Source organism: Pyrus communis, chromosome 13, assembly GCF_963583255.1.
Source record: "Pyrus communis chromosome 13, drPyrComm1.1, whole genome shotgun sequence".
NCBI classification, from domain to species: Eukaryota; Viridiplantae; Streptophyta; class Magnoliopsida; order Rosales; family Rosaceae; genus Pyrus; species Pyrus communis.
The window spans coordinates 14,547,192-14,614,736 of NC_084815.1; the positions used below are offsets into that span (position 1 = coordinate 14,547,192).

A 67,545-nucleotide genomic window follows, 5' to 3' on the forward strand; every position below is an offset into this window, starting at 1 on the left:
CCAGCCGACTGTTTTTGGAACATACTATATTCTATTTATGTACAAAAACAACACACCATCGTGCCTTTAGTTCTTCTACTGATAATGCTGAGGTTGTGTGAAGGATTTAAATAGTATATACTCGTATAAACGGCATGCAATGACACCTAACGTCACTCCACTTTACTATTGTAATTACATTTATGTATATTTTGTAATAATTCTAAAATCGAAAATACAAAATGTATAAATCACCTCAACAATACTAGAACATGTTCTAAACTGAAAAAAGGTTGCTCGAAATATATGACGTTTAGGGATGGATCAATGTAAAGTGTTAATTTTCAGATTGCAATTCTTAAGTCATTTTGTTAAAATTTTTTAGTACTTAAAAAGTTGTGAGCGAAAATTGTGTGCGAATTTTTGTTGATGTAAGTTTACATTATTTTATGGTTTGATACAAAATGTAGTTTGTTATAGGTATCGATATTCTTTAAGATGTACATAGAAAATTGTATGCTAATACATGTACGTAGAAGTACATTATTTTAAGTTGTTATAGATATTGATATTCTTTAAGATCTCAAGAGAAAAAAAGTTCAATAGCAATGTAATTTGATTGTGAAGCCAAATTAAGGTACATATATACAACTCTTATACACTCTTTCTTTGCCTCAAGCCTCACAAAACAAAATCTGAAATCCATGCATTCGGTTAGCGTCTTTAGGCGTACATAGTGTTTTCATGTTTCAGTTGATTTGATGGTATTTGATTTGTTAATATCTACGTTTACATCAGCTCTTTTAAATTTTAGATGTAACGTCCGGAAATTCATTTTTCTCCTTATGTAATACAGTGATAATAAAGTAGCAATCGAATATGCATTGTAAGATCTTGATATGCAACTAGAGCAAAAATACCAAAAGATGAATAACATAACTAGACATACGATCTATCAGATTCAGAGAGACTATATTCATACCCATGTACATAAAGATCGATGCATATGTATCACCTAATACTTGCACATCACCAAACCCTTCACTCACCACGTTAATGCCAAGAACATGCTTGTGAACATTTGCTACCATGTATAAGAGAAACCAAATTCTGACATGATAAGACGTGGGTATCTTTTTTGTGTTTCGTTTTTGTGATATATTTTCTCTCCTTTTCCTAAAGTCAGATTTTATGATCTAATGTTTATAATTATAATCATTGGGTAAGGGAAACTAGAGCACGTGCATCTAGGATGGTAATGAATCTAATGATGGTCGATATATTCTCATCAGAACTTGTCCCGTATCCGCGTGAAGCATGTTGGATCAATCATTGATTTTAGATATATCATTTTTTAAAATCAAATAAATGTGTCGCCAATGTTTCTTGCAAACCTTTCAATTAAATACGAATGTTAATTTTTTTAAAGTGTGTTGGGAACGATTTTTATACAAGTGTGTAAGAGGAAAATAGACATGTTAGACATTGTTACACTGGTATATATGTCAATGCCTAAGTTAGACTTAGTGGAGGTTAATGAATGTGCAAGGTCTAGTTTATTGGTAGAGGAACATAGACCTCTCCTTGGTAAATGACCATGTCTTTATATAGTAACAAGCATGAACTCGACGGTGATTCTTTCGGGCACATGAGGAGTCTCGTTATTGGCTGATTTGAGACTCGTATAAACCATCTATTAAGTCATTAGTCGTTTGACTTTAAAAAAATGTGAAAATGTGTGCCAATTAAGAATTCGGCTTAGGAATATCTCTTAACCATCAAATATCATGGCCTATAACTGGGTTATGATCAGAATTACAATCCGTTGTTGATCCTAAGGAATCATTTCTTATCTAGCCTTAGAGCATCCCCAATGGGGGCTTTATCCTCCTTGAGACTATCACATTTGTAGCTCTAATGAAAAATTTCATCCCTAGTATGCCAGAAAATGGGGCTACTGTAAAGTCTAGTTTTAAGTGTTTGACTTTCCTTGTCAAATATTGTATTTGTGTAACACATGTTCAATTTAGTTCTAGACTACATTATCTGATTATGGGATGCTGCTACTGGGATTGAACGTTCAAGGATGTGGCTCACCTCACGTCAAAGGTTTGTTAATGCATGTGCATCTCATATCTCTATTTGTGTTGCATTCTGTCTAGGTTAATTGTCTAGTCATTTTTGCACGCTGACTTCTAGTTATCTAGGCACACAGATTAAGACAGCCCACATGGGTTGACTGACAACTTTCTGATGGTAGTTAGTTTCTGGCCATTGATCTGCCTAGATTTCTTTTGTAGTCAACAAGTGTCATTAGGACTAGTTGGCTGATGGAAAATCAGATTTCCTTGGGTATATTTCTTCCTTAAGGTTTCATTTTGTCCTTGGGGGTTTAAAATTTATTTTAGAGAGAGAGAGAGAGTACCTTCAAAGCTTTAAGCTTGCCTCTTCTTTATTTATGGAACCCTAGCTGCAAAACCAAGTTCCTGCATTAAACACCTAATCATTGTATATTAGGGTTGCATTGTTTTAAGGTTTTGCATAAAGTTCTTGGTTTGGTTTTAAGCTTTAAAACCGTTTTAGACCAAGTTTTTTTTTATCCAAGTTAGATTCTTCCTTCAATTGTTTGACTGGAGAGTCTAACTGGTTGATTGAATTTAGATTTACATCAACTTCATCATAACATCATTTGCATAAGTTGATAGCGGTGCCGCAAGGTGAAAAGCTTAAGAAGAGCTACCATTTCGTGAAGACCGAATGAGTTCATCTCGTTGTAAGGCAATGTTGCACAAAGGTAAAGCTGCTATATAGATAGGGATCTAGGAATTGAGCTTGTGTGGTCTTTGTATGAACCTTTGTTTACACTAATGGATTGAACTCAGTGGTGAGTCTCCGGTTTTTTAACCCAGAGGTGGGTTTTTCCTGCCAAAAACATCCCGTGCAATATATCGCTTTTCAAGTTTACTTATCTTACTATTTGCTTGTGATATATTTTCATCATTATTAGCAAAATAGATAAGCCCATGCAACTAAGATTGTCAGAGTTATAATGTGCACTAAATTGGATCTTAGTTCACTAGGAACACTTCAATAAATTGAGCCTTGAATTGACTACTTTCGTTGTTAGAGTAAACGAACATATATGATCTTAGTTGATGAGTATTGCTGACTAGTCAGACAAACACGTATATAAATTTTAAATTGCAGGTTATTCAACCTGGTACCAATTTCAATTGGTATCAGATATTTGTTCTAAATATACATAGAGTGATCTCTGGGAGCTACTGGTAGTGGGTGGAATCTCACCATGAATCGTGATGGTGTTACGGGATCTTGTAACTCTCATCCATTTTTTGATGGTACAATTTATGCCGCTTGGAACAAGAAGTTTCAAATCTTTCTTGAGGCTCAAGATCTTACAGTTGTTGATTATCTTACCCTTGAGTGGAAGGCTCCATCGAGGCTTGTCAATGAAGAGTCTATAATTAAGCCAAAAGGTGAATGGACTCAAGGAGAAATTGCTTTGGCCATGGCTAATAGGAAATCAAAGAATGTTATCATTTCTGCCATTTCGTCTAATCAGTTTGCTCATGTTCGATATTGTACAACTACCAAGCAAGCTTGAGACAAACTCTGAATTCTTCAAGAGGGTGATAAATAAGTGAGAGCACTAAAGCTCTAGATGACTCTTTCAAAATTTGAGGATTTGAGAATGCTCGAGTCTGAAACCTTATCCGCCTTCTATGAGAAAGTTGAAATGTTGACAAATGAAGCCTTGGAGTTAGGGAAACCTATTGATGAAACAACCATTGTTCAAAAGATTTTAAGATCCTTATCCAAGCGATTTCAAGCAAAGAAGGTTGCCATTTAAGAGTTTCAAGACCTAAATGTGATCAAACTTAGAAAATTGGTTAGGAAACTCATCACCTATGTGATGGAGCTTGATATGGATGAAAATGACTCTAAGAAAAGAAAAGAAAAGAAGTGGCCCTTCAAAGTGTTGTGAATAGTGAACGTGTAAGTGACTTGTGTGGACAAACCTTAGAAGATGATCTTGCCCTACTTGTCAACCAATTTAGAAGGATTCTCAACAATAAAATAAGAGAGTTCAAAAAGATTGGGGAGTCTTTTATAAACTCAAATCACCAATCACATAGAAAGTTCACTTTTGGTAGAAAACAAGGAAAATTTACAAGTAGAAAGGACAAATCTCCATCAAGAGAATCTAGTCTCTGTTAACAAGAGGCAAATGACAAGGTTATTTGTCTTACCATTTAACAAGAGGCTGAGTTTTGGGAAACTTCATGGTGACAAAAGTGGCATTGGTTATGTGGAAAATGGCTCAAGCTCAATGGGTACCAAATCAAGATTTGTGAGAGAATCTTTTCCTATAACACCTAAAGTCAATCCAAGCTTGAAGTCTAGATTTATTCCCACATGTCATCACTATGGTAAATTGGGTCATATTTGTCCTAAGTGTAAGAAACTTCACTTTGGGAAGAATGATACTTTGAAGAATCAGGTGGATCGACTTGTCTATGAAGTCAACAGAATTACTCAACTTGTGTAGTCATCCAACATAGAAAGTGTGAATCCTTGCTCTAAATGGGTTTAGAAAGTCCCCAACAGATGCCTTGTTGTTCTCAATGATATCTTTGCCACCAAACCAAATGTATGGTATCTTGACAGTGGGTGCTTTCGTCACATGTCTGGGGGCAATGATGCTTTCCTATCTCTTTCAGCTTTCAATGGTGGTGGCATTATTTTTGATAGTGGGGATAAATCCCAAATCACTGGAAATGGTAGTGTTAATATTTCGAGTCTTCCTCAGCTCAAGAATGTTAGTTACGTAGAAAGGTTGAAGTCGAGTCTCATTAGCATTAGCCAATTATGATGAAATGGCGGATGAAGTTTGCTTTTCTAAGAAAAAATGTCGAATTGTGGACGAACATGGAAAGAATATTCTAGTTCTTCCCAGATCTGGAGACAATTGTTACATTCTTAATGCTTCAAATGTTGGTAATTCCCTAAAGTGCAACAAAGCTTGTGATGATGTTAGTGTGTTATGGCATAGAAGACTTGGTCATGTTAACTTCAAAGATCTTCAAAAATTGTCTAATTGTGAGACTGTTAGAGGCTTACCTTATCTTTCAGTTTCTGACTCGTGCGTTTGTGGATCTTGTCAATTGGGAAAGCAGACCAAAGTGGCTCACAAAAGACTAAATAATATTGTAACTACCAAGCCTCTACAATTAATGCATATGGATCTTGTTGGTTCAATTCAAACATTGTCTATTGGAGGAAAAAATATATATTTTAATAATTGTGGATGACTACTCTAAATATACCTGGGTGTGTTTCTTGAGGGAAAAATTAGATACTTTTCAACAGTTCCTCACTGTGTATAAAGTAATGCTAAATGAATCTCTGATTAGTTGTCATTCTTTTATCAGAATCAGAACTGATCATGGCACTAAATTTGAGAATGCTCTGTTTGATTAATTATGCTCAACCAATGACATTAAACATGAATTTTTGGCTTCTACCACTCCTAAACAAAATGAGGTTGTTGAAAGGAAAAATCGTGTAAGATGATTAGGGTGATGCTAAATTGCAAGAATATGGCAAAACACTTTTGGGTCGAAGTTATGAATACTGCATGCTACATTTCAAATAATGTGTTTTTTAGGCCAGGCACTGATGTGACTCCTTATGAACTTTGGAGAGGTAAAAAGCCAGTGCTGAAGTATTTTAGAGTGTTTAGAAGTGTTTGCTATATTTTGAGAGATCGAGAACACCTAGCCAAGTTTGATACTAACTGTGATGAATGAATCTTCTTGGGATATTCCAACACTCGCAAGGAATATAGGGTCTACAACCTACGAACAAAAACCATCATGGAGTCCATAAATGTCAAAGTTGATGACTACTATTCATCATGCTCCTGAAGTTGACAAATGTTGATTTCTTCTTTCATCCCTTGAACGATAATGGTGACACTTTTGGTTAGTCAGGAGAGCAGTCAGAAAGTGACACAGAAAGTCAATTTAGCTCAAATCAAGATTCTTGTATCTTGTTTGTTGATAAGCCAAAGTGGGCCTGTGGTCATCAAGTTGAAGAAATTGTGGGTCCTGTTGACCAAGCAGTTAGAACTCGAAGACAACTAACTGATGAAGTTGCAAATGTTTACTTTATCTCCTAGATTGAGCCCAAGAATATTGAAGATGCCAACCGGGCTAGTTGCATTGATAATCGAAAGAGTACTTCTGAAGGAGCTTTATTTGTTGGGAACAATTTGGTTGTTTGGCACAACAAAAAACAAAATTATGTCTCTTTGTATACTACCGAGACAGAGTATGTAATTGCCGGGAGTTGTTGCACTCAATTGATATGGATGAAGTAAATGCTTAGTGACTATGATATCTCTCAATTGACTTTTCTTGTTTATTGTGATAACATGAGTGCTGTTGATATCTCTAAGAATCTTGTTCAGCATTCTAGAACAAAATATATAGATATAAAATATTATTTCATTAGAGATCTTGTGGAAGGTAAATCATTACCTTAACCTTTGTGCCAACTAAAAGACAGCTCGCTGACATCTTCACTAAACCCTTGATAATCAAAGGTATGAAGATCTTTGACGGTCTATTGGTCTTTGTGACATGAATTGAATAGGTTGTATAGCCTTGCTTCCAAGAGTTGAATACTTTTGTCCTATATTCATATTATGTAGAAAGTGATGTTTCTTAAAGACAATGGATTATTAAATGCTTGGTTAACTTTGGAAATGCTTTTGAGATTATGTGCTTGGTTCTATGATTTCAAGATGGCTATCACCAATCCTATCCCCTTACCTTAACACATCATAGTTACATCATGAGCAAGTGTTCATCTCTGTATTACTATCTTTGTATGCCCTTGAAAAGTTGTCTCTTGAGAATTGCATTGCATATTATTTTGTCAAACACTTGTCTTATCAATATCTCTTGGAAACATTGATATTCAAACTATTTTTTCTTATCATTTTCATGACTTGTGATTTAGCTATAGTTTATTGGTGCAAAGATTCATGTGTTATTTTGATCTTTATCATCTTAATGTTTCAGTTGTTTTGATACATTTGTCTATGCCTATGCTCAAATTTATATTTCAATGAACATCTTAGGCTTTCTGTTAAGTCACTATCCCTCGTCAGTAAAATGAAGTCATGATTTAAGATTATGGGGGAGTTAAATCACAACGCATGCATCTTTTTGTGCTTACTCGTTGCTAGTCTCATTGTTACTACACCTTGTGTGGGCTTATCCATATGATATATTGCAAATTCTTTATTTGTTGTGCTCTTGTTGTTTGTGTCCTGTGTTTTTGCAACAAATTTGACTATTCTATGCATTTTTCCACCTTGTCTTTGTCTTTCCATGACAAAATGGGGGAGCAAATTTTCATTGTGTTTCATACCTTGCAAACCTTTTTTTTACTCATGATAAATTTCACTTGTTCTTGTCAAGAGTTGTTCATATGTAGGATTCATTCCTTGGTTATTCTCTTGAGTGTGGGGGAGTGAAATTAGTTATAGGCATGAGGTATTTTGTCAAGGAAAGCCAAATGGGGAGATTGTAAAGTCTAGTTTCAAGTGTTTGGCTTTCCTTATCAAATATTGTATTTGTGTACCACATGTTCAATTTAATTCTAGACTACATTATCTGATTATGGGATGCTGCTACTGGGATTAAACATTCAAGGACGTGGCTCACCTCACATCAAAGGTTTGTTCATGCATGTTCATCTCACATCTCTAATTGTGTTGCATTCTATCTAAGTTAATTGTGTAGTTAGTTTTGCACGCTGACTTCTAGTTGTCTAGGCATACAGATTAAGACAACCTACATAGGCTGACTGACACCTTTCTGATGGTAGTCAGTTTCTAGCCATTGATATGTGTAGATTTCTTTTGTAGTTGACAATTGTCCTTGGGACAAGTTGGCTAATGAAAAATCAGATTTACTTGGGTATATTTGTTCCCTAGGTTTTCATTTTGTCCCTGGGGGTTCAAAATTTATTTTAGAGAAAGTGCCTTCAAAGCTTTAAGCTTGCCTCTTCTTCATTTATGAAACCCTAGCTGCAAAACCAAGTTCATGCATTAAACACCCAATCATTGTATATTAGGGTTGAATTGTTTTAAGGTTTTGTATGTAGTTCTTGGTCCGATTTTAAGCTTTAAATCCACTTTAGGCCAAGTTTTTGGATTCAAGTTAGATTCTTCCTTCAACTATTTGACTGAAGAATCTGATTGGTTAATTGCATCAACTTCATCATACCATCATTTGCATAAGTTGATATCGGTGCCATAAGGTGAAGAGCTCAAAAAGAGCTACCACCTCGTGAAGACCAAAGGAGTTCCTCTCGTGTAAGGCAATGTTGCAAAAAGGTAAAGCTACTCCGTAGATAGGGATATATGAATTGAGCTTGTGTGCTCTTTGTATGAAACTTTGTTTACACTAATGGATTGGACTCAGTGGTGACTCCCCAGTTTTTTAACCCAGAGGTGGGTTTTTCCGGCCAAAAAAATCCTGTGCACTTTATCGCTTTTCAAGTTTACTTATCTTACTCTTTGTTTGTGATATATATTCATCATTATTGACAAATAGATAAGTCCATACAACTAAGATTGTCAGAGTTATAATGTGCATTCAACTGGATCTTAGTTAACTAGGAACACTTCAGTAAACTGAGCCTTGAATGTCAACTTCCGCTGTTAGAGTAAACTAACATATCTGATTTTAGTTGATGCGTGTTGTTGACTAGTCAGACAAGCACGTATATAGATTTTAAATTGCAGTTTATTCCACCTGGTAAAAATTTCAATTACATCCACCACATGAGCTAGCAACTTCAATCCTTGGGTAGCAAAAAATTAGGCTACATCTAGCCCCAAAAAGTAGGGGGACCCACACCAAATTGGGGCCCAATCTTGGTTTTTGCTTGTTTTTTAGTTTAGAAATGGGTGAGCCTCATTTTTATTTCCAAAACATGATTTTAAGGATTTATTTTTCAACTGTTTAGGATTTCAAGGTTTTTTTTTTTTTTTTTTTTTTTTTTTTTTTTTTTTTTTTCAACCATTTGTTTGATTAAGAAAACATATACAAACAACGACTATTTTCTGTGTGATTGATTAGAAAAAACCATAGTGCTTTGTGTTAAATTTTCTTGATTGAAAAATTCATAAAAAAGTGATGAAATTTAACATCGGTAGTTTAGAGACCTAAACTGAAAATATAAACAATAACATAACTAAATTGTGATCAGATAATCCAATCCAATTGTTGTTATGAAATGAAAATCTTGTTTGACTTCGGAGAATGTGTAAATCAGAGAAATAAACCAATAGATGAGATTGATATAATATAATCAAATCAAATAGTTGTTATGAAATGGAATCTTGTCTTGTTTGATTTCATAGAAACAAAACAACGGATGTGATTGAGATAAGAGAACCTAAAATAGTGCATAAGTGATAAAATCTAACTTTATCAGAATTTGAATTTTTTAAGGTTAAAAAGTTCATAAATTAAAATTTAAGATAACACGTCCAAAAATCAAGTTAAGAAAAATTAAGAAAAAAATAACCGCGTAATCAAATTACTACATAAATAAAAGATAGAGCCCCATATAGAGCCTGAAAGATATATAGACCCTTATTGGTAGAGATTCTTTTTTAGAGCCCTAAAGATTTCTTGGAGCTCTAAATTGGACTATATCCACCACTTCTTTAGTCCTATATAGAGTCCCTCATTGGGAATGCTCTTACTGGACTAAATCCTCTATAAGCATTGCTAGGTCTAAAGAGGAGTTTGAGTTTTGTTATGTTGCCTCAGCAGCAACAGCTCTAATAACGGGCATATATACTGGTCAGTTTCAACTTTGCAAGTTGTGAAGCAATATATTGATACTAAAAGCTCATTAGTTTACATAAGAAAGGCAAAACGTGAAGACAGACCAAGGACAACGTTTAGGCAACAAAAAATTGTATTATGTTGTTGTCCCATTCGCAGGTAAATATATACGGAACATGATTCCATGAGGCTCTCGTCCGTACACCATCACCTAGTATGTAATGTCAAGGAATCAAATCATTAACATGAGTTTTTATTACAAGTTTATATGTACATGGACACCTTTAATAATTGAATAATATTTGAAACTGTCTATGTATTTTTATTTTATTTTTCTTAAAAGGGCCTGCAATTTTGTTAATTAAGTAATTGAGAGCAATGCCTACTTATTTCAAAAAACGTTATTCTAAACTCTTAGGAACGCAGTTCGTCCCTTCTCACTTTTACAAGGCAGGAGTACGTGCATATGACATTTTTAGACTGTTCTAGTTCTTTCATTAGTAGTCACATTTGAAGCATTCAGTTTAATTAGTTAAGCTCCTTTCATAGAGTACATAGTGCAAAAACTTTTTAGTCTTGTATTTCTTTAGAAGCAGATGAGTTAAGCTTTCAACAACGATGTTACAACCCGTTCCTTAAAATATTGTATTTTATTCTCGAGACATGTGAAATGACCATTTTGCCCTTGAGTGGGTGCCCTAATAAATTTTTGGGCCACTACTCGAGGTTATTAACTTATACTTTCTTACGTTTCATAGTTATGTTCTCGTATGTTATTTTAATGTAAAAACTAATTTACGAATTGAGATCCCGATGGCCTATTTGTGAATTAAAATTTATGTAAGGGCAAAATCATAATTTCACTTAAAACTATTTTAAGTGGGATTATACCCACTCCGTTTGTCTCTTTTTCCTCATTCATGCGAACCCCTCTCTCTCTCTAACTCTGAATTCTCTCACTTTCTCTCTAGAGCTTCGAGAGCTCTCATCATTCTTACTCTTCGAAATTGAAGTAAATCAGATTCCAAAATCATGAAACCTTAATCCTTGGGATGAGAGGAACATATCTATACCCATGCATGTGCCATCGGAGCAGTAGGCAGTGACTTGCCATGGGTCCCGAGAGCTTCAAGCTCTAACTCTCTGTCTCTGGTAAGATTCTTTCTTCCTCTTTAATTTATGGGCTTATATTGGTACTGGAAATGAATGTTGTGTTGGATTTAAGCTTGAATCCGTGTTTTTAGCCATATTATATTCTGCATATGCATGTCCAGCTCCGACTTTGAATTCCAGCAAGAATGTCGTCGAGTTTGAGGTCAATTTGGGTTTATAGTGCCTTCATTTTGTTCCTCATTTGTTGGGAACTGAAATTGTTGAGGTTTAAGCCTAATGTTCATATTCTAAATCTCTGCATGTTTCTCGATGTATACGCCCAATTTTCGGTCATCTTCTCTAAGTAAACTCCGGCTAGTTTGTGAATTTTGGAGCTTGTGCTCAACTTTAACCAATTTCTAGGATTCGAAGAACCTTATTCGAGATTCTCTCGTCGAATTCGAGGTGGATTCAACCTCTTCTCCTCCTAAATTGGTTTTGGGTAAGTCTCTAAACCTTATGGGACTAATTTTTGTGAAATTTGTATAGTTTTTGGTTGAATTCAAGCTCGAGAGACCTTTTTAACCATTTTCTGGGTCTTTTCCAATTTTCTGCGACGGTTGACAACGAAAGGCTACCGTCACCATTAAACTTGACGGTGATGACCACTGTTTCGTTAAGTTTGATGACATTCCTTACCAGAGAAGGTATATCCCATTAAGCCCTTTAAATTCCTACCACATCGGCGCGTGGATCCGGCTCCGGCTCCGACAGTGTGATGTCTACTCGTGGAATTGGGGCAGCGAGCACTACGGTGCGTTTGTTGGCGACGGTGGACCACGGCGCAGAGTAAGGCTGATTCAAATTATGTAATTTCAGAAGTCTGGTCATGGACTCACCAGTTCTAGGCGAAGTTGTATCAGACGGAGTAGGGTGCCACCATCACTCTACTCGTTGTAGAGTCTTACCGACTCCACTAGATGACCATGCTTGGACATTCAATCTGATCCAGATACGAACACAATGAGATCCTATAAGTCTTGGAGTCCCTACAATCTAGGGTTAAGAGTGGGCCACAAGTAATCACAACCCCTAAGAGGATGCAATATCTACTTACTATATATCCTCTAGAATTCTCCCGGCTTAGAACTAGGATTTTATCCTAAAAAGATCTCTCTCCCACAATACAAATACACCCATTTAGGGTTCATCTACGATAACGCAATCTACTCACTTGAATTCTCTTACCCACTGCTCGAGTCTCAAATCATTCACTTGAACACACTACCCTTGATTCTTCTTTTCCTGCACCATCTTTGTCTACACTCTTCTTTGTTTTCTCCCTCATTTTCCTATGTGAGCTTAGAATAGTAATGTAGACATGCAAATTTTGGTGAAAATAAATTATCACCAAACACATTAAATTTTGGCATGTGAGGGCCTACATGGCATGCAAGGGGCTTATGTGGCATATGACACATCAAGACCGGACAAGTCATCAAAGATACATGTCAACAATTGGCGGAAATTAATATTTGATTTTAATTTAGATTAAACAAATTAATTAATTTAAATTAAAATAAATAGAAATGTCAAATTGGGCAAGATTGATTGATGGAAATAAATCACGAACCAAGTGACAAATCAAGTCCAAATCCATCCGTAGGCAAGGCTCAAAAAGTCTATAAATACAAGGCCCAAATGCAAAGAAAAGGGATCCATAAATCATTCAAGAACCTAGATATAGCCAAAAGCTCAAGCCCAAATCCGCAAAGCACTTAGAAGAATTCAGAAAGTTCTTTGTGTTCTTCATCAAATCTTCGAAGAATCATCAAGCATTACTACCCGTGCCGATCCTTCAAATTGCCAAGAGCCAAAACCTTGAGGTAATTGTTCATCTGAGATCAAGTCATTGCAATCCTTGGATCGATAACCTACACATCTACATATTTTTTGGAGCTCGAATTAGAGGAAACTTATAAACAGATATTGTAACCCTACAAATTCATTAATACAAATTTACTTTGTACACATGTTCTATTGTTATCTGTTACAGGAAATTTGTGTTTACAAGTAAAGCTCTTTCCTTTTGCACACTAAAGTGAGGTGCGAGTCTCTAGGTCAAAACATGATAATAGTCAACTTATTAGGTTTTTGGTTGGTTCCTGGAGTGTTTTGTTGGTTTGTAAGACAAAGGGTAATGGTTGTTTCTCACAGCCTTCTCACGTGAAATTAAAGGTGTGGGCTTGGATTTTTGGTGCTCCCAAGCAGCCCAAAGCCTTCACAACTTTAATTCCATGTAGGCCCAGTGAACTTTGTAACCGTCCACACCACAACCTACTCGGCAAGCCGATTATATGGCTTAGGCCTACTTAAGCATGTCGCGTGCTTGGCGTGGTATGAATTAAAGTATTAATATAATAGTACTACAACATAGCTTAATCAATATGCGTGATTCCTATGATCTTAGCATGATTTTTTGAATGTCCAAACTATAAATTATTTGTGTTTGTTGGCATGGTATGATTGTGAATTTGCACGCTCTTCGTTTTGCACTTTACGCGTGAACTTAAGCTTGGTTTGCAACAAACACACAACGATTGGGCTTCAAAATAGAATTGGGCTCCTCGGTGAAATTCTTTTTTTAGCCCGAACACAAGTGATTCACTATTGAGGGTCAGTCGTGCCAATATTTGATGGAGAATGGGATAACATTTCATCGAATCTAACACTGAATTGGCTGATTTTAAATAGATCAAAAAGTTACTAAAAAAAAATAGTTTATGAGGTCAATTATAACTGTAATAATAGTTGAAGGAGCCAAACGGTAGTTTACTCTTATTCTTTTAAAAGTACTCTTTAAATGACCAAAATATTAAATATATAATTACGACATCGAAAATACCTCAATCATAACTACTAGACAAGAATTGCACCCAAATAATAGGTATCGTGCATCTCCATAAAAATAGATTTTGAGCAAATAAAAATAGATTTAGACATTGATAAATTTCAAATGGCGTGCTACTCTATTTCTCCTTCCTAAAACAAAATAAAAAAGAAAAAGAACTAAATAAAAAAATTAAAAAAAAAAAAAAAAAAGGCAAGGCAAGGGAGACAATAATTAGTCTTGGTTTTTTGTTTATAATTCCTCACCAAATCCCACCATTAAGCACATACGACGCCTGCTAATAGTGATTGTGCAGTTGTTCATGTGACCAGTGCTTGCTGTACCAAACTACTACGTCTCTTTTCTGTCTCCCTATCTCTCTGCATTTCCATGTAATTTGGGTCAAGTAGAATTCCAACAGAATCCCTCTCTCTTGCCATCCCATCATCAATCTGTGCTCTTTTGGGTTTTGCTCATAAAATCCATGAGAGTAAGCAATGCAGGGGAAAGTGGGGCAATCATTTCCTACCCGTTTTCTCAGTTTTGACGAGTTTGGATTTTGAGTTTTTTTGTGGTGAAAAAAAGATAGCACAGATTGGGAAAGTTGGTGTTTCGGCTCTTTGTTTTGTGTTTGTAGGCCCAAAATATTTCAGTTTTGGGGGTGATAAAGAAACCCAGATCATTAATTGTTGGGTTTTATTAACCTATTAATTTTGTGTTGGTGTTAAAAGCTTCACGCTGCTGCTGCTCCTGCCCCCACCTCTTATTGCTGGTTTTCTATAACAGATAGCTTGTAGCTCTTTTTACGGTAGGAAAAAAAAAGAACTAAGATATTGTTTGCTTCTCTTTTTCTTTTCTTTTGTGTTTTTTGTGTAATTTCATGAAAGTGAGTGATGTGATTCTGTTCAAAAAGGGTAACTCATTCACTACAGGTCCAAGTGATGGCCTTTACTTTCTATTAACTAGGTTTCGTTTATTTTATTTTTTTTTTGTATTTTTGATAATAATAAGCTTTACCTGCTCCTCTTTTCTCTATGGACTACCATTTTAGAACCAAATTTTCTCTGAAATTTCCAATCTTGGAGGCTGTTTCTGCTTCAGTAAGATCATGCTGCTGCCTCTGAGAGTCAAACCCCATCTGGGTTTTTGGTGTTTGAGAAATAGCAGCATGTATTTGAGCTAAAAACAGCAGGTCTTCTGAGTTTTCTGGGGAAGTTTTTTGACAAAAGAGTAGAAACCAAGATTTGGGTTCTGCTGCTTGGAAGTGAGTAAATCAAAGGAAGATTTTATCTGTATCTGGTGGTGATTGAGTGGCTTTTGTTTCAATTTCCAAAGGCAAAGACTCAAAGTTTAAAGCTTTGGATATGGCGGTGCCAGAGAACCCGAGAAAACAGCTTGCGCTTGCTGTGAGAAGCATCCAGTGGAGCTATGGAATCTTCTGGTCCATTTCAGCCAGGCAACCAGGGTACTGATTTTTCACCTTATTTTTCAACTTTGGTTAGTTGAACTAATACTATGTATGTATTTTGGCGGCCTCCAGAAGGAAAAAAAAAAGTCCTAATTTTTGTACAAAATTTCCCAGAAAATCTTTGTGTTTGTTGTTGTTGGGTGTGTTTGTGTTTTGAATTTCTAATTTTCTGCAACTTTTCCCCCCATCTTTTTGTTCTCTTGGTTTTGTTCTTCTGCATTATCAGCAGGATTTGAAACTTCATTAAATAATTAGACTAAACCCTTCAGATTAAGGCTAATCCTTTCACTCTCTGATATATAAATCTCTTAAAATATTATGGCATTGTCCTTGTCTTATCTGCATTACGAATTGCAATGTTTAACTTTGTAGGGTGTTAGAGTGGGGTGATGGGTACTACAATGGAGATATAAAGACCAGAAAAACAGTTCAAGCCATAGAACTCAATGCTGACCAAATGGGTTTGCAAAGGAGCGAGCAACTGAGAGAGCTTTATGAGTCCCTCTCAGCGGGCGAAGCAAGTCCTCAGGCTAGAAGGCCTTCAGCATCATTATCACCGGAAGATCTCGCTGATACTGAGTGGTATTACCTAGTTTGTATGTCGTTCGTCTTCAACATTGGCCAAGGGTAACTTTATTCTTCACAATTCTTCTGTACTCAAATAGAATCTTAGGCCAATTCTGATATTATATTCATTGATCAACCATAGCGTCAATTGCGAACTTTAGAAGTTGAAGCTTGAAAAGAGATTTTGATTTGGCTAGACAATAAGCACTGTATTTTGTAAAAGACAGAATATATTTTGTTCTACATTCATGTCTTCATAGTTCTTATAACTTACAATGCTCTTCCCTAAACTTTTTCAGGTTGCCGGGAAGAACATTAGCAAATGGTAAACCTACCTGGCTATGCAATGCTCACTATGCGGATAGTAAATTTTTTTCTCGTTCACTACTAGCAAAGGTAGCTTGGTGTTTCTTCATTTATATAAGTATCATGATTGGTTTCTGGTTCAAGTTACTTGACTAGTTTGCTCAGAATGAAGTACTAAAACATCTGTTCTCTGTTTGGTTTTCTTTCGATGCCTGGATTTGTATCTGTCACCCTCAGAGCGCATCCATTCAGGTACGGATACAAGCATAAGATAAATTTTCTGGTATATGTCGCCACAGTTTCAGACAGAGCCGATTCCGAATTGTCAAAAAATGTTTTCTGCAGATTATACAATTATATTGGGCGGAATGAATGCACAAAGATGATTTCTTAATCTAAGCATGTTTTTCTTGTTTGCTTTCCAGACTGTTGTATGTTTTCCTTTTTTGGGAGGAGTGATCGAGATCGGTGTGACTGAGCTGGTAGGTATTATTGCTTTAGAATCCTGCCTCAGGTATATTCAATTAGAATTACATATTGTTTCCAAATTCTGATCCAATGCATATTTTTACTTTCTTTTTGTAGGTTCTGGAGGACCCTAGTATCATTCAGCATGTTAAAACATCTTTCTTGGAGGCTCCGTATCCAATATTAGCTTCCAAGAGAACCAATCCTAGTGCAGCAAGCACAAGAAACGACAATGATCTTGCCTGCGCCATGCTTGATGATGATGTGGTTGACACCAAATTCATTCCTGTTGTAGGATGCCCAGAAATGGATGTGACTTCACCCGATGACAGTTCAAATTGTTTGGGTCGTCCGAATCAACCAGTTGATGATTCATTCATCATTGAAGGGATGAACAGAGGAGCTTCTCAAGTGCAAAGCTGGCAGTTTATGGACGAGGAGATAAGTAATTTTGTGCATCATTCCATGGATTCCAGTGATTGTATATCTCAGACTTTGGTGTACCCAGAAAAGGTTCTCTTCGGTCCTAAGACTGAAAAGGTAAATGATCACCGTCCGCAAGAACTTAAAGAGTGCAATAACACGAAAATGACCTCTTCAGATCCTCAAGGCAATGACTTGCAGTATCAAAGTGTTCTTTCTGCCCTTTTAAAGAGCTCACACCAATTGGTTTTAGGGCCACACTTCCGGAATTCTCATCAGGAATCCAGCTTTACCAGTTGGAAGAGAGGGTGGTTTGTAAAATGTCGGACACAAAGAGGTGGAACACCGCAAAAACTATTGAAGAAGATTTTGTTTGAAGTTCCTCAGATGCATGTTGATTGTGTGCTAGTGTCCCCAGTAGATAAAAGCAATGCAAATGGAGTTTGGAGACCAGAGCCCGATGAAATTGGTACGAACCATGCATTATCTGAGAGGAGGCGAAGGGAAAAACTGAACGAAAGATTTTGCATTTTGAAATCAATGGTTCCCTCAGTTAGCAAGGTAGGTAAAACTTCATTCAAGATTTTGTTTACTGACATCAAATGCGAAGTAATTTGTTTTTCGACTTTGTTTACACAGGAGGACAAAGTATCCATATTAGATGATGCAATAGAGTATTTGAAAGATCTTCAGAAAAGGGTTGAAGAGTTGGAATCGTTACGGGAACCAACAGATTCAGAAGCAAAAATCAAGAGGAAACTCCAAGATACAGTTGAAAGAACATCTGACAACCGTTGCAACACCAAAATTAGCAACGGGAAGAAGCCCATAGTTTATAAGAGGAAGGCCAGTGACATGGATGAAACAGAACCAGAAATCAGTCACATTGTATCGAAGAACGGTTCAAGTGACAATATAACAGTGAATATGACCAACAAGGATGTTCTAATAGAGATGAAATGTCCTTGGAGGGAAGGAGTGTTGCTAGAGATCATGGATACCACAAGCCGGCTTCATTTAGATACTCACTCGGTTCAATCATCCACCGTAGATGGGATTCTTTCCCTGACCATTAAATCCAGGGTATGAAATTATAGTTACATGAAGAATATGGTCTATCTTACATTTTTCAGTGGTTTAAGGGAACGATTCACCATCATGTGATGCACTTGGGTTCTTGGAGGCCTACTGCAAATAACTAACCATCGTTCTCTTCTTAATTTGCAGTTCAGGGGGACGAGTATTGCATCAACGGGGACAATCAAGCAAGCACTTCACAGAATTGCCAGAAGTTGATGTATCTCGCGTTCGTAGTGATCTCTCGAATTCTGTCATTGTACAATTGCATAACGTTGAAAGGATCTGTAGATTGACGGTGTAAGAACCATGAGCCTCTCTGAGGATTTTTTTTTTTCTTTTCCTGCAGGTAATAGTCGTCGTCGTCATAGTCTAGTGAAAGGAATTAAGGACTTGTGTTAAATGCATAATTTTCTTCAAGAATTTATTTATATGTGATTCTGTACCTAAGAAACCTGACCTGTAGCTTGGAGTTTTAAGGCAGCATTTCATTCAGCAGAGTGTGATCAACTCAAGGAGGCTTAGAAATCAGTTTGTTATAGAACCAGATAGTTTTAGACAGAAAGAAGCATTATTATTGTTATCAAGTTTGCTTCAATAGTACGTAGCATTGAGTGGTACAAAAAATGAACGATTGAGATTGAAAATCGAAGATTTAAGTTCTAACAGCTAAAACGTGTGTAGTATTCAAGCGTTGAACACATACCAGTTTGTTATTGCTTGCACAGAGAACGGATAACATTGCACACAAGAATGACATTGAAATTTTTAGATGTCGATTGTTCGCCATTCGAGTACGAAGATTAGACAAGGTTCGTATAACATACATGTTTGTATAAATTTTAAGATTTAACGATTTAGACAGTGTTTTCTTACGACATAAGTTTTATGTTTGAGGTGATTATAAATACAATTGGCAATGTGCAAAATGATTATAGAACTTGTAAGAAATTACGACAAAGAATGCTTGCAGCAGTAGACAGAAAAGAAAAGGTAAGGTGTAATGTTTGCAGTGGTCCATTATTATTTGACAACACTCATACCAAATTTGACAACACTCATACCAACACTCATACCAAATTGGACAACACTCATACCAACACTCATACCAAATTTGACAACACTCATACCATTATTATTTGTCTCTCTTTCAGCCATGGCCTGATTGTAGTCGGCGTCAACGTCAATGGCTTCCGAACGTCACTATTATTGATGTTTCCTGTAATTCCTGAGTTCATTCCAAATTTGACAACCCAGAGAAGACAATTTATTTCACTAACAAGGTCCTTTATTTATTTATTTTCACATGATAGATTTGTTAGATTAGAGATTGACGAAGTTCGAACCCATGCCATAGTGCAAGGGCAACACTCTTCTCCATCGTTGTGGTAAATCGCCACTTGCTAAGTTCCGTTATTTTAGATCCCTATACTTTTTCCTTGCTTTCTCATTATTATTATACAATATATATATATTACGCAAGACTTGGCACAAACTTACTATTAGATCAACTCACTTTTAATGGTTGAGATATAATTCGACATGTCAATTAATTTTATCAAACAAATGCATATTAGAAATAAAAATTGAACTTCGAATTATAATTTCTCAATTATTTATATTAATTATGTTTAAGGGAACTGTAATTAGGATTCTAAAAATCTTATTCTACACTCTCGTAACTGTATTTTTTTCTTCTAGTTTTAGAATATTTGAAGTGTTAAATGAGATTTTAAAAGTATCAATAACAATTTACATGTTTAATTCTCTCTTTTTTCCCTTTAATGGTCTGCTCGATCTCTTTTTCTTTTTTTTTTGTTTGGAATTCTCTCTTTGTTTTTTGTCTCCTCGTCATCTCCGAGTCTCTTGCATTCTTATGACTCGTGTTGAAATTCTTCAAGGACATGTTACTATTTGATTGTACTAGTCCACCTAATTTTGTTGTTAAGAATTACCAGATGTGGTCGTCGTAGAGTTGCAGCCTAGTAATCATTTTCAATTTTTGGAAACAAACCCAAACCCAAAAACCCTTTACTTGGTGGCGGCGGCGGCGGCGGTAAGAAATTTTCTTCCTTTCTCATAGTGGTGTTCAGCCATACATGATTTCCCTATTCAATATAGGCGTGTAACAAGTTTCCTTCTCATCAAGGGTTACTTGGTGGCGGCGACGGCGGCAGCGGTGGTAAGAAATTTTCTTCTTTTCTCACAGTGGTGTTCAGCCATACATGATTTCCCTATTCAATATAGGATAGCTAATCCAATGGTCTAATATTTGTGTCAAATCTTGTGTAAAAAATATGATGCCACATATTTGTCCCCTTATGTATTTATGTATATTACACATTTTAAAGGTATCGGGAGCATAGGTCTATGCTGACATCATAAGCCTACCATAAGAGAAAAACATAACTTATGTTGAATCAAGCGATAAGACAACTACTTTTATACTTGAGCTGTCACGTTAGTCGTGATGAGAATTGTAGAAAGATTTATGTCAACATTTGATGGGTATTCATGCACCTTAGGGTCATGTTAATTTGTAAAGAAGAATTGATAAAAAGGGTTAAAATGCATAATTGAAGAGATGATAGATTTCACACTTAGGACCTTAGTGTCTAATCATTCTACATAGGATATCTTTTTAATCCTAGATAAGTACTCCAATCAAATTTCCAAATCCTCAAGAGTTTGAAGGTGCTAAGGTCAGTGCACTCATGATTAATCTATGGATTGGATTCATATTTTCCCAAAGGCCCCCCCAATTGTCAAAAAATAATAAATAGAGACAAGAAGTGAAAGCAACAAAGTTTACCAAGCAACACGAAAGTTGAATTTTAACCCTACTGTAGTTATCTCTTCGTACAAGCCCCATCCCATCATAGTCGAGTGAATTTTAGATTGACTTTTTTAATCAAAATGGTCTATGAGATTTTTATAACACATAACTTTGGTCTCTAAGATTTAAAATTAAAACTAATAGAAGTGATCGCTGAGATTGTCCATCATCCATTATTTTGGTATTTCCATTAAAAAACTCCGTTAAGTGGTCCCTGAACCTTTTAACGGAAAGATCAAAATGTTGGATGGTGGACAATCTCAGAGACCAAAATTATGTGTTATGTAAATTTCAGGGACTAAAATTATGTGTTATGCAAATCTCAGATATCAAAGTTATGTGTTATACCCTCAACTTAACGGAGTTTTTTAACAGAAAGACCAAAATAATGGATGGTGGACAATCTTCGGGACCACTTTTATTGATTTTAAATCTCAGGAACTAAAGTTATGTGCTATGCAAGTCTCAGGGACCATTTTGACTAAAAGGCCTTTTAGATTCATTGAACTCCAATAGGATCATCTCCGAATTCTCTTTGTGAGGATCCTGAAGATCCATGAATTGTGTCTGTTCATTGTATATCATGTGGTTAGTTTTTATTAGGTACTGTTTGTTTTAATTTTAATAAAAAAATTTAAAATGATTTATGACCGCACAATGTACAATGAATGGACACGATTCATTGATTTCCAGGATCCTCAAAAAGAGGATTCGACGAGGATCCAGATTCCATTGAACTTGAGTCTATCGTTACCTAATTTTAACTTGGGAAATTCTTTCTTTTGGACGCCCAAATAAAAAAGTTAGTGACATTATATTAGACTAAAAAACTTTGGATGAAGAGTAACGACATGAAACGAATTCACTGTCACTTGACATCCCATCAATATCATGTGTCAAATATTAAAACTATGATGAATAGACCAGAGTGAGATGTTTTCTGAACGCCCGGATAAAATAGTTGTTTGGTGACATTGAATTAGACTTAAAAAAGGTTGGATGAAGAGCAACAACATGAAACGAATTCACTTTCACTTGACGTCCCATCATATCATGTGTCAAATATTAAAACTTGAGGAATAGATCAGAGTGAGATGTTTTCATGTCTTTGAGCATATGGGTGAGAATGAGATGCCCTCTCCCCACCCCAAAGTTTCTCCCAAACTTTCCACCCCATAATTTCTCCTAAAAATGGACATGAATTTGTCATTTGCTTCTACATTCCTATCCAGAAAGAATGAATGGAGTTTGTATAGGCATTTTAGATGCCGCTATTGAAATAGCCCTTCTAGCTATATTTTCTACTACTCTGCTCATTTCATAAAGTATTTTACCGGGTTCAACGACAACTACACAATATTCGAGAGATCCTTTCCCCGAACCCATATGTGTTTTTATCGGTCTTATTGTAACAAGTTTGTCTGGAAACATGTCTTTGGCTAGAGTTATTTACGCTAATCACCTCTTGAGGTTTTTCGTATTTTAACAAAAACCCCTTCAAGTTCCAAAAATTAACTATCATCCTTTTAAGGTTTTAAATTGTTTCACATCATCCCTTCTGTTAATCGCCCGACAGAAAATTACTTGACCCATTGAACAAGATTCCTAAGGCCATCCCTAAAAACAAACATAGAATACAACTTACAATCATGATGTTCGCATAATGTTCATGGAATTACCATTCAAAACCCCCTCCAAAAAATCATAGCTTTGTGAAGACTAGTTAACTTTGCCACAAGTGCAGTCCTGAAGCATCGAACGGACGAGGTATCATTCCCACTCAATTGTTGATGGGGGCTTTGACGTAATGTCTTGAACTACTCTGTTTACACCCCGAACACTATTGCAAATCTTTCGGGACACATCATCAAGGAACTTATGTTCAAAATAGTACCTGAAATTTTCAAATTCGTGTTCATAACATCAGGGAACTTATGACAATTGACGAGTGCTGTTAGCACGCCTAATGACTTAGAGAATATACACAACAAACCTAAGGGTAGGAAATGATAAATAACACGATATGTGGCACAATTGAGGGCATACCAGTCAGCTGTCATCCCATCTTGACTTGTTACAGCTCTAAGGGCAACAACGTGAGAATGTGTTCTTTGATCGCCCTGAACCCCAACGGATCTTACAGGCAAAAAGACCGCAAATGCTTGCCAGATTGTATCGTACAACCCAGCATCTTTGATTGATTGTATGAATATCTCATCAACCTGAAAAGAAGTAAACAAAGAAAAATGTGACCAACAAATATTACAAAACCAAAGTAGTCAAGCATTTAACTCCATGACAAGCAAATATACCAGGCGGAGGATATCCAATGCATTGCCTTGAGTTACATCACCCAAGACTCGTACTGCAAGGCCAGGGCCAGGAAATGGATGGCGCTTGAGAAATCCTTGAGGAACATCTAAGATCCTCCCTAATTCGCGAACCTTTATGCGTCAGGGAAAGAAAGACGACAAAATCAATAATTGTGCACCAAAGGAAGATTAATGCATGGCATATGCTAAATATTAGGAGGGTGGAAGCTACCTCATCCTTGAACAGAAGTTTAAGAGGCTCAATGAGCTTCAGTTTCATGTCTTTGGGAAGCCCTCCAACGTTGTGATGGCTCTTGATGGTGTGAGAGTGGGTCCTTCCACTTCCAGGTGGTGGGCAAGATTCAATCACATCTGGATACAGGGTCCCTTGGACCAAGTAAGTAGGTTTCCTCCCTAATTTTTGCTCCAAATCATGTGCAAAAGCATCAAAAATGCAAATGAACTCCCTTCCAATTATTTTCCTTTTTGTCTCAGGATCAACAACACCTTTAAGCTGACTAAGAAATTGTTCTGTGGCATCCACACAAGTAACAGGCAAATGAAGATCTTTTTCAAAGGTTTCCATCACACGTTCTCTCTCCTTAAATCTACACAAAGAACAAAGTTTAATAAGGGAAGCACAGAACATACAATTTAATGTGTACAGCAAATGCAAAGTGTTAACCTGTCGATGTGGTTAAACTGCTTCTGCTCTCACCTCAATAAACCATTGTCAACGAAGATACAATGAAGCCTATCGCCAATTGCCTTATGAACAAGAGTTGCGGCAACTGTGGAATCGACACCTCCTGATAATGCACATATGACATGATCTTCAGCCCCAACCGTGCTTTTAATCACTTTTATTTCTTCATCCAGTACATTTTCCATACTCCATCCTGCACTGACTTTACAAATATCAAATAAAAAGTATCGAAGCGTCTCCATCCCTTCTGGCGAATGAGTCACCTACACAGGATTTTCAAATCTCATTTAATGATGCAATTTTAAATGCCAATAACATTTTGAAATTTCAACCGATAATACTCAACATTTCAAATGCTAGTACAAACAAGAAGGACAATAGGCATCTAGAGCAATTCCTCTTAACATTTTACATCACTTTTTCTTACCACAAGAAGACTAAGTTCCAAACAAAAACCGAGACTCCTAAAATACAAATGTTTTCTAGAAATTTAAAGCAACTGCACACAACTATTATTATAAATAAAAACAATGAAACATTACAGCAGAGTCAGAACACGTGAAAAAATATAGCATTAACAGTTAATGATGAAAGTTATTTTTATGCTACACCAAGACAAACATAGCCGTTCGACAATCATTAAACATCAACACCCAATTCGATAACATACTTCAGACCAATAACACTCCGAAGAAACCCAGCTGATCCACAGAATTTAAATAATTTAAGAACACTTAACTTAATGTACCAAAACTGAAAAAGTTGTTTTCTTCACTTCATACCAAATGATGACTTCCACTGAAAGGATGCAATCAAATAATAACATAACCATGCCAACAGCAAACACCAAACTTCCTAAAACTGATAATCCTCGGAAAAACATAAACTGATCGACATAAATTTTCATAATTTACATAATCTAAGAACACTAAATTTAATGTACCAACAACAGAAGAAGTTTAATTTCTTAATACCAAATGATGACTAACACCAAAATGATTCAATCAAATAATAACATAACCATGCCAGCATCAAAAACCAAATTTCCCAAAGCAAACTATCCAAAAACCAACTAAACCAAAAATTCAAACCAAACCTAATTACCTCCGGGTGGTACTGCAACCCATAGAACCTCCTGGCCGGACTCTCAATTGCAGCCACCGATCCCTGCTGGCTTCGCGCCACGACCTCAAACCCTTCCGGCAGTTTCGCCACCTCATCACCGTGGCTCATCCAAACCAACTGCTTATCCCCAACCTTCTTGGACCCGAAAATCCCGGTGTTTCTCTCCACCTCAACCTCCATCCTTCCATACTCCTGCTTCTCCCCAACCTTAACCACTCCACCGAGCCTCTGCACAATCAACTGAAGCCCGTAGCAGACGCCGAGCACGAACACGCCGTTGGCCTGGGCCCACTCGGTGAATCCGGCTGGGAAGCCGGGGGAGTCCGGGGTGTGGACGGAGTGGGGCCCGCCGGAGAGGATTACGACGCGGGGGTTGAGGTCGGTGATGGATTTGAGAGGGCTTGTGCCGGAGATGCAGAGGGAGAAAACGGAGAGGGATCGAATCCGGCGGGTGATGAGGTGGGTGTATTGGGAGCCATAGTCGAGAATCAGGACCAGCTCCGTTTTCACGGCGTTTGGGTCCATAGACTTGGTGGCGGTGGGCGAGAGGTGGCTAGGGTTTATGCGGAGGTGTGGGGTTTTGAGGTTTGAGTGTGAGTAGCTGTGCGTTAGGTTGGAGGGTAGGGTACTAGGGTTTAAGGAAATCGACCAAAAATGGGAAATTTGGGTTTTTGGAATGTTTGGCGGGAATGGGCCTTGGTTGGTTACTTATCCTGTTTTTCTTTTCTTTTTTTCTCCATTTATTTTGGGTAATAATAACCAGTGACCGCACTTTTTTTCTTTTTCTTTCATATCTAGGATGTTAGCGGTTCAGTTTGGAGACGCAAATACTATACTTATCATTAAAATCATAAAAAATAATTATATTCATAACTGTAAATTAGTCATCGGAGATTATCCATAACCATATCCACCGGGTAACGGATTATCTATCAGTTAACGATTATATTCATCTTCATCAATAGTTCTAAAACACATTAGGCGCTAGTTGGGCGGTGGGCTAGGGCCTAGCACCCAGGCGAATTTAAGTAAATCTTTTATATTTCATGTAAATATGTGTTTATTTATACTTAAAATATATATAAGTTTATCATAAACTACAAAATAGAATGACATATATATTATGAAGTATTGGAACACAATGAAAAATGGGGAAGTAATCAACAAGTATCTTACAATTTATTGAAAAAAAAATAAACTTCAAAATGAAAGTTATCTATTTTCTGTCTAAGTGAGTTGCAACCTATGTGGGTGCTTAGGAGGGTCTGGGCGGGCTAGGCAGGTGCCTAGACGGTCTAAGCGGGAACCTCAGCAGGTTTAGGCACCCCTTCTTAATTTTCAAATGCCTAGGCATTAATCAGGACGGTGACTAGCCACCTAGTGCCTAGATAGGAATTTTTAGAACAGTACTAAAAAATATATTCGTTCAATATGTGTATTATAATATAATAGATACTAATGTCGTCATTATAATATAATAGATATATTGGTGATGTAGGCTGATCTTTGATCCCTTCCATAAGCCATTGAATTCTCATTGGTTTTGATTCAAAACTTTTGAACTTTTTCACGAAATGCAACTTATGTAATTTTCAAGATAATGGGTTTGGTGAATATATATATATATAAAATATGTATTATTCGAAACTCCCCCCCCACCCCCGGGGCGCCCCCCACACACACACTCTCTATACTATATATTATATATAATATGTATTGTTCGGGTCGATTTTGGATATGGATACGGATCGGACCCCCTATAACCATATCCACAATCATAACCGAATAATACTTTATGTTTTTCCCCATATTCGAAATATAACCGAATTTTCATCCCAAATTCGTTCCATTCGGGTAGTTATCCACGGTTATATCCACAACTATAACCTAATAATACTTTATGTTTTTCCCCATATTCAAAATATAACCGAATTTTCATCCCAAATTTGTTCCATCTGGGTAGTTATCCACGATTTTCGGGTTTAATGGTTTGAATTGTCATCCCTATTCATATCTCTACACTCTTCCATTTAACCATATTTGTTTTTTCTATTTTAATTTACTTAATTTGTTAAAAAAAATGCGTAGGAGGAAAAAAAAGGGTGTGATTATAATTTTCATCTTTTTTGGATCACTTGATGGTATTTTTACTATTTTGATTTAAGGAAACAGATTCAAACTTAGATACTGAAGACCGGATACACTACATATTCAACCCAATATGCATCTTGTTTGTCTTTCATGCTGCTCTTTTTTCAAGATCTTTCCCCTAATTCAGTACCGCTGAAAGGAAAAGGGTGAAGTTGGTGTATCGCACTAACACTTTAACATTATATTTATTGTAGCTTAGCATCTAATACTATGGTGAATGTTTATTGAGAACAAACTGTAAGATGACAAAGAGTCCCACTTATTAGAAAGTCTCTTTAGCATTTATCATGTTTTTGACATAAATTCAAGATTGAATCATGTTTGTAATAGGTACTAGTTAGTGCAACATAGGCATTGGATTTGTCTTTATAAAAAAAAAAAAAAACAACCTTCAAAACAATCCACTACATGCAAGAATATCGTCATTACTCGCTATTTACTTTCTCGTTTGGGGATAATACTTGGGCACTCATAATTGAGTACTTACTTTAATTTTGTCCAATAATATTTTAACACATATTTTATTGTTTAAAAATTAATAGATATGTTTTTAATTTTTCTTGGGCTTTAAAAAAACAAGGAACATGTGATATTTTTTAATTGGGTCAAATCGCCACTCGGTACTACGGTTTAGTGTTATTCTTTTTACTTTTAAGTTCAAATCTCGTGGATGGCAAATTCGATTCCAAATTAAATTGCCCATTGTGTGACTTAGCCGAACTCTCTCTCCCCTAAGTGTAAAATATATCGTTGTACTAAAAAAAAAAAAGTTGGACCAAATCAGAAAGTGAGTACATAGAATACTCACTAGTGAGTATCTAAGTATTATTCCTAGTTTTGGGGGCATTGTGTCTCCTTTATTTTATTTTATTTGTGTTGCAGTTGATATTTTATTTATGTTTCGTGTATCAATGAATGCTACGCACCTGGATTTCAAAGATTGCACGCAGTAAAAAATGATGTAATACTGCCCATTACTATTTCAGTAGATGAGGTAAGCTCCTACTCCCTTAGCTTTCGAGAGCGTTTTCAAGCATTTTCACATTTGGACAGAACCACTGAGTAGCACCTACCACCGATAATATGTAGCTTTGATCACATTCAATTGACTGGTCGTACAATGACCCCTTGTGAATTCTAAGTCATTTTGTTGTTACGAATGTTTTTACTCATGGTGCAATCCAAATCAAAAGTTTGAAGATTGGAGATGAATTTAAAGTGGATGAACATCGATTGAAGACTTACTATGAGCATTTTGAGGAGCATGTCGTAGATGATGTACCCTTCCATGCCATAGGTCCTAGTGTGGATTAGTTGGACGTACTGTCTGGCTGGAAGACGTTAAAGTAAGCATTTCTTGGAAGGCAACCCATGTGGATCAAAGATGGAGATGATCGAATTCACAACTTCTACAACTAGATTTACTTTCTTTTACGCTTCTCTTTATTTTTATTTTTTTACTTTGCCATACTTGGCTTATGTTGTGAGTCATGTTTGCTAGTTTGTCTTTTATTGTTTGAGTTTTATTTTTGAAACATTGAGGACAATGTTTGGTTTAATTGTTGGGGGGAGAGGTAAACATATTGCTTTGCATGAATTTTCTTTGAATCATTACTAAAGTTGTTTTTCACTGTTGAGTAAAAAAAATAAAAAATAAAAAATAAAAAAAAGGGAAAAATTTTGAATTATGAAGTGTCAATTTTCTTATTTTATTAGTGAATATAGTTTTAGGAATTGATCTTGACGTGAGCAGCCTTGAAGTAGCCCATCTTACTAGAAGACTTGCCCTGATAATACTAGGGGGGAGGATATTCGTCACCTCCATGACTAGAGAGAGGCATCTTGAAAAATTCATGCATGGAAAGCACGAAGAAAATATTTAGAAGACGGTTTGAGGGAGAAATTGAAAGAAAAATATACATACAAAGAATAGGGGGCACCATGCTGCAGCCCAACACCCTACAGCCCAGGTGGTAGTGCCCTATGGTGTTAGGACCCGTCCTTGATTTTACGATATTTTAATACTATAAGTGTAAAATGATCAAAATGTCATAGAGGCGATAAAGTTGACTTTCGTTGACCATCGTATAGAGAGACGTATGACCCATTCTTTTAGCGTATTTGTGTAGTACTCGTCGCTATACGAACACGTAGGCGCAAGTAGAATTGATTTCGGAATTACGGTGAAGATTTTACGAAATTACGAAACTCGAGGGCATTTTAGTAAATTCAATATCCTAAATATTTTTCCCCTTATTATTTTATTAATTTTTCAGGCCCGTGGGGCCCACACCCCACTTCTCATTTCCCCTTCTTTCGCATGTCAGTTTTTCCCCCACACTCTCGAGACTCTCTCGAACTCTCTCCCGTTCTCATCTCCCTCGTTTCACTCTCTCGTCTTTAACTATCTCCTTTCTATCTCTGTCTGCACTGACTACTCAAAGGCAGTGGGCTATCTACTATAGCTATCATCACCACCCTAGCACTTCAGCGAGCAACACCACCTGACCACCTCCGTCACGAACCAAAGCCTAGAGACGCGATCACTTTCTCCCTCTCTTTTTTTCTCCCTATGCATAGTGGCTTTGCCACTGTTCATGATTCCCCGAAGTTTTCCCCGATGAAGGTAAGTTTGAAAAACCACCAAAAACTTCTTAGATCATGTTTTGGTATAGGTTTCTAGCTTTTCTAAGGTTTTTGATGATGGTTTTGGTACATAAACAATGAAGGGAGACTCTCCCTAATTTTTTGGCGCATTCGTGAGGTTTTGCAGGCCATTTTTTGGCCATGGCTCAACCATATCTTGGTATACTCTTGTTCCTGATCTCCTGAGTTTCATTTTGACTTTTATTTCATTGAAAATGGTTGAGATTCGAAGCTAAACGGAGATCGGGAAATTTCCTGGCCAAAATCCCCAAAAAGTGGCAATCGGACCCATGATTAGACCGAGTCGACCCGACCCGCGAACCAAAACCAAATCCAAACCCGGATCTGCGAACCAACTCGATAACCCTAACCCGGATCCAACTCGGGTCCACTTCAGAATTTGGAGGGAATATTCCTTAGTTATATTCGGTTAACCTGCCTTTAGTTTTAACGAAATATTCCGTCCGGCGATAGAATATTTTGTTAACTTAACTATTGACTGTTGGTTGACTTATGTTGACTTTTTCGAATTTTTCTCAGAAACCTTTGTAGGCTAATTTTGATGCCCTGAGTTCGTTTTTGGCATCCATTTAGTTAAATTCCAAAGTTTTAACATAGTTGACTGCCTGGTCGGCTCGATTGACTTTTTGGTTGACCGTTAGCTTTCCCGTTGATTTTGTTACAAAATTTGTCCGGGACCCTTCTTAGCATATTTAGACATCCTGATTCTGAATCCACCATCCGTTTTCCAAATTTAAACATTTTAATTGAGTTATACTAATGGGACCTAATATTATTCTTAGGTGCGATTACTATTGGAGACTCCAACTTTCCTATCTCGAACGAATATGATCTTGCAAGTATCTGTGAGTGGGTCTTTTCTTTTATATAGTATTTATATTTACTGAGTTTCCATATATATATATATATTAATAATGCATTTTCGACGTGATGTTTATAAACAATGTCTTAATGATGAGAATTATGAAATCATTATAAATCCTACGGGATGCCTTAGTTATATGTACGGTTATAAATAATATTATGTCGACTAGAATTATCGATTTACCATTGCATGATCATATTTACGTTATCTGCTCATCGTGTGCTACACTGGTGTTAGTACTCGCCCAGGTCAGGGCCAATCTTCACGTGTATGTTCATATCGCACGGTATGCTCACTTTGAATCCATTGTAGGTGATAGTCTTGTCCTAGATTGCTATAGGCAATTAGGACTCATATGTGATGTGCATAGCGTTAGTCTTCATGTGATTGTAGTACTAGAGAGTGAATCATATTACACCCAACCATGTTCATGTCAGAAAATCTCTACATGAGCTTGTGTGTCAGCATATGTTGATGAGCATCCGATGTCATATGTTCGTTTATTTGAGTTATTGTGATTATTGGTTGTCATGTGTTTTATATGCTGAATATTGTGAATTATGACATTCTTGTGATGTTACTGGTTTTCATACTATACGTAGTATGCTATTTTTGGAAATTATACTTGTTTTACGGCGATGGGTTATTATGTTTTTGAAAAGGTTTTACAAAGCTTTATTTTTAGGGAACTTTCATGAAAATGGCTTGGACTAAGTTTATTTTAATAAAAAACCGTGCTATAACTTTATCTACTAAAAAAGACTTAAATTTTAATGAAAAACTCTTAAATTTTAATAAAAATGACAAAAGAACTTAAATTTTAATGAAAAAGACATAATTTTAATATTTAAAAAAAATGATGCGCGGACCTGCACACCCTCACACAAACTGTTTATGAAACTTAACAGTACTACACGGTTTATGAAACTTAACGGTACGACATTGCTTTTGAAACTTTATACACTGTTTATGAAACTTAACGATACTATACTGTTTATGAAACTTAACAGTAGATGCTCGTCCCAGATTTTCAAGTTCTTTCACCATAATGCAATAAAAAGATTAAAAAAAACATGACAGAGATCAATGTCCACGTCGTTAAAGTCATGCATGGCTAATAGCTCAATACCATTACTAGAAAAATGGGTGATGAGTCCAACGATGTTGTCAATGATGTTGCCCCAACCCCCAACTATCCCAACTCACACCTGACCGATTCCCTCCTAATCATACCGCCCCGGATGTGGTTCTGAATCGAATGGAACCCACTTCAACTTGAAATTTTAATTTTAGAGGAATAAAATATGCTTGAATTATGTCAAAGGGTTATGCAACTGAAGGGTTGGTTGAGTGCTCTTTGCACGTGCCTTTAGTTAGGCTTTTTTTTTCCTTTCTCTTGTCCTTATCATTAAGTAAAGTTATATGATGGTTTTTTTTTGTTAAAACTCCAAATTTTGAAGCCATTTTCATTAATTTTCCTTTACTTTTAAGCCCACTCACCCTTATTTTTGGGCCCTCTTGGTTTTAGTGGCAGAGCTTTCGTGTTAACGAAGGTTTCTGGGAAACGTCGTTATAGGAATACTTTTGATGGATAATTCTTCTTTTACTTTTACTGTACTATATTTATGCTCTGGCATTACGTGTGAAATGGGTTCAATTCTGCTTACATGCGTACTCTTGCATTTAGTCACTTTTAGGCTTAAATTTATTCGTATTTTCCACATCCCTACACTTTATGGCTTTGTTACCTTAAGAGTGCCGGTCAGCACAACTCGATTCGGAGTCTAGGTAGACTTTCCGGGTCGGGATGTGTCACGTAGTTTGCATCAGCAACAACAAGGTATCAGGCCTTGTAGTCTTTTTCTCTCAGCCAAAAATAACGAAGCTCGCGCCTCATTCTTTTCACTTTAATAGCCAGGCGAGTAGACCTAGCCCTCATCTCTAGTCGGCTCAGAGGCCCAACATACTCTAACCTTTTTCTTTCCTCCTCTTATATGGACCTGGCCTGTGTTGCTCCCCCATGTAGCTGCTAGGCCCGCTCAGCTCGCAATATGAGCCCAACACGCTATGCGAGCCTAGCCCGCAAACCAACACCCCAGTGCCTCTCCTGGCACAAGCCACCCGTGTCACCGATCCCCAGCTCACACCAACCTAGCACCTCGGCTCTTTCAAGCCAATCTTCAGTAGTAGTACCGTGGCTCCCAACCACGTTCTTCACTTCCATGGCTCTACGCCAAGCTCATCTAATAGCCATGCGGCTCCAAATAAGCTTAATAAATAAATAAATAAATAAATAAGAAGATAAATTAATTTTTTTTCTTATCTTGCTACAACATGGAGAAGAAAAACGACAACGATTCAACACTTCGCAAGGGCAAACAAAAATGAAGACTAAAGGAAAGGGTACAATTCCTCTGATTTTCTCTCTTTCTTGTTGTGATAAAAACTACTCCTTAAATTTATATAATCCTTTACTTAAGGTAGATTTAAATAGGGTTTCGTAGCAATTGGTTTCTGTCACATCTCGGCCCGAGGTCCACCACATCTCGAGCCCACTCCACCACCGTAGCACGATATTGTCCGTTTTAGGCCCCGATTACGCCCTTACAGTTTTGTTTCTGGGAACTCACACGAGCACTTCCCAGTAGGTCACCCATCATGGGAGTGCTCTCACGCGTTATTCGCTTAACTTTGAAGTTCCGATGGAACCTCGAAGCCAGTGAACTCTTAAAAGGCCTCGTGCTAGGTAAAGATGAGAATATACATATAAGGATCACTCCCCTAGGTGGGCTCGACTCCACCATAGCACGATATTGTCCGCTTTAGGCCCCGATCATGCCCTCACAGTTTTGTTTATAGGAACTCACACGAGAACTTCCTAGTGGGTCACCCATCATGGGATAGATTTCGCTCGCTACTTGCTTAACTTCGGAGTTCCGATAGAACCCGAAGCCAATGAGCTCCTAAAAGGCCTTGTGCTTGGTAGAGATGGGAATATACATATAAGGATCACTCCCCTGGGCGATGTGGGATCTAATAGTTTCCCTTTCCTATAAAACTTAAATTTTCAAGTAAAAGTGCAAAATCTACAACCATCAGGAAAAATTCTCTGCCTGCCTACTTAGCTTGAAATTTTCTACACCTACTCCCATTTTTTTGGTGCAACCCAGGATGTGTCAAGGCATCGTGGAGCCAAAAATAATTTAAAAAATCCTAGAGACGAAACATGGACTTTTTCGCTAAGAAGACAAGAATGCCTGTATTAAATGAGTAGCGCCCGTAAATATTTCCGCACGCAATCCAACATCCTTTGAGGCTTGAGTACCAGACTACGATACCACCAAGCTCCCCTGCTCATGGCGAGGAATAAAAGTCAAAGACATTAAAGATAAGATTAATTGCCAAATCCTATCTTTAATACTCTTCTAATCAAAGATCAACTCAAACAACTAAGGAATCCATATCAACAATCAATCAAGGATGCTACCGTACTATCTCATAATTAATATTTTTGGGATTATTCTTTCCTCATCCATCCTACTAATGACTCACCTTGGTCAATAGGAAGTCGGCAAAACCCTACACCTAAGCCGGCCACTTCCTTATAAATACCCCATCTCCACCAGTTTCTGGTAAGCCTTTGTTACACAATTAAGTCTTATACACTTACTCTTTTAAGAGAAACTGACTTAGGCATGGGAGATCCATTGACTAAACCACCCCTACCTCCTTGGCGCGTGAGGCTTTGACTTTGATTAAAAGTGTTTATTTGTTTTATAAGTACAATTTTGTCAAGACCGAAAATGGCTAAATTTTGCTACCGCCTTAAAAAATAAATTTCATCATCCAACCGATAATTTTTGAAGTCTTTTTTGTTGTAGTCCTATTAGATTAGAAATGTGATTGTGTAAATCCTAGTAGATCTTGGAATATCTCTTTATATTCCTATTAGGAGTTGATTACCTATTAAGAGTTGTAATCCTAAAGGGTAAGGATTTTACCTATCATTCTACTACAAATAAAGGCACAATGGGGTGAAATAGAACACACCTCACAATTACACATCTCTCTCTTTCTCTCTACTATTACCGCACCATCTCTCTATGGCCTCCATAATTGTTCAGTAAATTATGCCTACAACATGTTATCAACACGCTTTTGACGCTGCGCTAAAGAGAGTTTGATCTTTAATTAGCGGAGTATTATGTTTTAATCATTCTTTTTATGATTAATTTATTATTTTATTGAATTAATCTACATGTTATTGATTCAATTTAATTTTTCTTTGTTTAATGTGATACAACGTATTGGAGATGCAATTCCGGCTTTCAGGGAAAGATCTTCCACAGATTCAAAGCTCAGTTGTTTTCTGCCAATCGGGTTCTTTTAAAATAAATTAACATATTTGAAACAACCATGAAGTATGAAAACATTCCCCATGATGCATGAACACTCGATATTTATATTTTCCTTCCAATTATATATATTGTATATTTGTTCATATATTTTGTCAATATATGTACTTGTTCATGCATTACACAATTATGCTATGTGGAATTTGTGAGTCAAAGCATTGAAATTAATTTAGAAGCAATTAAGCTTTTCACCCTAAATATTCGGAAAAAAAGGGAAATTGGGATTTTTGCAGCACCGCCGCCGCACCAACACAAGGACCACCGCGCTGGCTTGAAGCCTAGTTGTGGGGAGGACCCTCTCAAGACAACGTAGTTCGACATCTTGGACCTTTGCTGAAGCCTTTGGGCTTCGCTGCATACTGTGGACACCAGGGCATAAGCCTAGTTTGGTTTCGTACCACAAGCTTGCAGCCCCGACCCGAGCCAGCGCAAGTTGGGCTGGTACCCCGTCTCAGCCCATGCCAGCATCTGTGTTGTTGGGCTTAGCTTTTTCCATGGCCCGTGTTCCAATCAGCCAACCCACGAGGCTAGACTTAATCCCTATGGCCCAAAACCGAAACCCAGCTCCAGCTGGGGTTTCCCCGCACCACTTGCAAGCCAGTCTTTGGGCTGGGCTTGCTCTTGTGTATTGATCTCGGCCCAAACATGCCAGTAGCTTGCTGTTGGGCTTTTTGTCTCTTGGCCCATGGCCTGCAGCCATATGTGGGCTGCTTTTGTAGCCAACTTGAGGCCCAAAAAAGCCTCTAGGGCTCTGCTTTACTCACGGCACCCAAGCCCAATATTATTGGGCTATGGTTTTTCGAATCCAATGCTATATTTTTGGCATTTTAAATAATTTTAACCCGAATGTTATTATTATTTTTTGCTTCCACGATCGACCCCGTTTGGTCCCGATCTATTGAATTAATTAAAGTGATCAGCAATCCATTAATCTGACAATTAATCCAAAATTATTGGCCTGAAGCTCACTTTTTGGCAATTAACGATTCAATAAATTATTTCGTTTCCTTGAACCGTTGACTCTCTTTCGTAGTCTTAAAGCACTCACACTTGAGTTCTTGAAGCAACCCAAATCTACTACACTTAGTTGTATATTGTATTCTGTGTTCTTGCAGGAACCTTTCTTTTATGAACTAAATGTTCATAAACTAAATTGAACTTGTAGTTTCAAATTTAGTGCCTTTGAAACCTGAAGTTTTCATAAAACAATACACCTATGAAAACCTGACGTTTTTCATGAAAACCATGTCTTAGAACTCGAATGTTCTAACTTTGATGCTTATGGATGATTCATTCCCATAACACCAATCCCAATCTTGTTCCCTCTAATTCAGTGGATTGTCGAACCGTCACAAGTTCGATTTTCCTTATTTGGATGTTTCTAATAGAAACGACTTTATGTGGGGTACAAGACGTGAATCTCCACTTGACTACCAAGTAGCTTAGAAACCATTGAATCCAACAATGGCAATGAAAAGCTGAATAAGACTCTGCCATGCTCTTCATTCGAAGAATTATGCCTGAAGCATTACAAAAGGAAGTACCTCCCGAACAAGGATTCCATGGCTCTTTGGCTTGCTCTTATAGACTGTCTGATCATGCGAGATATTACCTAAAACACACCATGATTATGTCCATGAATGAGTACGATTTTGAAGTTTATAAATCTAATAGAATTTTGACCGGAGGATACTTTTTCTCGTCCTTCTTTGTTTTTAACTCGTTTTTGAAGCAGCAGTGTAGAAAGTGGAAGTTTACCAAATTCTCGGGTCTGATTACTACCACAAATGTGAGAGAAAGGTATAGGCCTAACTTCAGCTAGAGTCTACTAAACGGTATAGATTCAGTTCAGCTGGAGTCTACCGAACGGTATAGACCTAGTTTGGCTGGAGTCTATCGAATGGCTTAACCCAATTCGGTCAAAGCCTACCGAATGGTGGTGCCCTGCTTCGGCAAGGATGCACTGAAAGCCATGCTCTGCTTCGGGAAAGGTGTATTGAACGGTATTACTGACATACCCCGACCCAAAAAGTCTTCTTGGACCTTGAATCGAGCTGTACTGGCCGACACTTGAAAGGTGACGAAGCCATAAAATGTGATAGAGTGTAGAAAAATGTGAATAAATTTGAACCTAAAAATTTTAAATACCAGAGTGTGTTGTGAGCGGGAACGAACCCATTTCACATACGACGTCAGAGCATAAGTAAGGTACAGAAGTGTAGGTAAGTATCATACCCTCAGAAGTATCCATCGATACTAAGATTCGCCACAGATCCTTGTCGATACAAATTCAGCAGCTAAAACCTGAAGGGCACCAAACAGAGAGTGTGAGTGAGCAATAAAATCAAGCTTCCCAAAGTTATTACCTCTCTAAAAGTAATGCCTTTCAATGTAAAACCCGTATCGTTTTCCATAAGACAATACAACTTATATACATATATCCAAACCATACTAAAAAATGGCCAAAACCACGGTTTGCCATGTCCATTAACTCCACCATGCGTTAATTAGTAGGCCAAATGAACTTAATCAATACAAAATGATATATTAGTTGGAGTTATCTAATGTGACCTGTATGACTGCACCCATATCTCATCACATATGGCTAACATATAAGTCGGAGTCACCTCTTGTGACCTGTACGATTTATCCATATCTCATCAATCATGGCTAGCATATAAGTCGGAGTCACCTGTTGTGACCTGTATGACGTATCCATATCTCATCAATCATGGCTAGCATATAAGTCGGAGTTACTTATAGTGACCTGTACGACTTATTCATATCTCATCAATCATGGCTAGCATATAAGTTGGAGTCACCTCTTGTGACCTGTACGACTTATCCATATTTCATCACATATCTCATCAATCATGCTAGCCAATAGCTCAATAAGTATACCTGTACACGAGTCGAAACCACCTAAAGTGGTCTGTACGACAAGACTGGGTGTAAATAAATACGCTCAAGTGTTATGATCACATGAAGACTATGCGAATAATCGCGGGTCACCTACGAGTCGAAACCACCTAAAGTGGTTTGTACGACACGACTGTGCACCTACCTTGGATCCAAGGTGAGCGTGAGGTGCGGGAGGTGAACATCATGTGAAAGACTGTGCCTTGGACACGGGCATGAGCGCTAACACCGAGGTGCAAGTTTATGAGCTATAATATATCTCAACACAATCATACTCACTACCATCACTATCATCAACATGTACTCACCTGAAGCTTACATGGGCGTCCGCGACATTATTTAGCACTTCAAAGCATTCACAATAGTTAGGTTCAGGTAATATCTATATGAATATGCCATGATGCAATCTAAACCCAAACAGTTCATGATATTCCCAGAATATAAAATACGGCGTAACATGTACAATCAATAACACCCTACTCCCAAACTATTTACTTTTGAGAGTAATCATCAGTTATAAGCCCAATTAGACACTAGTTAAATTAACTATCATTACTTACATTTCCTTACTTCAATTTCTTGATTCTTCACGCATTGATTTATGATCAACATTTAATCACCAAATCATAAAGCTAAAACTCACACTTCCCACCAATGTCCCTCACATTGCTCAATTCACTAAACAAGGCTATTGTCTCAATTATTTAATCTCATTTATTATATGGCTGCATCTAACGTCTTGTTAGACTGCCTACGTACCCTAAACAGGGATCAAGCTATTCGTAGTTCGCAATGATTAATTGTAAGTAACAAGCATAGATCACTTTAGAAGTGTTTGTGGAACTATCAATTATATGCCTATGAAAGAAAAAGACCCACTCACCTGGAGTCCACGCTATGATTATCTTGCATGCACATCGAGACATCACAATTTATCGTCGCCTGTGACCAATTATCAAATCATGTCTCAAAGTTCTTACCAATAGAATACATAATTTACATAAAACATATCCTAAAGGACATTCAAGAATAATTTGAGACCCATTGACCAAAAGTCAACTGTCGATCTTTGATCGACGGTAGGATCTACAACCCTGCATAACTCGATTCGTAAGATCCGTAAATCAGATTTCTAATCCGTAACTTCCAAAGATCTACATTATGCTTCTAAAATAACATACTAAAATTTTATTACGATCTAACGGTTGGATCCTCGCCAATTCCCAAAACTGATTAGCGGTTAACGTTTTATTTTATGAACTTACAAATCCAATTCAGAAAGATCCGTATGTTGGATTCCCAATCTGTAAGTTCCTACATTCTTCAAATATTATGTACTACAATGTAACAAAGTTTGGTGACGATCCAACGGTTGGATCGTTGATTCACATAAATACCTATTAACGTATCATAGAGAATTTAGGTTCCAACGATCAACTTACGTCAATCAAATATCAAGACTAAATTCAAGAAATTTAACATAGCCTAAAAATAGCACTGGCGACCAATTGGCCACGCGCCCCTGCACGGGCCGCCATGGGTGGCAGTCGGTCGCCCCGACTCACCGGAAAATCTAACTATTTCCAAAAATTACCAAAATTTACAGGAATAAATATCTCAAAAAGAGGAACAACTTTCATACCTGCCACAAAGTCCAAAAGGGGACGGAAGATGGTCAATTTTTCCCACGAAGCCGGCGGGTGCCTAAAGCTTCCCGGTGTTGATTCGTCGTCTACGGTGGTCCAACGGGGTCAAGGTTGGTTGGGTTTTGATCCTGGGAGGATGGGCTACAAAGCCAAAGTGGTGGCATTGGCATTCGCTTTGCCGATTTGCCGAAAAAATAAAAAAGGGTGGCCGGAGCACAGTGAGAACCGTCAACTTTCGTGGCCTCAAACCGCCACATACCATGGTTAATCAAGGTGGTTCTTGGGTGGATTTTGTAGAGGGGAATGAGAGCTTCAAGATGGTGGTGGCGGCGTCGAAAAACTCCACCGGAGTTGGCCGAAATCGGCCTTGGAAAATGGGTGGTCGCAAGTGGAAAACCCCAAGGGAATTTGATTGGTCCCGAGTGGAAAACCCGAAGGGAATTTTTCTTTTTGATTTCTCATTGGTCCTCCATCCCTTTTAATTTGATTGGTCCCTTTTTCTCTTTACTTAAGGCTGATTAGTTAGTCTTCCCACAAGGTGGGAGTTCAAATAATTTAACTACCTTTAAATAACCAACTTCAAACGTCCGTAATTATACCGTTATAATTTGGACTCGCAAACGGCTTTCACCTATGCGTTCGTAGTGGAAAGTACTACGAGGATATGCTAAAAGAATAAGTCATACATCACTCTAACCGATGATCAACGGAAGTCAAAGTCATTGCCTCTAGGGCATTTTCGTAAATTCACGCTTCTAAAATTAATAAAAACGTAAAATTTGGGACGGGTTGTCACAATTACTCTGCTTCGGCAAAGCGTACCGAACATACCCCTCCAGCTTCGACTGGAGCTTACTGAACCCAAGTCTGGGTCTGTCTTTCTCACAATCCAATTTCGAGTGTGTTTTTACAACATATGGTAGAATCAGGCCTTGCCAAGGTGTGGCATCATGCTCAAAACATGATCTTTGGCATCTAAGACCTAAAACTTCAAGAATAAGGGATAATATTTCAAACCTTAACCCTACAGAATTTGCTTCTGTCTCGATGGAATAGATCATTGGTTATGCATCTGTTTGTGCACCTACCAATGTCGTTGAGGATTACCATTCTCGTAGTCAATATGTGAGACTAATTTTGCTCCACCAAACATTGTTGGAAAAGCATAATTTTGACATGGCTAGCGTTGTTAGCCGAATCCCTTAAGTAAATTTGGTTTACTTTGTGAATATTTTTCCATGTTCTTGGATTCAAGTTTGGTGTTTGTTTTAGTTATGGATAATCTTATTGATATTGTCCTTGACTACATGTTAATTGAATCATGTTTCTTGTATACATATGACCGAATTCGATTAAATACGTGATTAAGTGCGAATGTGGGACAGTTAGTTGTTTGGATGAATGCGATACTATGCACACTAACCTTATGCCTAAATCACATCTTTAGCAACTGCTTCAGGTCTATCTAACCTGATTAAGAGCATTGGCACGCTCATCGTTGTATGAATGGCACTACATTACAACTTAAGAGACCCTATATTCTCCCTATTCCGGAAGAACGTCATTGAGTTTTAAAGGATATTCGAGATGACAATGATCATGAATGAAACCACTGAAGAAAATAAAGTGAAATATCTTTGCACCACCTCCAAAAATGAGCCTGAAGCTTTACTTTAGGGCTAATGGGCTGTCTCCCAACTGGGAACACACCACATGTAGTCGGCTTGGAGCCTGGTGATTAAGTAGTTTACTTGATTTGGCATGACATTTTGGGACATTTAGGTCGAACAATGATACTACGACACATCTCCTTACCCAAAGTAAGGATATTGTGCTTACAAGCACATTTTGCCAAACCTGCTTGTTGGGGAAATTGATTCCCAAATCATCCCTGGCAAAGATACGAATCACCCTTTTTCACAGTGGATTCAAGGGAATATATGTGGACTAATTCAACCAAAATACGGACCATATAAATACTTATAGTTTTGGTTGATGAATCGATAATCTAGTCACATGTTTGTCCACACACATTGCTGCCAAACCCACTGGCTAATTAAGGGTTCACCACTCTACTTATCCCTTAAAGTCTGAGAGACTAGATAATGTCGGGGAGTTTATATTGACGATTTTCGATAAAGTATTGCATGTGTTTTGGGTTTATGATTGAACATCAAATTGCCATGTTCACCCCAAATAGCCTTGCCTAGAGATCATAAAGCGCAATTTAAATGATCGCCCAGACATTGGTAAATGTACCAAGTTTTTAGTTTCTGCCTAGGGCTATGCAATCTTGTACGCATCTATGTTGGTTTGCCTTGAGGCCTATGTTGGTTTGCCTTGAGGCCCATTGCCACCCAACCTATGTGACGTTACAGTTGGTTACTGGGTACGAACCTGACGCTTCGTATTTACACGATTTGGGTGTGCATTCCATGTGCCAAGTTGCGTTGTTGCAACATACCAACATGGGTCCTTAAAAGAAGGATGTGAATCTTTGTCGATTATGATTCTCCTTCACCTTAGCTCTCTTAGAGCCCTTGCAAGCGATCTCTTTACAGCTTATTTGCTGATTGTCACTTCAATGAGACAATCTTCCCGCCATTAGGGGGAGATAATAATGCCAACGTTCCTGTAGAACAGCACGAAGTTGTGTGGATGTTGCCCACTATGTCTCATCTCTATCCTTGTACCGCACAAATGTGATAATCAAGTACGATAAATTCTAGCTTTTAGAATATTGCTCCAGATATATTCCTCTGATCTAGCTAAAGTGACGAGATCATGAACCAGTTGCAAACATGCCTGCAAGGATATACGTACTTAACGGACATCGAGTCAACATCCCTGGAGGGTGTGCCATCCTTGTTGGACGGCTTGGACACCCTTGTTGGACGGTTCGGTATACCCGTGGATAACTAATCAATCTGTCTAGGCCTAAAGCACGACAAATCACTCGATTCATAGGATTCATTTCCCGAATAATGCGAAGTTGTGTGGATGTTGCCCACTATGTCTCATCTTTATCCCTATACCGCACAAATGTGATAATTAAGTGCGATGAATTCTAGCTTTCAGAATATTGCTCCATACGTATTCTTCTGATCTAGCTAAAGTGATGAGATCATATACCAGCTGTAAACATGCTTGCAAGGATAGACGTACTTAACGAATGTTGAGTCAACATCCCTGAAGGGTGTGCCATCCCTGTTGTAGGGTGTGCCGTCCCTGTTGGACGGCTTGGACGACCTTGTTAGACGGTCCAGTATACCCGTGGATAACTAATCAATTTGTCTTGGCCTGGAGCACGACAAATCACTCGATTCATAGGATTCACTTCCCTAGAAGAGGAAGACACGACAAAAAATAAATCTATACTTGATCGTTGTCTCAAATCATTTCCATCTCATGAGATAAATCCGGATTACTCTCGAGACTTGAAGTTCTTGGTCCAGTATACTAGTTTGGATGAGAAAATGGAATTGAAATGAGATTACCATTGATGATGTTTTCACTTATATAGTAGCTTCCAACATAAATGAAAAGCGACGATATTGAACCGTGTTCCGTTGATTAAGTGATAATGTATAACTGATTGGACAACCGAAACTACAATCCAGGTTAAATTCCTTACCAAAGTGTGTTTTGGACCTATCTTTTCTACACTACCCAAGGTAACCCTGTTGTGTTACAAGTGGGAAAGGAAGCGTAATGAGATGAATGAAATAATGTAATATGATGTAGGCCTTACGGTGCAAGATTTCTCTCCAACGTCCTGTGATTGATTGCAGCATTATGAAATGTGGTTAGTGTTTCTCCATAGGGATATTGATATGGAGATTTACATATAAGTTCCCGAAGAATTACATGGACTGACTTAAATAGTTCCAAACCACGGAACACCCTCTCAACTCATTTAAGACATTCACTTATGGTTGAAGCAATCCGGCGGATGTGGTATACCCATTTAAGTGATTGTTTGATCAGTCAGGGATTGAATGAATGCCCTTGCGTGTTAAACTAAGAAGTCTTATTCTGAATTGCTAGAGTTACAGTTTATGTTGTTGACATGAATCTCACTAATACTTTAGAAGAACTTGAGAAAACTGTCTCGCACCTGAACACGAAATTTCAGATGAATGATATTAGGAAAACTCATCTTGACTTGAAGTTCAAGCATTGTTTTGATGGTACTTTGGTCTACTAGTCGAACTACACCCCGAAGGTGTTACCTTTTGAGTATACCTATGATCTTCCATATGCTATATGCAAATGAGACCCTTGAAAAGGTTAAGAAACTTGAAGTTCCATATATGAGTTCAACTTTGTGCTTGTTATACTTAGTTCATTACAATTAAAAAGAACATATCTTTCATTGTTGATCTATTGGTAAAGATGCAGCACGGCGCCTACACGCAGCCATTGATTAATATTAAAGACGTTTCCGGCTATCCTGAAAATACTACGAATTTGGGCAAATCCCAACCCATCCCGAGCAAATCCAACCCCCTGATCCTCGGAATGATGATTGCCTTGTTTGTTATGCTGACGCAGGTTACTTATCAAGGTCGCACAAGGCACATCCCCGAATGGTTATGTATTTACCATTAGGGATATCGCAATATCTTGCAAGTCCACAAGATGACCTTAGTTGTGAAATCTTCGAAATGTTCCAAGACTCACCTCACTTCACTACTCCACACGTGAGACATGGTTAGGAGTTCTTGTTGAGCATATTCGAAGTACTTGTTATTTTCATCCATCGTTGAGTCTCAACAACGATCCATAAAGACTATGTTGTACGTATCAACCTGACCAAGACATGATACATCAACAAAGTTGACATCAAGACATTACGTCTACATCTACATCAACAAAGCATTAGGAGATTGAAGTTATGCAAACCAATCCCAGACAACCTTGCCGACCTCTACATGACGTCATTGCTAAAGTCAACATTCCAGGAGCTTGTCCGAGGACTTGGTATGCCTAACTATTCTTATGCGATGCTTATAGTTCTCATTTGGAAGTTCTGTCAAACTTAGGGGGAGTATCTAGAAGTATACTCACTTGATCTTAATGTATTCTTTTTCTTTACGATTATGAACATTTTTTCCACTGGGTTTTTGTTACCTAACTAGGTTTTAACGAGGCACCCATCCTGGACTGATCATACCCTTGTGAGCTCTTCTACTTACGTCCAGAAGATGTATAGTTTTGATTTAATATAACTTCTCACTTTTCTTCTTAGTCTATGGGTTTTTCTCCCACCTTGGGTTTTACCATAGCGAGGTTTTGTGAGTTTTACCTTTTTATGCATTCTTTTGTTAATTTGAGACTCACATTCTCTCATTGTGCTGACAACTTCCTCAACTGTACTTACTTCACCGCTGAAGACCTGATGCGCTATTTACTTAAGTATTTACACACTCGAAATGGAGTGTTGCAATTCTATTAGATTAAGAATGTGATTGTGTAAATCTTATTAGATCTAGGAATCTCTTTATATTCCTATTAGAAGTTGATTACCTATTACGAGTTGTAATCCTAAAAATGTAAGGATTTTACATATCCCACTATTATAAATAAAGGCACAATAAGGTGGGATAGAACACACCTCATAATTACACATCTTTCTCTTTCTCTCTACCATTGCTACACCCTCTCTATAACTTCCATGATTGTTCAATAAATTATACCTACAACATTTTTAATCCCTTTATATTTATATGTTAGTTGACCAAAAATAAGAAGAAAAGAAGCAGCCCTTAATAATACAAGTTGAATTATTCAACGAAGCACGTTACATTGTCCATATCTGGAATAGTAGATGTATAGGTTGGACTATAGCTGGCCACCTAATCTGAATCATTTGAAGTTAGCTGACAAAGGAACAGTATTGGACGTAAGTGTGAGGTCAAAAAAGTACGCAATTTTTTTTTTTGTCAAAGGATAAAAAGAAAAAAAAAAAAAAAAGTACACAATTTAAAACGAAGTCAATTTGAAAGGGATATCGTCAGTGTGAGGTCAAATAAGGATCAGAATCCTCTCCTAATCTAAGGATGAGGATCCTTATGATCAAGGGATGTGGGCCGTTAGATGAAAATTCAACGGCTATAAACAGAGAGGTCCCTTTAAAGTTATAATAATTATAACCGTTGGATTTTCATCTAACGACCCACATCCATTAATCATGAGGATTCTCATCCTTAGATTAGGAGATGATCCTGATCCGTCAAATAAGTACACACACTACGTAAAATCGAATAAATATTTGGCAGAAATGTTAAAAAGGGATGTCGTGAGTGGAGTATAATACTCCCTTTCTATTCTCATTCTCTTTTTTTTTCCTCTTACATTTTGTTTTTTATCTTTTTGTTTCTGTAAAAAAATTAATATAAGATGTAAACGTTGCTTAATCATAAATGTTCAAGTCAGAGAGGAAGAAAGATGAGAGAGATTAGAAGGGGAGAGAATCTTCTTCCGTTGTGAGTTTGGTCGGGAAATCTTATATCATCTTCAACCGAAAGGGCTAAACATAGCCCCGTCCATAATTGTAGCTTTGCAAAAAATTATTTTTGAATGAACAATCTTAGACCATATTCATATACCATCACCAATCGAAGACGCTAAACATAGTCCCCTCAATAATTCATTAGTTTTAACTTTATATTTTAAATTTATTGGTTAATTTAATTAAATTACCATTGGATACTTTCAAATCTATCTGTTGAGTTTCAATTAATTATTATAAATGAGGAGCTGGGTCCTAGAAAATGGGTTAAGATGAGGGCTACATTTGGCTAGTCTAATGCCCCTTTGGCCAAATAATAATCTGTTGGGATCCATAGCATTATAATCTAGCCATCAGTTGGAGATGAGTTTTTTGATAAGTCAGGTCATTTGTTGGTTATTAGGCCTTTAGCCCTCTCCATTGGAGATGGCTTTAGAAGTTAGAAGGAGTGTTCAGAGCACAGTCCAAAAGCTTAGATTGTTGTTATTATTTTCTTATAATTACAAACAATAGTACTATTATAAATTAGATTAAGTGAAAAGGTAATGGTTTGAATCAAAATACAATGAGATGAAAAAGTTGCTATTAAACTTAGTTTATGATTTTTGCTTAAGATTAGATTCAAGTGGATAATTCACCATATTCAACATATTTCAAGTCACATGAGCATGTACATCAAACATCGTCCTTGCAAATTGAGAACCTGTATTTAGCATGTATTGTTTGACTAGAAGTCTGCCCTATGTTTGAAGTTGATAACTTGCTAATATGGACTAAATTGGGGTCAAGTAAATTGACTTGGAATTCATATTTAATTAGCTCAAAATCCTAACATCCCTTCATTGCATGCAACGTAATGATCCCAATCTACATGGATGCGTTGTGTTCTTCTTTTTTGCCCACAATTTCCACTTATAAAAATCTCAATAATCCGAACACAAGAAAACTGCAACCTCCAAAGAGAACTAGTCCTTCTCCATCCTTACCCGTACTAGCAGCTATAGCAACAAATGTTGATGATGATATTGCTCCAAAGAAACGATGTGCGATGATCTTGAAATCTCTGGATGACTTCATAAACAACTCCATAGAGCCTCCACTTCTCCGACCTTCAATCGACCGGAGGCTCGTAGTCTCCGACAACTTTGCTCCGGTCACCCAAGAGCTTCCCCCAACCGAGTGCGAGCTGATACATGGCTCTCTGCCACCATGCCTTGACGGTGCCTACATCCGCAACGGCCCTAACCCCCAATTCCTTCCCCAAGGGCGGCCTTACCACCTTTTCGATGGCGACGGCATGCTTCACTCCATCATGATCTCCCAAGGCCGAGCAACACTTTGCAGCCGCTACGTCGAGACCTATAAATACACCGTGGAGCGCAAAGCCGGATATCCTCTCTTTCCCAGCATCTTCTCTTGCTTCAACGGCCTCCTTGCCTCTACCATGCGCGCGGCTCTCCTGGCTACTCGAATCATTGTTGGTCAGCTAAATCCTGCTAACGGCTTTGGTGTCGCAAACACCAGTTTAGCTCTCTTTGGCAACCGTCTCTATGCGCTTTGCGAGTCTGACCTTCCTTACGACATGCGCTTGACATCAAACGGAGATATACAAACTCTGGGGCGGCATGATTTCGACCAGAAGCTCTCCACGAGCATGACAGCTCATCCAAAGACAGACCCCGAAACAGGAGAAACCTTTGCTTTCCGCTACAGCCCCGTGTTTCCATACCTCACCTATTTTCACTTCGATGCAGACGGAACAAAGCACCCCGACGTGCCCATATTCTCTATGCGCCATCGATCTATCCTCCACGACTTTGCAATCACCAAGAAATATGCCATATTTGTTGACATACAAATGACAGTGAATCCCATTAAAATGATCACTACGGGAGGAACTCCAGTCATATTTGATCCCTCCAAAGTGCCTAAGATCGGAGTACTTCCCAGGTACGCAGTTGACGAGTCTGAGATAAAGTGGTTTGATGTTCCGGGGTTCAACATCTTGCACACCATTAATGCATGGGACGATGTTCAAGAAGATGATAGCATTGTTCTGGTTGCACCAAATGTATTGTCCGTACAATACGTTTTTGAGAGATGGGACCTGTTGCGTGCATCGGTAGAGAAAGTGAGGATCAATCTTAAGACAGGGATTGTGACAAGGGAACCCATCTCCATAAGGAATCTAGAATTCGGGGTGATCAATCGGGCTTACGTGGGGAAAAAGAACAAGTTTGTGTATGGATCTGTCTCTGAAGAATCAATGCACCCTGATGATTCAATACCGAAGTGTGCAGGGTTGGTGAAGCTGGATCTAGATGTGTCGTCCAACGGGGATGAACCCACGTTGGCCTGCAGGATGTACGGACCAAATTGCTACGGCGGTGAGCCTTTCTTTGTTGCTAGAGAGCCGGAGAATCCAAACGCGGAGGAGGATGATGGGTACGTGGTGTCATTTGTGCATGATGAGAAGACAGGAGAATCTAAGTTCTTAGTGATGGATGCGAAGTCCCCGCAGCTTGATATAGTGGCGGCTCTGAAGCTGCCCCGCCGGGTTCCTTACGGCTTCCATGGCCTCTTCGTGAAGGAAAGCGACCTTCAAAAGTTGAAAGAAAATTAGCCAAAAAGATCAATTTTTCTTGTCACAAATGTTTATGCGGTCGATATCTATGTTGCAAATATTGAAGTATAATCTGTTAAACTAAAATTATTCGGTCCCATTTCGAACTTACTACTAGTGTGTATAAGTATAATGTAATGTAATAAAAGTCGAACCATGACATAAGCCCTTCCTGGACTCATTTAATAAACAAGAGAAACTTGAGATTTTGTATCCTCTGCTCATAAAATTGTGAGCCTTGTTTGTCAAAATTTTACTTGAAATTAAGCATTTTTTAACAATAACGTCAAAGTATTTCTATCTGCACATTCTGTCCAAAAACAAAAGATTAAAGCGTCGTGTTTCTTTTATTATTTTCAAAGTTTATTTGAGCTATATACAGATCTTTCGGTATATAATATTTGTGTTTTTAATTTTGAAGTTTATGTGTATAAAATACCTTTTAAACCACGTTTGGTATGCGAAAGAGAGCTTGAGAATGAGAAAGCTAGTGTCGCATTTCTCATGTTTAGTAAGTCAAGGCTTGGAAAATGACAAGGGAGAAAGTGAATCCCTCAACTCCCCTTCATTTAACTTTCCTTCACCATGAAAACAAAAAATAAAATAAAAAACATTGATCTCACAAATTTTTCCGCTTTAACATTAAAAATGCCCATTATATTTTTTGGGGGTTTTTGAACATTAGTCCTTGCAAAAGATTAAAATTTTAAAAAAACCTGGTGCTAGATTACATATTCAGTTTAATCCCTTAAAATGTACTTTTATCAAAATTTATATTCAATTTTTGTTATTTAATGTGTATTTTTATTTAATCTCTCCATATTAAATTTTAATTTTATTAATATGCACATATTTAGTTCTTTAATTATAAATGAACATAAATGAGAAAATATTAAAAGAAATTTGTGATACAAAATATATAAATACGTGATTGTATTGTGCCGAAATATATATAATTGACTTTTTTGTACCTACATGATTGTACCGAAATATATTATAATGAACCTAAATATATGTACCGAAATGTATTATATTGAATTAATGTACCTAAATATCAATACCGAAATGTATGTACCAAAATGTACCTACCGAAATGTATGTACCGAAATGTACGTACTGAAATGTACGTACCAAAATATATGTACCGAAATGTACATACTGAAATATACGTACTGAAATGTATTATATTGAATTAATGTAACCTAAATGTCAATACCGAAATGTATGTACCAAAATGTACGTACTAAAATGTATGTACCGAAATGTATTATATTGAATTAATGTACCTAAATGTCAATACCGAAATGTATGTACCGAAATATAGTATATTGAATTAATGTACTTGAAAGTCAATACTCAAATGAGAGGTATCAGGTTCAAATCTTGTGGATGGCGAACTCGATACCAAATTAACTTGTCCATTGTGTGGCTTAGCCGAACTCCCCTTGCCTTAGTGTAAAATATATTGTTGTACTCAAAAAAAAAAAAAAAAAAAAAAAAAAACTCAAATGTGTGTGCCAAAATGTATGTACCAAAATGCATGTATATGTTTGTATTGATGAATTAATGTACTAATATGTTTGTATTGATGGATATACCGAAATATTCAAATATATTAATGTACCTAAATGAAGAACATACAAAATTGTTATCGGACTATATATTATAAAAAAAATTAGTTGCCTAAATGTAGACATTAAAATATTATGATAAATGAAATGAAAATTAAATTTAAATGTAATTAATACGTTAAAATAGGAATAAAAAGATAAATAAAACATCAAAATATAACTAATAATCGGGAGGTGCTAGGCAGCGGAGATGCGGTCCGGTGTAGGATCTTTGGACGAGAATGCCGTTCCACATATAGTAGCGTGCCGCCTTGATTTGGAGCTTCCTTGACTTCAATCTTTCAGTGGGTAGTGTGCCGTTGACCAAGTAGTCTATAATAGAACTTTGCCAGTTGGGAGTTACACTAACCTGTGACACTTCGGTTGTCGGCTCCATCTCTATGCTTGGCTTGTCTAGATATTCCACTGGAATGGAGCGTTTAAATTGGAGGTCGAGAGTGGAGCCTAAACCGGCTGGCTCATCTGTATGGGCATTGTCTGCCCGCGGAACTTGAGTGAGAGTGTAAGTCTGAAATGCCTTAAGTTGCTGGCGTACTTTCTCTAGGTATTGCGCCATCCTTGGATGATTTGCCTTGTATTCCCCAGTAGCCTGGCTGGTGATTAGTTGGGAATCATAATGAATTGCGAGCTTCTTTACCGCCAAGTCTTTTGCCATTCGAAGGCTTGCTAGTAGGGCCTCATACTCTACTTCGTTATTAGATGCTTTAAAGCCTAAAATGATCGCCTGCTCGAACATTGAGCCGTCTGAGGTAACAAGGACCACGCCTGCTCCCGAGCCTTTGTAGTTGGATGCGCCGTCAACATGCAAATGCTAGAAATCTTCGCTTGGGGGTGCAAGCATGGCTAAGGTGTGTTCGGTTGCTTCTAGAGTATTGCTAGGCTGCTCTGTTACATCGCCTAGGTTATGTGCGAATTCTGCTATGAAGTTCGTTAAGGCTTGGGCCTTTATCGCTGTGCGAGGTCGGAAAACTAAACCATATTGGCCAAGTTCGAATGTCCATTTCATCACTCGTTGAGAAGCGTCAGAACCATGTAAGATTGATCGTATAGGATATTGAGTCATGATAATGATTGTATGAGCTTGAAAGTATGGTCTGAGCTTCCGAGCCACAACTACTAATGCCAAAATTAATTTTTTGATCTTCGGATATCTTATTTCCGCATCAAGAAGAACTTTAGAAGTGTAGAATACCTGCAGTTGGGCCCTCAACTCTTCTCGTATGAGGGCAGAGCTCACTGCTACTTCAGAGACTGCCAGGTAAATGTATAAATCTTCAAATGCTTCCAGCTTGGATAGTAAGGGAGGTGATGTGAGATATTTCTTCAAGTCTTGGAAAGCTTTTTCACACTCTTCATCCCATTTGTCTCATTTTTCCATCTTGATAGCTTTGAAAAAAAACTTGCATCGATCGATGGACCTTGAGAGGAAGCGGTTGAAGGCAGCTGCTTGTCCGGTCAAGCTTTGGACCTCCTTCAAGGTAATTAGAGACTTCATCTCTAAGATCGCTCGGATTTGGTTGGGATGTGCTTCAATTCCTCATTGAGTTATTAAGTACCCTAGGAATCTGCCTGAAGATACTCCAAACGTGCATTTGGTAGGGTTGAGCTTCATCTTGTACTTTTTAAGGATATTGAAAGTTTCTGCCAAGTTGCGAATGTGGTCTGACCGCTGCTTGCCTTTTACCATGATATCGTCGACACAGACCTCTATGGTTACCCCAATTTTCTTCTTGAACATCATATTTTCTAGTCTTTGGTAAGTGGCTCCCGTGTTCTTGAGGCCAAAAGGCATGACCTTGTAGCAGTAGGTGCCCCGCTCTATCACAAACGTGGTTTTCTCCTTGTCGGGCTCCTACATGGCTATTTGGTTGTAGCTAGAGTATGCGTCTAAGAAGCTAAACAGCTAGTTCCCAGAAGTTGAATCTACTAGTAGATCGATCCGGGGGACGGGATAAGGGTCTTTTGGGCATGCTTTGTTGAGGTTGGTGTAGTTTACGCAAACTTTCCATTTGCCCTTCTCTTTCTTCATGACTAGTACGACATTGGCAAACCATGCTGAGTGTGCTATCTCTTCTATGAATCCGGCCTCTAATAACTTGTCAATTTCTACCTCGATGATTGCTACTCACTCGGGTACGAAATGTCTTCTTTTTTGGATCACCGATTTATCTGCGGGATCGACGTGCAACTTGAGGCAAGCTATCTTAGGGTCGATGTCGGGCATGTCAAATGGTGACCATGCAAAAACATCTCGATTTTCCCTCAGGAAAGCCGTGAGTTCTTCCTTCTCGGCTAGGCTTAGACGTGAGTTGATTTTAGCCCTCTTTTCCAGCTGTTGGGGATCAAGGATGATGTCTTTAATGTCCTCTTCAGGTTTCCATCCTACTTTGCCTGCTTGGGTGCCATCTTCTTGATTCGCCTGCTGTAATTGCTATTTGGTAGCTTCTCCATCCCTTTGGATCTCGGTGGCCTCTACGGGGATAAAGGTCTTCTTCTTTAATTCTTTCAATACTTGCACAGTGCATCGTCGGGATGTGGCCTGGTCAGAGTTGATTTCTCCAACTCTTCTTCTTGGGATATGAAATTAGATTTTTTGGTACTTGACGGAAGTAACGGCATCCAACTTGATCAACCAAGGTCTTCTAATAATCCCATTGTAGGGAGGTAGGTCATTTACGATTATGAATATCTACTTTGAGACAACTAGTGATGTCTTCACGTCAAGTGTGATATGGCCGATGGTAGTTGATGTATGCCCGTTGAATCCAGTGAGTACTTCTGCTCGTCGTATGATTATGCTTTCTAGGCCCATCTTCTGAATGACTGAGAGTTGAAGTAAGTTGACTGCACTTCCATTGTCGACCATCATTATGTCGACTATAACATGGGCTAGTTGGACAGATACTACTAGTGTGTCATCGTGTGGAAAGTCAACGCCTTCTGCATCTTGCTCGGTGATGTCAATGATGGGTCTTGGTTGAACGGTGGCTGCTTGGACCTGTGAGACTAGTAGTGCCTGCTAAATCTTCCTTTTTTTTTTTGAATTGCTGGTGGTCCCCAAATGCTCAGATTCAGCCAATATGCTATTAATTTGATTCATCTTGGTTAATGGCTCCTCATCGTTGTCTACGTTCCTACTAGGCTGCGCAGATGGCTTGTCAAAGTATCTGTCGACCTTGCCTTTTTTCACAAGCTTTTCTAGGTAGTTCTTCCAAGTGTAGCAGTCGTTAGTTGTGTGACCGGGACCTTAGTGGAATGCACAATATTTGGTGTGATCCAACTTGGAAGTATCTTTCTTTGATTGCTTCGGTAGTTTAAACCATGGCTCGTTCTTGATATCACGAAGGATTTGGTAGATCAGAATTGAGAACTTAGAATAGTTCTTGGTCGTCAGGGCTTCTTTATTCGTGGGTCGGTCCATACGCTTGGCCTCCTGCCTACTTTTACTAGACTGTTTCCCGTCTTCATTCCTTTGAGCCACTGTCGACTCTTTTCGAGGTTGCTCGGGCACCTTCTTTGCTCACTGAGCCTCGTCCCAAAGTGCATGCTTCTCTGCTTGGGCAAAGGAATCTGCTAGAGTTAGGTCTTCTTTCATGATCATTTCTCCGAACAGTGGGTGGTCTGCTGGGAGTCATTTTTGGAAGGCTGCACTTGCTATTGAGTGATTGCATTCGACGATCTTTGCCTTTTCTGCTTTGAACCTCTTCACATAGATTTCGAGGTTTTCTTTACGTTGAACAAGTGATCAGACTTTTTCTTGATCGAGCGATAAGATGAGTATTCTTTGGTGAAAACCAAGGAAAGATCATCAAAATTCTGGATGGATCATGGTGGCAAGGTGTGAAACTAATCTTGTGCCTCGCCTTGTAGAGTCGTGGCGAATATTTTGCACATAAGGGCTTCATTGTTTCGATAAATAACTATTGTGCTTCGGTAGTGCTTCAAGTGCCTCTCTAGATCTCCATCTCCTTTGAAAGATGTGAAGTGCGGCATGCTAAACTTGTGTGGAGGCTCTGCCTGCTCGATCTCATCCGTGAAAGGTGACCTGCTTATGCTGGTCATATCCCGCCTTAGTGCTTCAACATCCATTTGGTTGCATCGGAAATCACGCAATCGTTCATTGAAAAGTCTTTCTACCTCTTCTTGGATTTGCCTTTGTTGGGGGTAGTGGAGCTCTCGACTGCCCTTGGTCTTGACCTGCTGGTCTAGGCTGCTCTTCTACACGTTCGGCTCTTCTATGCCGTAGCTACAATATATAAGATAGATTCCTAGCAGGTGAAGGGTTTCTTCGCAAGCTGCTAGTTGAACTTCAACCAGATTGAGTGATTGCTTTTCTCCGTTCGTCATGTTGCCTGCTCCGATGTGATGTGGATAATGCTCATTGAGGGCCTAACCGTAAATGAACGCTTTGCCTATAAGGCTACTCATGTTGACTATCGGAGCGTGGCCCCAACCATGAATGTATACTTGTCCGTGGGCCTAGTCGAGAGTGCATGCTCCTCCACGCACTAAGACGGGAGTATACGCTGTCTCGGGGGCCCAATCGGGAGTGTACATTGCCCGAATGCTCGATTTGTGGTTGGTTGAGTGGCTGTTTGCCAGGACGCTGCTTGAGAGGTTCCTCGTCTGCCTTTGTCCTACTTCGGGACACTTTATATGGGGCATGTTGGATCTTGGTGCGTTGCAAAAGTTGATTTACCAAGGTCGTCTATTGTGCAAGGGCACTCGTCAATTCTATGACTTGTCGGGACAAGTTTTGTTCGCCATTCGGATTAGAAGAGCTTGGATGGAATGTGCCTCCTTGAGTAGTAGAAGGATGGTAGACCCTGAGCACGAGATTTGAGTTGGGAAATGTCAAATCCGTGGAGAAATACGGTGAAAATGTCCCCGGCTCGATGATTGGTCGAGATGGTCTCAGGCCGACTTGGGCTGCTTGAGAGACCACAGGAGCAGGCTGTTTGATGGGAGTAGGCTGCTTGGTGGAAGCAGGCTGGGTTGCAGGAACAGGCTACTCGATGTGTGATGCAAACGAGAGTGAGGCTTGGGTCGTGGCCTTAGTGCTGTAAGTCGCCTTGGATGGCAAAGCTCGGGTCGTGGTGAAGGCACCATGGACCTCGCCATGGGTGGCTACCGAGGTAGCCACCGTGGTGGTTCCGTGGTGGAAACTCGTGGTGGTGGTGCCTCTCCACTTATTGTCACATTTAGCCTCATAGATTGTCGTGGTCCCCTTCCTTGGATATTGGAATTTTCACTCGTGGAATTTTCTAAATTTCTAGCCATTGTATTCTTCTTTTACGTTTTATCAAAGAATCTTTGCAAATAAAAAATTCTAATAATAAGAACGTACAAAAGAAAAAATACAAGTGGACTAGAAAATAGAGAAAAACCTTTTTTATGCAAGTCTACAAGTGTGGATTTCTTTTCTCAATGAAAGCACCAATTTGTGGATGCAAATTTCTTCCTCCTTCTTGGACAAAATTGCACCTACAAAGCAATTAACACCTTAGGGTCAAGGCCAAGAGCCTCACGCACCCACGATGAATTGGGGGGGGAGGGGGGCTTTGGCTGAAGAACCTCCGATGCTAAAGTTAGAATTTAGAGAGAAAGTGTTTAGAGAGTTTTGGAATTTTGCAAGAGTGTGAACCTAGGTTTTTAGAGAAAAGTGGGTAATATTTATAGGGCATGACCGGTCCTCATTGGAGAAAGAGTGGCCGGCCCTTTATGTATATTTTGGGTGTTATTTGGTGATTTAATTAGCAATTAATATATTGATTATGAATAAATATATTAATTGGCTAATTAACATAATAAAAGGAATGTTTTTGGGAGGTTATGTAATTTATGTGGAATATTTTGTAAGTTATGGAATGATGGCTTAATTGATTAGCTAAAAGAGGGAAAAAGAGGTAAAAAATATATGGAATGAGATAGGTTTTGGGAATTACCTTGTAAAAGGGATTTGATGAGATGGATTTTGAATTGTTACCTTTTTTGGGCATTTTTGACTTAGTTGAAGGATGATTGCCCGCTGCTTGCGCTTAGGAATCCCGTTGTACCTCAAGGGTATTTTTGTCAAGAAATCCACGTGTTGCCTTGTGATTATTTTTGGCTCCACAACGTCCTTCCATAAGATATTCGTCAAGGATAGTTCACTCCATTCCTCCTTAGAACTACACCTGTGGTTTAGTTCCCCTCTCCGGAGATATGTAGGCAGTCCTATTCAGATTTAACCACCCCCAGTCAACCTCATTCTCCCCATGCCATAGATCATGGGCAAGTCCGATTGGATTTCGCCTCCATCCGCGGATGTGCGCAAATTTGATTCCAAATATCCCGTGCCAAACAAGTGAATATTTCTTTTGACAAGTAGCTGACATATTAGTTAAGAAAGTTTTATCAAATATTTGCAGTCTTCAAAAGGTATATTCTGACAAATTGTGGAATTGTGAATTTCATTGATCTGAATATTGATACATAAGGCATTGATTTATACATAAGCTATAAGTTATTTCAAGTAAACAGAAGGTACAATCAAACTAATTATATTTACATCCTACAGTTACTCTAACACAAGAGTTGACTAATCACCATATGCTAGAATTGCTCACAATCAGATGGACTATACGATTCTATAAATCATGGAGATTATTTGAGTTAATGACGGAAAATTCAAGAAAATCTGATTCATTAAAGAAGGAAAATCATTAAAAATTCATGATTTCATTGAGTGCAAGGCAATGAGACCTATAAAAAGGTGTTCTTGGGGCCTTGTATTATCGAAGTATATAAGTTTCATCCAGATATTAAGAATATGTTGAAGATGGAGTTTAAGGGCATCTCGATGCCGATGATGGTGATCCTGTTAATCACCGGATTGCACTCGCTTACAACGATTGTCTCCGGAGCTGCCTCAACACTTGTCACGACGACCCCGAGAAATGTTTCGATCGATGTCATGGGTTGAGTTCCGAGAAAGCTCCAAGAGATGTGGATCGATGTGGATCGGTTTCAGTGCAACTGCAAACTTGGCTGCTCACGTGAAAAGTGTTTCAGATATAGCCATGGTTTCCTCTCTCCCTTTCTGAACACACTTCTTAATTAGTAGTTCTCTCTCTAATACATGTTCTTGTGATTTCTCGTTGCAGATAAAAAGAAAATGGAGAGCTGCAGACATCACTGCTCACACACAAACTGCAACAACAGATATCCTTAGTCCTTCTCCTCTCTAATATATATATATTGTTGTACTATATGAAATAAATATTCTGATGTACACTCGAGCAGAAAATTTGGGTTGAAAGTAAAAAAACTGAACCAAAACTAGTTAGTAACTGATTCTGTGGTAAATTGGACCTTCTGGTTCAATCGATATTGGGTTGGTCCATTGGTTCAAGGTAATTAATAAATGTTAGGACACCATATGACACTTTATTTTTATTTTTTATATAACTTTATATCTACAGTAATTAAGAGGTGAAAAAATAAGTTGATATTGTGGATGCAAATTTCTTTCTCCTTGTTTTTGGACAAAATTGCACCTACAAAACAAATAACATCTTAGGTCAAGGCCAAGAGCCTCACGCGCCCATGATGAATGGGGAGGCTTTGGCTGAAGAACCTCTGATGCCAAAGTTAGAATTTTAAGGGAAAAGTGTTTGGAGAATTTAGAGAATTTAGCAAGAGAATTGAAATTGAGTTTTGGAGAGAATAAGAGGGCTTATATAAGGATATGGCCGACCACCTTGGGAGGAGATGAACCGGCCACTTGGATGGTTTTGTGGGTTAGGTTCTTGATTTGCGGTTAACTAGTTAATTAAAGGAATAATTATTTAATTAATTAGCTAATTATTTTAATAAAAGAGGAAGGATTTGGGGGTTACCTTGTGGAGAAGATATGATGAGGATGGGTGAAATAGGTTGTAATTAAATACCTATTTGGGCACTTTTGACTTGATTGATGGATGATTGTCCACTGCTTGCGCGTAGGAGTTCCGATGTGCCTCGAGGGTAATTTTGTCCTTTTCTACCCAAAAATCCACGTGTCGCCTCTTGATTATTTTTGGTTCCACAAATGCCCCCACACCTAGGCTACTCGCATGAAAGGGTAGTAGGTGTAGAGATCTTCTTGCTTGAGGAAACATAAGATTATTTCCTATTTTGATGTAGATTCCCTCTTTAATTGGAAATTAGATCCTTCTAGGAAAGGGAAATAAAAATCCCTCAAAGCCTATTTAAGTATACCTTAAGTGGATTATTAAATCAACTTTGAAGAGTGATTTGTTCTACCCTACAAGAGAGAAAGAGCTTAGAGGATATTTATTCTCCCTACTCTAGCAATCTTTTACATCTTGCCCGTGCAAAGGATCGTCTTTTGTTGCTTGCTTCGTCTTCTCCGCGCCGTACCGAGGTAAGAAAAATTTAATTTTTCCCTTCTTCTTCTTGGATAGTGCTGTCACGGAGCAATTGTTGGGGTGGTGCAGCACGTCGGCTAGTATGGGCCGGGAGTCAGCTCGGCATAGGCCGATGAAGTGTTGTGGCAGGGACCATCGCTTGGGCTGTATGGCTTAGCTAGAGCTAATGACAACTTGTGTGGCTGGGGCTGCGAATTGAGGCGTTGGGGCGTAGTGCTAGGTGAGTCGCATGACTCATGTCTTTTAGGCTTTTGGACCTAACGTGGGCTAGGCCGGCGATTAAGAGAAATGAGGAGGTCGCAGGCATCATGGGCTGCTAGAATACTGGGCATGCAAGCCTCTTGCGTGTTAGTCTGAGAGAAAAGATGAAGGAAAAGCCAGTATGGGTTGAGCTGCCCTGCTGAGTACCGTGAATGGCATTGGCTACTTAGTTCTCTTCGCCAGGAGAAAGGTGGGCTACTCCCAAGAGATGAGGTAAAGAGGATCAAGGCAGATGCACTGGCTCATCTGATCGTTGTCGTGGAACCTACTATGAATGAAGGTGGAAATAAGAGATCTTCCCCACATGCTCAAGAAATGCTAATTGAGAAAAAACTAAAGACTTCCTCCGCTATTCGTGAGGGTCTGCCTGCTGCCGAGAGGCCTGTGATTGACATGATTTTTTCTAATGGGTAGAAAAATGAGGTTGCTAGATTTGAGCCTGTGGCGCCTGCCATGTTGAGAATGGCTAATGTGATTGTTGATAGGATTGCTCAGCGTAAGGGTCCTGTTATGCCCCCAGTGTCGAACTTTGTACCAAGATGTCATTTGGGAGCTAAGTTCGGTTCACCTTTGGAGAAGTTTGCTATTATGAAGAGCAATAAGGTGGACTCTGCTGCTAAAGTGGCGCTAAGGCCCACTCATTCTGCTGTTGAGATTGATTTGCCTGCTGGGAAGGATTAGACTGTTAACATGGGCACCTATGAGAAATCCACTAAGCCTGCTTCTAGGGAGGCTGCTAAGATCTGTGCACTTTTGAAACTAGATCTGCTTGAAGACATTGACGCTTGTTTCTTTATTTTTCTGGAAGGCTTGCTTGTCTTTACTTTTGAGGCTTCTATTGGTGAAGTAGTCGGAGAGATTGATGCCCAAGCTAGAGCAGTCGGGGGTGAAGCGCCAGATGGTGCCGTTGCTGAGAATTTCGCGGCTGCTTAAGGTGCGGCGACTGAGTAGTCGTGGAGTGTCTAAGTTGCTGAAAAGTAATCTTCTAGGTAGTCTTTAGGATTTTCTTTATGTTCTTTGTTGCTTTTGCTTTGCTTGAACTCATTCGGTCTTTGCTAGTTACTTATCAATTTTGCTAGAAAATTTAATATACTTGTTTTCTTCGTTTTTCTCTATCTTTGTTTCTTTTGTTCATGCCCTAACCTTTAGACTTTATAGACCAGTGGCAGGCTTGCTACTTTTCTATAAGCAGACAGGCCATGTAGCCTACGCAGCCATAGGTGTTGGTGTAGAACTTTGCAAAGTTGTTAGCCATAGGATCGACAGCCAGACGCCTTACTTACAGAAGCAGACAAGCCCGAGTGACCACTAGGTTGTTAACCTTGGCTTTCTCCAATTCTGTAGGTTGCATAGCAAGTATCACAACACTTTAGGATTTGGTGTAGGTTGTTCCTCGCTTGGCAGAGGTGAAGCTTATCAACTATGTAGCATGTTGGCAGTGAATAAAGCTTTGTATATGCATGCTAGCTTGTTTAACCTTTCACAAGAATATGCGGTTGTATATGTCTAGCATGGCTTTACTGTTCAAAGGGCAAGCCGTAGGCAGTCTTTTGGAAACCGTAAGCTACCTTAGTGTACTCGATAGCAACTTTAGGTTTCCAGGGTAGCCGTCCATAAAGCGCACTGCGTAATGTGCCCTCTCCGTCTCTAAGGCCCTGTTCCCCATAGATTAGGCCAAGAGACACAAAATCCTTCAGTTAACTAAGCCTTGAAAAAGACCATTGTGGCTACTTCTAGGAATCCCGGCGCAAGTAATCGTGCACCTAGTTATACCAGGGCAGGCTGGCTCGTCCACGTCTCGATATTTGGAATGTAAGTTTATCCTCTCGCCTTGGAGAGCAGACCCATGTGGGTATTGGGGAATTAGTTTACCCTTTCGTATTGGAGAACAATTAGTTTATCCTCTCACACTAGAGAGCAGACCATATGGGTGTGAGGGAATTGGTTTACATTCTCGCACTAGAGAGTATGGTTAGTCCTTCAGAAGGGGCGCAATTCCTGCGATGAGCCCCTAAGAAGGGCCACGATCTTCTTTTGAAGTACATGAGTGATAAGTTGTTATAAGCATGCAACTGAGCCAAGTTGTAGATTACTTCTGAATTCCTCATTGAAAAACGAGTGAAACGAACGAATAACTTAGTTGTAAGGGACTGCATAACAATTGGATAGTCATCAGCTTGCGAGGTGGTGCACGTCGAGCTGCTTGAATCTTCGAGTCTTGATATAGTGGAAGGTCACATATGGTACTTCCTCAGATTGTAGGCATTCCATTGCTTCTCGATCTCTATGTCGTTCATGGTAAAGAGGGTGTAATTACCCTTACCGCCTACTCTGCTGATCTTGTATGGAGCTTTCTCTACAGGCAGTGGTGATGACTTTTTATAGGACTAGATCTCTGGGTTGGAATTGTCGGATCTTGGCTCTTTTGTTGTAGCTGAAGAGGAGCTGTTGCTGGTAGGCTGCGATGTGGGTGTTGGTCTGCTCATGTTTTTCCTCTGCCAGATCTAAGCTTATGGTCATCTACTTTCTGTCCTGCTCAATGCTTGGCAGTAGAGTCTTCATACTTGGCATAATGACATTAGGAGAAATGATTGATTTTTAACCAAATGCCAAAGAGAAAGGAACCTCACCGGTTGCTCGTCTTTTGGTGGTGCGATATGCTCATAAACATCTAGGAAAGTCATCTAGCCATTTTCCTTTCTTGTTGGTGAGGGATTTCTTGAGGCAGTCGATGATCATCTTGTCGGATGTTTTGAAGCCTAGAGTGATCGCTTGCTCGGGTATCGAACCGTCTGGGGTGAGAATGATCATGCCTGCTCCTGAACCTTTATAGTTGGATGCGTCGTTGACATGCAAATGCTAGAAGTCTCCATTGGGTGGAGTAGGCGTGGCTAGGGTGTGCTCGGCTACTTCTGGGGCATCGTTGAGTTGTTCTGTTGTGTTGTCTAGGCTAGGCTTGAAGGCACAGTAGGGAGCCATGGAGCTGTCGTTGGTTCGCCCTGTTACACGTAGCAGTAGATGCTCAATTGCCCGTATTGGGCCACTCTAGAGTTGAATTACGGAGCAAGGGTCGGCTGGGGCCGTGTGACACGTAGCAGGAGGTAGTGTTCAACTGCCGGTACATGTTGCTTCTACGTAGAATATTTTAGGGCGACGAGGACAAAACTTGCTTCCAAGTATGTCTTTCTAGTGTTTTTTTGCCCTTAGCGCGCATTTTAAACCGAGTTGTTGCATTCGTCAGAAAACTTTGCATCTGCCAATGTCTACACTTTTATCGTCGTGCATTTGGATTGGGCGGAATAGTGCGTTATGAGGATAACTGCGTGCGTTTGAAGGTAAAACTTGAGTTTCCGGGTTGCAACAACAGTCGCCAAAGTTAACTTTTGAATTTTTGGCAGCATCGAAAAGAACTTTTAAACTGTGGAATACAAGTAGTCAGGCCCCCAACTTTTCTCGTATGATGGTAGAGCTTATTACTACTTTAGATAACGTCAAACATACGAACAAGTCTTTCGCTGCTTCCGTTTTGGATAGTAAGAATGTGATCCTTGAATGTGCATCGGCGAGCCTCGTCCCAAAGTGCATGCTTCTTTGCCAGAGTGAAATAGTCTGCCAGAGTTAGATCTTCTTTCATGATCAATTTTCTGAACAACGGGTGATCTGCTAGAAGTCCTTTTTGGAAGGCTGCTTTAGCTCTCGAGTCATTGCATTTGACTATCCTTGCCTTCTTTGCTTTGAACCTCTTCACATAGTCACAAAGCAACTCCTTTGGGTTCTTCTTGACGTTAAACAAGTGGTCGGACTTCTTCTTGATCGAGTGATATGATGTATATTCTTTGGTGAAAGCTAAAGAAAGTTCGTTGAAACTCCGAATGAATTGTGGTGGCAGGGTGTATAACCAATCTTGCGCCTTTCTTTGTAGAGTGGTGGCATATATCTTGCACATGAGATCATCTTTGTTTCGATAGAGGATCATTGCGTTTCGGTAATACTTCAGGTGTTTGCCTGGGTCTTCATCTCATTTGAAGGATGTGAAATGTGGCATGCTGAACTTGCGTGGAGGCTTTGCCTGCTCGATTTCATCCATGAAGGGTGACCTGCTTATGTGGGTCATAACCCGGTGTAGTGCCTCTTCAATGACCTATTTGCGTTGGAAATCGTGCAATCACTTAGTCAAGAGCCTCTCTACTTCTTCTTGAATTTGCCTTTGTTGGGGGTAGCGGAGCTTTCGGCTGCCCTTAGTCGTGACTTGCTTATCTAGGCTACTCTTCTATGTGTTTGGCTCATCTATGCCGCGGATACGGTGTATGTAGTGTGTTCCTAGCAGGTGAGCGAGTTCTTCGCAGGCTGCCGGTTGAACTTGAGCCAGATTGAGTAACTGCTTCTCTCCGTTTGTCGTGTTGTCTATGTGAGGTGGATGATGCTCATTGCGGGCCTAGAAGCGAATGAACACTTCGCCTAGAAGGTTACTCATGTTGATTATCGGAGTGTGACCCCAACTGTGAGTGTATGCTCGTCCGTGGGCTTAACTAAGAGTGCACGCAGCTCCGCACGCTAAAACGGGAGTATATGCTATCTCAGGAGCCTAATTAGGAGTGTACATTGCCCAAACACTTGGTTCATGGCTGGTCGAGTGGCTGCTGGCTAGGTTCTTCGTCTGCATTTGTCTTACTTCAGGACACCTCATTTGAGGCATGTTGCATCTCGATTCATTGCAAAAGCTGATTCACTAAGGTCATTTGTTGTGCGATGACGCTCGTCAATTCTATAACTTGTCAAGACATGTGTTGTTCTCCATTTGGGTTGGAAAAGCTTGGAATGAATGCATCTCCTTGAGCAGTGGAAGTGTGGTAGACTCCGGGCACGAGATTCGAATTGGTGGATGTCAAATCCGCATAAAAGTATGGTGAAAATGCCCCTGGCTCGATGGTAGGTCCGGATGGTTGAGATAATCTTAGGTGGACTTGGGCTGCTTGGGAAACCACGGGAGTAAGCTGGGCCACGTGAGTAGGCTGGGCCACGGGAATGGGCTACTCAGCTTGTGGTGCATGCGGGTGCGAAGCTTAGACTCGGCTTGGATTTGGGCAGCACGGGCCGGTTTGCCTTAGGCTTGGAATTACACGGCTTGGGCCGTGGCCTTGGTGCCGTAGGCTTTGGATGACACGACAAGCTTGGATGACACGGCTTGGGCCGTTGTGGTGGTGCCATGTACCTCGCCGTGGGTGGCTACCTTGGTGGCCACTGCGATGGTTGCCATGGAGGAGCCTTGTGGTGGTGGTGCTGCTCCACTTATTGTCACGTTTAGCCTCGTGGATCGCCGTGGTCCCATCTCTTGAACATTGGAATTTTCGTTCATTGAAGTTTTCAAATTTCTTGCCATTGTACTTTTCTTTTACGTTTTACCAAAGAATTTTTGCAAATAAAAAATTCTAAAAATAAGAACGTATAAAATCTACAAAAATAGAAAATCTTGGATACGAGAGTCTTCTACGAGTGTGGGACTCAACTCCCAATGAAAGCACCAATTTGTGGATACAAATTTCTTCCTCCTTGATCATGGACAAAATTGCACCTACAAAACAAATAACACCTTAGGTCAAAGTCAAAAGCCTCACGCGCCCACGATGAATTGAGGGAAAAGTGTTTGGAGAATTTATAGAATTTAGCAAGAGAATTGAAATTGAGTTTTGGAGAGAATAAGAGAGCTTATATAAGGATGTGGCCGGCCACCTTGGGAGGAGATGGACCGGCCACTTGGATGGTTTTGTGGGTTAGGTTCTTGATTTGCGGTTAATTAGCTAATTAATGGAATAGTTATTTAATTAATTAGCTAATTATTATAATAAAAGAGGAAGGATTTGGGGGTTACCTTGTGGAGAAGATACGATGAGGATGGATGAAATAGGTTGTAAATAAATACCTATTTGGGCACTTTTGACTTGATTGAGGGATGATTGTCCACTGCTCGCGCGTAGGAATTTCGATGTGCCTCGAGGGTAATTTTGTCATTTTCTACCCAAAAATCCACGTGTCGCCTCTTAATTATTTTTGGCTCTACAGATATCAAACTCATTATCCACAAAAGTTGAATTTTTTGTATTTTTTTGGTCAAGACTTTAGACTACATCTATGGTGGGAAAGGGTTTTTGAGTCTTTTGACTCATTTGAATTGGCCCAAGGCCTATGAGTGGGATGTTGAAGTCTGCCAAGAGGAGAATTTAATTATGATTAATGCTTGTATTTCCTCATGTGCCCATAAGAAACTTAGTTGTCGCCTTCATTTACGATTTACGCATCTTCACCATTCGAACATCACAACTGGAACTGTTTATTCTCTTTACCATTATGTAAAGATACAATGCTAAAAAAAATGACATTTTAGCCATTCATATACATCAAACAAATTGACTGTTTATCATAAAAATGCTACTTATTACCTAAATCCGTAAAACGTTGACTGGTTTGACACGAATGCATCAAAGAATATGACAATAATTCCCTCTTATTGGTGCAACCTCCGCCCCATAATCAAGGTTCATACTTGCCCTGCGAGAACGACTTGGATGACCAACATTACGGCATTTACCGGTTCTACCTCGAGGAGGAGATGTGCCGGACAGGGATCGCTTCATTTATGTCCCAATTGATGTGGTGAGCTTTTATGTGGTGGGTTATGCTTATATGGAAAGTAATGAATCCTACATTCTTCAAGGTAATGCCGAAAATGGGGCTCCGACGAGCATTTTATTCCCGTGCAGCACTAGGGAGTGCGCAGACCCAGCTGCCCTTTGAGGTTTTATAAACAAAAAGGGTCAAAGTGTTAATTTTTTTTTTTTTTTTAATACAAACATAATTAGTTTTCAATTTTATCATAAATAGGGTTGACACCAAACACATATTAATACCATCCATCCAGCTTGTATAGAGTTATCCTCCTCCCCGGAGCCATTTGCAAGCCACATACTTGCAAGGCTAAATTGAGTGACTGTGACATTGGAGTTCCATATGTTAATGCGCCCTCTTCCTGCATGAGGGTGTCCGAATTCGAGCACTGCAGACGTTCCTAGGTAAGGAAACGACGGCAATTACGTCATGAATCAGTGAATTCAAATACAATATTGAAAAGCTATTAGTTTATTTTGGATGGTTTTTCATGACAAGTTTACTTACTTGATGGCCCCGTGAATCAAACGTATTTGAGCTGCGCTTGTGAGTGCTTGTTGGATAGTTTAATCCCAAAGACTCTGCATTTTCAGCTAGTATTAGATCCTAATTCGTTGTTCTTCTTATGGGCACGGATTCTTGTGGGCACTGTACGTTTCTAGGAACATATTGTGAATACGCAGACATTTTCCAATCTTCATTTCCTTGCTCTCTTGGCACCGTTGTAGTTTTGTCTGCATATATTGAACTATTTGAACCGAGATAAGAGTTTAGAGTTTGTCATTCATGAACTCGTGGACGATTATATGAACCAGTAACTGGCGTGAAGTCCACAGCAGTAAATGGTTGCTAATAATTCACTAGCGTGACATTGATGCAAGCAAAAAAGAGTCAGTCGTAGACCTGAATTGTATGATTCTTGAGCATAGGATGATTGAAAGCACGTTGTCTGTAGATATCAATGCAATCTACAATATCACCATGTTCAGTCTGTTGGTGGAAAAAGAGATAACAAAGATATGACTATAAAGCAACAGAGTGTTGGTGGAAAAAGAGAGAACAAAGATATGATTATAAAGCAGCAGCAGAGTGTTTGTTAAACCTTAGGGCTGGTTTGGTATTGCTGTGCTTTAAAAAAAAATTGTTTTTGCTATACTGTGAGAATAAGTAGCTGAGTGTTTGGAAAACTTTTTTGTAAAAATGCTTTTGGAAAAAAAGCAGTATTATAGTGTTTGGTAAACTTTTATGTAAAATAGCTGTGATTGTGTGAAATGACTAAAAAAGGTATAATACTAGATGTGTCATTAATTTAATTTTCTTAATAAATAAAGGTGAATTACTAAATATACTTTATTTTAAAAAAAATATATTTATAAACTTTATCTTAAACATATAATCCAATGTTTAACAAGAAATTATAATCCAACATTCAACATATAATCCAACATTTATGCTGCTTCACGTTTTCAACTTTTTTTCAAAGCTCATTTTTGCTACTCCATGTTTTAAGTTTTTTTTTTCACTCAAAACTATGAAAATAAGCTGTTTTTAAGTGTTTACCAAATACCTTTTTGAGCTCAGTTTTTTTTTTTACACTCACTTTTTATAAAATCACCTCAATATCAAACCATTAC

General features: G+C 38.7%; 3 protein-coding genes across 3 annotated transcripts; 2 read left to right on the top strand and 1 right to left on the bottom strand.

Moving 5' to 3' along the window:
* The first annotated feature begins 14,600 nt into the window (after positions 1 to 14,600).
* LOC137712683 (transcription factor EGL1-like) lies at positions 14,601 to 18,834 on the top strand. Its single transcript, XM_068451814.1, has 8 exons — positions 14,601 to 15,322; positions 15,698 to 15,952; positions 16,192 to 16,288; positions 16,436 to 16,450; positions 16,624 to 16,680; positions 16,784 to 17,650; positions 17,729 to 18,172; positions 18,317 to 18,834. The coding sequence occupies exons 1-8, from the start codon at positions 15,222 to 15,224 to the stop codon at positions 18,383 to 18,385; spliced, it is 1,905 nt and encodes a 634-aa protein (XP_068307915.1). The 5' UTR covers positions 14,601 to 15,221; the 3' UTR covers positions 18,386 to 18,834.
* Positions 18,835 to 22,502: 3,668 nt separating this feature from the next.
* LOC137713088 (uncharacterized) lies at positions 22,503 to 25,807 on the bottom strand. The gene is made up of 6 exons (XM_068452341.1): positions 25,125 to 25,807; positions 24,033 to 24,283; positions 23,547 to 23,922; positions 23,315 to 23,446; positions 23,049 to 23,224; positions 22,503 to 22,896 (listed from the first exon to the last, which is right to left on the bottom strand). Exons 1-6 carry the CDS (start codon positions 25,668 to 25,670, stop codon positions 22,773 to 22,775), a joined length of 1,605 nt encoding a protein of 534 aa, XP_068308442.1. The 5' UTR covers positions 25,671 to 25,807; the 3' UTR covers positions 22,503 to 22,772.
* A 21,371-nt stretch (positions 25,808 to 47,178) lies between these two features.
* LOC137713749 (probable carotenoid cleavage dioxygenase 4, chloroplastic) lies at positions 47,179 to 49,135 on the top strand. Its single transcript, XM_068453096.1, has one exon. The coding sequence runs from the start codon at positions 47,179 to 47,181 to the stop codon at positions 48,943 to 48,945; it is 1,767 nt and encodes a 588-aa protein (XP_068309197.1). The 3' UTR covers positions 48,946 to 49,135.
* The last annotated feature ends 18,410 nt before the right edge of the window (positions 49,136 to 67,545 follow it).

Bases quoted from the DNA above. Each gene is read 5' to 3' on its own strand.
- LOC137713088 (XM_068452341.1), bottom strand. From the start codon at position 25,670: ATGGACCCAAACGCCGTGAAAACGGAGCTGGTCCTGATTCTCGACTAT. The intron at 23,447-23,546 runs GTAGCTTCCACC...TGACGCATAAAG, and splicing joins AACTTCTGTTCAAGGATGAG to GTTCGCGAATTAGGGAGGAT. The intron at 23,225-23,314 runs GTATATTTGCTT...ACTTCTTTTCAG, and splicing joins CATTGGATATCCTCCGCCTG to GTTGATGAGATATTCATACA.
- LOC137713749 (XM_068453096.1), top strand. From the start codon at position 47,179: ATGATCCCAATCTACATGGATGCGTTGTGTTCTTCTTTTTTGCCCACA.
- LOC137712683 (XM_068451814.1), top strand. From the start codon at position 15,222: ATGGCGGTGCCAGAGAACCCGAGAAAACAGCTTGCGCTTGCTGTGAGA. The intron at 15,953-16,191 runs GTAACTTTATTC...AAACTTTTTCAG, and splicing joins GTCTTCAACATTGGCCAAGG to GTTGCCGGGAAGAACATTAG. The intron at 16,681-16,783 runs GTAGGTATTATT...TTCTTTTTGTAG, and splicing joins AGATCGGTGTGACTGAGCTG to GTTCTGGAGGACCCTAGTAT.